At 39.1% G+C, this 60,948-nt stretch overlaps 4 protein-coding genes and 1 long non-coding RNA gene across 5 annotated transcripts in view; 2 read left to right on the top strand and 3 right to left on the bottom strand.

Moving 5' to 3' along the window:
* Positions 1–974: 974 nt before the first annotated feature.
* si:ch73-267c23.10 (serine incorporator 1) lies at positions 975–15,615 on the top strand. Its single transcript, XM_067431305.1, has 10 exons — positions 975–1,177; positions 4,241–4,402; positions 5,059–5,243; positions 6,604–6,683; positions 7,738–7,875; positions 7,952–8,121; positions 8,216–8,306; positions 9,481–9,682; positions 12,758–12,988; positions 14,994–15,615. The coding sequence occupies exons 1-10, from the start codon at positions 1,148–1,150 to the stop codon at positions 15,130–15,132; spliced, it is 1,428 nt and encodes a 475-aa protein (XP_067287406.1). The 5' UTR covers positions 975–1,147; the 3' UTR covers positions 15,133–15,615.
* A 6,380-nt stretch (positions 15,616–21,995) lies between these two features.
* Positions 21,996–24,472, bottom strand: tp53rk (TP53 regulating kinase). Its single transcript, XM_067431197.1, has 2 exons — positions 24,183–24,472; positions 21,996–22,828 (listed from the first exon to the last, which is right to left on the bottom strand). The coding sequence occupies exons 1-2, from the start codon at positions 24,409–24,411 to the stop codon at positions 22,356–22,358; spliced, it is 702 nt and encodes a 233-aa protein (XP_067287298.1). The 5' UTR covers positions 24,412–24,472; the 3' UTR covers positions 21,996–22,355.
* Positions 24,473–26,677: 2,205 nt separating this feature from the next.
* On the bottom strand, positions 26,678–30,405 carry LOC137058147 (uncharacterized). The gene is made up of 3 exons (XR_010900604.1): positions 29,278–30,405; positions 28,547–28,706; positions 26,678–28,377 (listed from the first exon to the last, which is right to left on the bottom strand). It is a non-coding gene; the product is annotated as an uncharacterized lncRNA (long non-coding RNA).
* A 6,828-nt stretch (positions 30,406–37,233) lies between these two features.
* slc2a10 (solute carrier family 2 member 10) lies at positions 37,234–50,451 on the top strand. Its single transcript, XM_067431403.1, has 6 exons — positions 37,234–37,485; positions 37,579–37,726; positions 42,390–43,544; positions 47,527–47,649; positions 47,733–47,868; positions 48,532–50,451. The coding sequence occupies exons 2-6, from the start codon at positions 37,723–37,725 to the stop codon at positions 48,623–48,625; spliced, it is 1,512 nt and encodes a 503-aa protein (XP_067287504.1). The 5' UTR covers positions 37,234–37,485; positions 37,579–37,722; the 3' UTR covers positions 48,626–50,451.
* Positions 50,452–53,006: 2,555 nt separating this feature from the next.
* csnk2a4 (casein kinase 2, alpha 4 polypeptide) overlaps positions 53,007–60,948 on the bottom strand; it is a 30,643-nt gene continuing 22,701 nt past the window's right edge. The window contains exons 11-13 of the mRNA XM_067431909.1: positions 56,577–56,725; positions 56,366–56,452; positions 53,007–55,242 (exon numbers count right to left, since the gene is read on the bottom strand). Coding sequence (XP_067288010.1) covers positions 55,127–55,242; positions 56,366–56,452; positions 56,577–56,725 — 352 coding nt within the window. The 3' untranslated portion in view covers positions 53,007–55,126. The remainder of the gene's footprint in view (positions 55,243–56,365; positions 56,453–56,576; positions 56,726–60,948) is intronic.

The raw sequence follows: 60,948 nt of genomic DNA, 5'->3' as shown, positions 1-60,948 counted from the left end.
AACCATTTAGACAGTCATGTAATAGCCATTCTATTTCAGTGAGTCAGTTGCACAATTTTACCGATAGATGTCATTAAAGCCACACTGAAATCTCCACAGAGACTGGCAATAAAACTATTTTTTCCACCCAGGTCCCAGTCGCTTCAAGCTGAGAAGTTTCTGTTACATATTTATTTTAAGTAATAAATTACAAAATTATTTAATTACATGCAAATAGTGAAATCAGGAATGTCATAAGTGCAATAACAAATTTTCAGCAAGAAGTCAAAAATCAATGTCATTGACAGGCGACGCACGCACACTGTCCTGTCCTGGGTAAAATCATTGCTGGATTTAAACATTCTTGGAAACATTTGGCATAATGTGAGTACACAAGTCAACAAATTATATAACATTGATCTAGTGGCTTTTGGGGATTTTATATCGCGCCTTTAAGCTGTTCGTTAGCCTTTTTGTTTTTTGCTTTTTAGTCAAATTTGGCGATCAACTAAAGTGTGACAACTTTATCCTAACAGCATCCTTTATAGAGGCTACGTTATTTAATATGTGTACATTTACTGAATTTCAGTAAAGCCAGGTTACCCAGTTATAAATTCATTCACAATATGCAGACATTCGCTCTAATCATGTCTTATATGCTAAAACGACCCTTAAATTTAATTTGTTTCATTAAAAAATAGTTTTTGTAACGTAAAAATATTCTCTTGTGAAACACTGTTTCTTCTAGCAATCTAGCAAAAGTAAAATAATAAGTAGAGACTCCGATATGACGAATGCTTTGCCTGCTATTTAGAGTCTTATTACGGTCTATGATTTAGACACACAGAATGATTAATATTCATGAGCTAAATCTTTCGCCCAAGTATAGGTTGGCTTTTCAGAGTCCGTCTCCCTTTCAGCAAATCAGTAAGCTCTGTTGGGGAAACGTCACGAAGCCTAATTAATATTAATAGTGTTTGGTCACGTGACGGATCTCCCACCTGTCATTCCAGAACTCAAACACAGACGCAACTGATGCTGTCTACATGAATTTCTGCCAGCATATGTTTAATTCTGGTTTTAGTGGTTTAGTAATTATTCCGAAATGACTCGCTCATTACTTTAACAGGAGACCAGTGGTGTCGACTCTTGTTTGCGTTGTTAAACTATGGGTGCTGTGCTGAGGACCCTGACTTGGGTAAGTTGTTTTTTATGAATAGACTCAGATATTCACGTTTGTTTCGGTTGGTAATATAATAAATGTTCGTGAATCAAAGGAATATCATTCATGTGTAATGAAAAGCAGGACAGGTCAAGAAAATCCGTTACTTACGCTCGTGCTTAACGGGATTAATCGCATTGTTTCCTCTGACGGTCAATTCGCTTACGTCACGACAATTGCGTGGACAGGTTTATATTATATATTTATATATTTTACCATATGTATTGATGTATGCAAATTATCCCTTGCCACCAAATCTAATAACATGAGTATTCGTGCTCTGTTCCAGAATGGGTTATATTTTTCTATTGCAATGCCATCTTTTATTAATAATGTAAGTGGGATAAACTGGGAGTGTGGAATTTGCCCCCCAAAATTATTTTTGTATTAGATCAAAGAAGTGTGTCATAAAATTATACATACGCTATCCCATAATTTCCCTAATTTATTTTGGTATTGTGAATTTACTCTGTGGGAAAACATTTTTAGTATTTTTTGTGGTTTAAATCCTGAAATGTTATACACATTTTAAAAGAGAACAGTGATGTTTATTTATTTAATCTTATTTTTCACCAAATATTTTATACACAAATGTAAATATTGTAAGTGTAAGCAATAGCCTAGTCAAAAACTATGAATCTTTTTTAATAGTATATTATTTTCTTGCTCCATGGCGTGTAGAGTATTGTTGCCATTCTGTTTCATAACTTATAATAAAAAAAATTATAAAAATATATATACACCTTCTTACAAAACAACATTTAGATTGTTATTTAAAACTTTATTTCTCAGAACGTTCAAAACATTCAGTTCATTAAACCTTTACTTGGTTCTACTGGAACATTCAATTGTATATATTTTTTAAACATTATGGAAATACTTCTCATAACTCTTGACACAAATTCTGTCAAAAACGTTTTTGTGCTAACATCTTGAGAGCATTTTAACTTTAAAGGCACAATATGTAAGATTAAAATTACAAAAACTACTAGATCAGTGTATATTTTGTTGACTTGTGTACTTACAGTATCCCGAATGTTTAAGTGATTTTAACCAGGACACAGACTGTGTGTGTGTGTGTGTGTGTGTGCGCGTGTGTGTGTGTGTGTGTGTGTGTGTGTGTGTGTGTGTGTGTGTGTGTGTGCGTGTGTGTGTGTGTGTGTGTGTGTCGCCTATTGTTAACCGCAATTTAATTTTCCTTCAAATTGTGCAAATTGGAATTGCGGATTGAAAATACGCCTAATGTAATGAAAAAACATATACACTCTAAAAAATGCTGGGTTGTTTGAACCCAATGTTGGGTCAAATATGGACTAACCCAGCAATCGGGTTATTTTAACCCAGCGTTTGGGTTGTTTTAATCCTGCGGTTGGGTTATATATTTGCTTAAGACAACACAATCGCTGGGTTAAAACAACCCAACTGCTGGGTTAGTTCATATTTGACCCAACATTGGGTTGTTTTTTACTCAGAATTTTTTAGAGTGTATATCGCAAAAATTAGGATTTCTTTCATTTTTTACAGATGATATGTTTGGGACAGTTCTCATAAGAGACTTACAGGAATACTGGATTCTACACAGAAATGCCACAAATGATCACGAAGACCTTGAAACAATAACTTTTTACAAACAAATAGTGCTCCATTGTGCACATGGCTTCTCAAGGTGACAGCAGTATTAAGTTGTTTACAACAGACTGAGCTCAGATCAGATCTCACATCAGCTGATTTAAATCTTAGTGTCTAATTCATAAACAGTGTTAAACCTCTGCTCAAGTCTTAATAACTTAACAGTCTTAAAATTAATGTTAATTTATTATATATCGAAGTGTGCAAGTGTTTTTAAGGCAAACTGAGTTCATGTATCTCTCTTCTATATGGCTGTTTTGTCATCAGGTAATGCACAAGTATTGATACACTAATCAGGCATTACATTATGACCACCTTCCTAATATTGTGTTGGTCCCTTTTGCTGACCGATCTCTGATGGACTCCACTTGACCGCTGAAGTTGTGCTGTGGTATCTGGCACCAGGATGTTAGCAGCAGATCCTTTAAGTCCTGTAAGTTGTGAGGTGGGGCCTCCATGGATCGGACTGGTTTGTCCAGCTCATCCCACAGATGCTCGATTGGATTGAGATCTGGGGAATCTGGAGGCCGAGTCGACGCCTCAAACTGGTTGTTGTGCTCCTCAAACCATTCCTGAAGCATTTGTGCTTTGTGTCAGGAGCATTATCCTGCTGGAAGAGCCACAGCCACCAGAATACCGTTTCCATGAAAGGCTGAACATGGTCTCAGCAATGCTTAGGTAGGTGGAGCGTGTCAAAGTAACATCCACATGGATGGAGGACCCAAGGTTTCCCAGCAGAACATTGGCCAAAGCATCACACTGCCTCCGCCGGCTCGCCTTCTTCCCATAGTGCATCCTGGGGCCATGTGTTCCCCAGGTAAGCCACGCCCTTGGAGCACTTTTGATAGATACTGACCACTGCAGACTGGGAACAGCCCACAAGAGCTGCAGTTTTGGAGATGCTCTGACCCAGTCGTCTAGCCGTCTGGCCCTTGTCAAACTCGCTCAAATCCTTACGCTTGCCCATTTCTCCTGCTTCTAACACATCAACTTTGAGGACAAAATGTTCACTTGCTGCCTAATATATCCCACCCACTAACAGGAGCCGTGATGAAGAGATCATCCGTGTTATTCACTTGGTGTATATACATCATTAACAAAAGTGTTGTGTATATTTGTTCTTCTATACATGTCTAATCTTTCCAGTGACCATTTTTTGCAACTAGTTTTCTGTGACATGTCAGAATCTTCTCATGAAGTTTTGATGGCGATATCTGACACTCGGAGTACAGATTGCAAACACCGGCCAGTTGAATTGCACTGAATTTTCATGTTCTAAAACACTTTTATGGCCTCTTTGGACGGTCGACACATGCCATAATTAAACATATACAGTAATTATTAACATTGCCTTTGTATGCACAGTATGGCTGAGTTGAATTACCTATGTGTTTTTTTCCTTTTTTGCAGGTTTCTTGCTTTTGCGACTGCGCCGCATGTCTAAGGTGTCGATGCTGTCCGCAGATCCGGAGCTCCATTGCGACCCGAATTATGTATGCCTTCATCCTTCTGCTTGGCACCATCATTGCCTGTGTGATGTTGTCACCTGGTGTTGAACAACAACTTAAACGAGTAAGAATGACGCATTAGTAGGGTTAGAAATAATCAAATAACTGATAAAGGCTCGTTACGTTGTGTTGTAAGATTTGTGAATTTATTAACCAGAGATCAAGAAGATCTTTTGTCTCTTAAATGGTGAGATATAAGGATAATCAAACAAATATTGTTTGTAGTTGATTTGACAATGAAAGTTGAAGAAATTCTGAGGATTTAAAGGGGGCCTATTATGCTTTTGTCCATGTTCATCTGTCTTGAGTGTGTGATGTTGCTGTTTGACAGTTCTTATATTAGTTTCAGTGTTTCTGAACTCCCTAAACGCCTCCATTGTAGACTTGAGTTTTCTTCAGGAACCTCATTTAAATAATTAATATGCAGAATAAAGGGGCGTGGCCTGGTGTGTTGAAATTAGCACTAATAGTAAGGGGCGGGACATTTCCCAGACACACTGGAAGCGATTGACCAATCACAACACACTGCCTCAGCCGACCAATCAGAGCACATTGTGCATTTCAGCAGGAGGGAAGAGGAGCTGCAGCAATGGAGAATATAGGGAAATAATTAATATACAAGCAGGAAACCTGCTCTAGTAGAGCCTAAAACACAATCTAGAACATTATGTGGTTTAAGATAAAAATACTAACTTTTTCATTTCATGTCTCCATTCTTAGATCCCTGGTTTTTGTAATGGAGGAGCAGGCTCCATTATACCAGGAATTGTTCGATGTGAGATTTTTATTGGTTATAAGGCCGTGTACCGGGTTTGCTGTGGCATGAGTTTGTTCTTTATCACCTTCTCTCTGCTCATGATCAATGTGAAGAACAGCCGAGATCCCAGAGCTGCAATCCACAATGGGTTAGTGCAGTGAAATATGGGCCCAAATTACAACTGTTCGTTTCTGTGATTAGCTATAAAATTCCAGTGCATGTACACTCACCTAAAGGATTATTAGGAACACACACTAATACTGTGTTTGACCCCGTTTCACCTTCAGAACTGCCTTAATTCTACGTGGCATTGATTCAACAAGGTGCTGAAAGCATTCTTTAGAAATGTTGGCCCATATTGATAGGAGAGCATCTTGCAGTTGATGGAGATTTGTGGGATGCACATCCAGGGCACGAAGCTCCCGTTCCACCACATCCCAAAGATGCTCTATTGGGTTGAGATCTGGTGTCTGCGGGGGCCATTTTAGTACAGTCATTGTCATGTTCAAGAAACCAATTTGAAATGATTCAAGCTTTGTGACATGGTGCATTATCCTGCTGGAAGTAGCCATCAGAGGATGGGTACATGGTGGTCATAAAGGGATGGACATGGTCAGAAACAATGCTCAGGTAGGCCGTGACATTTAAACGATGCCCAATTGGCACTAAGGGGCCTAAAGTGTGCCAAGAAAACATCCCCCACACCATTACACCACCACCACCAGCCTGCACAGTGGGAACAAGGCATGATGGATCCATGTTCTCATTCTGTTTACCCCAAATTCTGACTCTACCATCTGAATGTCTCAACACATCAGGCACCATTTTCCAGTCTTCAACTGTCCATTTTTGGTGAGCTCGTGCAAATTGTCGCCTCTTTTTCCTATTTGTAGTGGAGATGAGTGGTACCCGGTGGGGTCTTCTGCTGTTGTAGCCCATCCGCCTCAAGGTTGTGTGTGTTGTGGCTTCACAAATGCTTTGCTGCATACCTCGGTTGTAACGAGTGGTTATTTCAGTCAAAGTTGCTCTTCTATCAGCTTGGATCAGTCGGCCCATTCTCCTCTGACCTCGAGCATCAACAAGGCATTTTCTCCCACAGGACTGCTGCATACTGGATGCTCTTCCCTTTTCACACCATTCTCTAAAAACCCTATAATGGTTGTGTGTGAAAATCCCAGTAACTGAGCAGATTGTGAAATACTCAGACCGGCCCGTCTGGCACCAACAACCATGCCACGCTCAAAATGGCTTAAATCGCCTTTCTCTCCCATTCTGACATTCAGTTTGGAGTTCAGGAGATTGGCTTGACCAGGACCACACCCCTAAATGCATTGAAGCAACTGCCATGTGATTGGTTGATTAGATAATTGCATTAATGAGAAATTGAACAGGTGTTCCTAATAATCCTTTAGGTGAGTGTGTATCACAGTTTGCCATTTTAATACTAGTATTTTGCCATGCTATGAAACTATTGAGACATATTTGAACACTTCTCTATATTTCATCAGGTTCTGGGTTTGTAAGATTGCAGCCATGATTGCCGTCACTGTTGGTGCCTTCTATATTCCAGATGAGCCTTTCACCCGAAGTAAGAATTTAACTTTTTATAAACCAGTTGTAAAATGTCAAACATGGCTAAATTCATTATATTGTTTATCTTGAATGTTAATATCTGGCATTCAATTATATCAGATATCACTGCTAGGGTTGGCAATCGTACACATTTTTCTGGTTCTGATTCCAATCAAATGATTAAACAACTAATGGAGAAGTGCACAATGCAAGGGTTGGGTATCATTCGAATTTGAACAATTCTGATTCTGCTTACCAATTCCTTATTTAGATTCCAATAAGAAAATAAAATAAAGAAAAAAAACGTAGATATCATTCACATATATAGAGGTCTTCTTGCAAAATATTATAAATAGTAGCTGAATATGAACAAAAATCAACAAACTGATTTTTTGCCTACGGTTTAAAAATACCATAGCAAAAACATCTAGCCTAACTAGCATATCAATTCCAAGCATAATTCAAGACAAGTAAACAAATAAACAAAATACCAATCGCCAAAATAAATACAATTGAACATAGCCATGAAATAAAAATGTTCTGGTGTTCAGGTAGAAACTGTAATCAAATGGAGAATATCACTGTACTTTATGAATGAAATATAGGCTACATTACTATATCCTATATTTTATGAATATAGTATTAATTTCATTTTATTAATATAGTATTAATAGTAATATAGTTACAAGAGGTTTTTTTTACTAGAACAGCGAGCGAATTTTCTCATTGTCTTCTTGTAGTGGTTTTGAGCAAACCCATTGAAGCTTTTTTTAAGTAAAATGAATTAAAAAGCGACAGATATCTGTTTTCAAACTCTGAAGTGTTTCATCTACATTTAGAGATCACACTGATGTTGTGTTCCTCGTTAGATTTTTCTCACTTGGTCTTAAATGTACCTTCATGAAATCTGCAGAAACCCTTAGCAGCATCCCTGCGGTAACAGTGTAAATCATCTTCTTACGTATTGATTTGTTTTGTTTAGTTGACTGGCCAAAGACTGAACCAGCTTTTTGAGACTTTCATAACTCATGTGTTCTTTATGCCCAGCTCATTTCTGTCTCTTTCGTTAGTGTGGTTTATTATGGGAACCTGCGGAGCGTTTTGCTTTATTCTGATTCAACTGGTTTTGCTCATTGACTTCGCTCACTCGTGGAACGAGTCCTGGGTTGATAAAATGGAAAAAGAAAACGCAATGAGGTGGTATATAGGTAGGCAAATATGTTACATGGCTGAATATTTAGTCATTATATGTATGTTGAGTCATTTTATAACCCTTCCTTCTAGCCTTGCTGTCGGTAACAGGACTGAACTATATTCTGTCCTTCACGGCTGCCGTTCTGTGCTATAACATCTACACTCAGCCAGAGGGATGCGTGCTTAACAAGTTCTTCATCAGCTTCAACATCTCAATATGTGTCATCGCTTCAGCTCTGTCTGTCCTGCCCAGAATTCAGGTAGTTACTGTTAAAATTGCATTTTGTTGGTCTTGACTCTTGTACCAGCTGTACAGTTTTCATTGTAATTAGATCTGTGTGTGTGTAATTCTAGGATTACCAGCCCAGATCTGGTCTTCTCCAGTCGTCCATTATGACTTTGTACACCATGTACCTTACCTGGTCAGCCATGACCAATGAACCAGGTTAGCAGCTTCAGTTTTTGTACATTTAATCTTTTTGCGTTCACAACCCTCTTCTTTCTTTGTTAAATTAGACAGTGTGACTGAGGCTGTATCTAATTAATGATTAGTCCAGATCATTGACTGTCAAAAAAAATGGAAGTAGTGTCCGTGACGTCACCTGTAGGTTTCTAGAGCATTTTTTGAAGCCTAAAAGCCGGCCGTTGCCATCTTGTCTGCACGTCACTCCTGGATAACTGAACATGGACAAAGAGGCGGGACGTGGGTGGAGCTGAGGAGCTGAAACCACGCCCATCTAGCTCGACCCTAGTGGCAATCCACCTGTCACTCAAATTGGCAACGCCCTTAATTATGCAGAACATTTTTTTGTAAAACAAGTCTCTGAGAGTGTGTATGTGAAGTTTTAGCTCAAAATACCCCACAGATCTTTTTTCATAGTATGTTAAAATTTTCACTTTTTGAGGGTGAGCAAAAACTGTTTTTGTGTCCCTTTAAATGCAAATGAGCTGTTGCTCCCCACCCCCTATCAGGAAGAGGGCGGAGCTTCAAGAGCTTGTGTTAGCAGCTCCCATTACCTCATGCTGACACACACTGAAAATGACAGAAACTATTCAGCCTTATATGTTCAGACTGGAATCACTGGCAATGATGGAGAGACTCAAGAAGAAGTGACAACCTGTAGAATGAGACAGGACGTTTCTGAATGGTTAGTTGATGAATTATGAGTTCACGATCTTAAGCAATTCTGTTTGATCGGACCCCACGGGCCAGCCTTCGCTCCCCACGGTCATCAATGAGCCTTGGCCGCCCATGACCCTCTGGCCGGTTCTCCACTGTTCCTTCCTTGGAGCACTTTTGATAGATACTGACCACTGCAGACCGGGAACAGCCCACAAGAGCTGCAGTTTTGGAGATGCTCTGACCCAGTCGTTTAGCCGTCACAATTGGGCCCTTGTCAAACTCGCTCAAATCCTTACGCTTGCCCATTTTAGTTCATGGTCATAATGTTATGCCTGATCGGTGAATAAGTAGTGCTCATAAAAGACTGTTATGATTGTAGAGGATTGGACCAGAAAACAGTATTCATGATGTCAACTTGATATCAAAATTATTTATTTTCAATGCTAGGTATGTCAAGGTCTGTCAGTTTTTATTTGTGTCCATCCCTCACCTCCAGACCGCACATGCAACCCAAATCTGTTCAGCATCATCCAGCAGATCACGTCCTCCACACCCGCCCCGCTGGAGATTGAGAACCAGACTGCCGTCATCATCGTTGACACTGAGGAAATCGTGCCTTCGGCCCCACACCTGCAGTGGTGGGACGCTCAAAGCATCGTCGGACTGGCCATTTTTGTTCTCTGCATTTTGTATTCAAGGTACAGTATTTATTTTATTTTATTTTAATTTATAGTCATGGACAAAAATGCCTTTTTTCCCCTAATAATTAACAATTCATTTTCATTATTTCAAAATAGGTTGGATTTGCATGTACGGTGAATGAATGAGCTGTCTTGCAAAATACTTAAGTAAAAATAAAGACGTTTGTATTCAAGGTCAAAGAGCAAACACTATACAGCATTTTAAAGGTCCCATTCTTCGCGATCCCATCTTTCAAACTTTAGTTAGTGTGTAATGTTGCTGTTAGAGCATAAATAATACCTGTAAAATTATAAAGCTTAAAGTTCAATGCCAAGCGAGATATTTTATCTAACAGAAGTTCCCTTTCAAAGCCTACAGCGAGCGGCCGGTTTGGACTACAGCCCTGCACTTCCTGCTGTAATGACGTCACTAGAACCGTTTGTTGACTAACGCTCCGCCCACAAGAACACGCAAAATAGGGGGCGTGGTCCTTTTGCTCTCGCAGGTCGAGAATAGGAAGCGCTGTTTTTGTAGTGTGTGTTTGTCGCCACGCCATTGAAACGCTGGTATTTTCATCCCGGAGTCAGATCACCTTTGTTTGGCCTTCCCACGGACGCTGTACGTAGAGATCAATGGCTACAGTTTATGGTTAACTCGATTCTGGAAAATTATAATCACAATTTAAAACTATGTGCAGCACATTTAGCTGAGGACTGCTTCCTCAATCTCAATCAGTTTAATGCCGGATTCGCAGAAAGATTATTCTTAAAAGACGACGCAGTTCCCTCTGTGTCTGGAGAAGGCGTTGTTTATGAGCCACAACCGGTAAGTGTATTTTATTATTTAAGTCGGTCCGTTTAACAGTTTATGTAACTCATGACACAAAGTGCAATGCTGTTTAGCTTTGTTAACTAACGTTAGATGGTAATTGAAACTAATCCGAAAAACTTAGCATATAAAAGTGTAGTAATTCATTCAGACACCATCGATTGTTGGTGTTTGTAATGATCAGTTTAAACTCCTGAATAGACAGCTGACCGTTCTGAAACATCCAGCAAAAGTCTTTCCTGAGCAGGTTGTAATCGATCCTCTTCGATATTCTCCGGGTCTGATTCCGACTCAAATTGATAAGGCAATATAGACATTTTTGCAATAACATTGAGCGCGTTATGGTAAGAGGCGGGACCTTTCCGGGCAAAGTGTGCTAAGCTGCTGTCCAATCACAGCGCGGGAAGCGCTGGCCCAATCAGAACTCGTTATGTATTTTTGAAGGAGGAACTTCATAGAACAAGGAAATCATCAGGCCGCTTTTAGGACAGAGGAAACAGCGCTGTACAGATAAGTCAATTGGGTGAAAAATACTGTGTTTTTTTACACGCGAAACATGAACTCATGTTATATTGCACACTGTAAACATAATCAAAGCTTCGAAAACACGCGAAGAACGGGACCTTTAAAGCTATTTGAAGCTGCACTGAAACTGTCATTTGTACCTTGAACCGTTTGAGGTCCATTGAAGTCCATTACATGGAGAAAAATCCTGGAATGTTTTCATCAAAAACCTTCATTTCTTTTCGAGCGAAGAAATAAAGACATAGACATCTTGATTGACATGGGAGTGAGTAAATTATCAGCAAAAGTTTATTTAAAAGTGAACTAATCCTTTAATTTCAGTTTTCAAATCATAAACACTTTTGTTATAGTCATTTAAAAATGTACAATTGTATGAAGAAATAAATAACTTCCACAAGCAGCTGATTTGTGTATAGTGCACACTGCAATATCTATATTTGCTGACAGCAACATAGTGTCTGGTCCACATCTGGTACGCTTTGAGTCCACATGTGGCCCGGATCTGGGCCGACTCTGTTGCTGTCTGGGTTGGTAGGAAAAACTAATATAAGCACTGATGTTAATTTACTGAAGTGGTGTCCAGGAAAGTGTTCATCTGTAATTATGTTTTTACTGTATACTATAGAGTATACTGTTCATTATCCCAAACAGTGTGTGCTACTGTAAATAAATTGCTGAACAAATTACTGAAAAACTAAAACAAACTCTCATGACCTCAGTTAAAGTTTGATTATTATGCACATAGAAGTAAAAATATACACATTTTAATAACAGATGTTGTATAAATAAAAAAGTTAGGAATCATATTTGTTTCAAGTGCTTTTTTATTAGGAAGGGTGTGGGCCTCAAATGTCTAGACCCGGCCCTGGCAGTAGTTTAAACAGATATAAACATTCTTGAATTAAAGGTGCACTATGTAGTATTTTTGCAGTAAAATATCCAAAAACCACTAGGCCGGTGTTATATATTTTGTTCAGTTGAGTACCTACAATATCCCAGATGTTTCCAACTATTTGTAAATTGTGAGAAAATTGCTATTTTAACAAAGGACCGGGACGTTTCAGCTTAGCTTTTGAGGGAGTCGCCTGTCAATTGCGTCATATCTGCGCTACCCTCGGTTTCGGGTTTTATTTGGCAGGAGCGCTTTACTCTTAGCAGTGTGAACAACTGAACGCACGGAGTAACGTCATAACATCGTTTTAAACACATTTAAATGTATCTAATATGATAAACAGAGCTCCATTACCTCAAAATCATAACCGGAAGAGCGGATCTGTGCAGGCGCCCGGCAAATGAGTCCCGTCCCGTCATAATAAAAGTCCCGGTATTCGCAAGGCGGGTATTTGTTTAACAATCGCTCCAGCAGCTGTGCTCAGGTCCAGAACACTCGCTCCTGCTCTGCTTTACACTACAGTAACGTTAATAACCGCATGCATGAACGTGATTTCTGCCCGAGTCCTATTTTCCACCGGCTGTGATGAGAAGACCACATCTCCCAAGATGCTGCGCTCACACTTTGCATCATCAAACTACGCATTTGTTTTGCATAGGCGCCCTCCAGTGGACAAAAGCTGCATAGTGCACCTTTAATATCGTAGTAATAGCAATAAACATACTTGAATAAATGTCTTAATACTCTCTAATATCACAACATAAGCATCCAGATGAGCCATATTAAAGTTCTACTGCTTTTGCCACCAAGAGCCTAAATAGGTTTTTCTGTTTGTTTTTTTTGACAGTATACGCTCTTCCAATACCAGTCAAGTTAATAAACTAACCTTAGCGGCTAAAGACACAACGGTGGTGGATGATAGCAGCACAGGAAGCCCTGAAATGGCAGAAGAGGCTACGACACCACTACATGTGGAGGACAACGAAAGAGACACTGTTCAGTACAGTTACGCTTTCTTTCACTTCATGCTGTTCCTGGCATCCCTTTACATCATGATGACCCTCACCAACTGGTACAGGTGTGTGTGTGTGTGTGTGTGTGTGTGTGTGTCGTCATCACTAAAATACTCTGAAGAATTCTTTAAAGTCCCCCTGTGGTAAAAATCGAGTTGTTTTTAAGTCTATGGTACATCTGAAAAGTATTTACAGCACTTTTTGTTGTTACAGCCTCATTCCAAAATGGATTACATTTATTATTTTCCTCAAAATTCTGCAAACAATACCACATAATGACAATGTGAAAAACGTTTATTCATTACAAATAAAAAACTAAATAAATCCCATGCACATAAGTATTCAGTCTTTGCTGAACTTTGTTGAAGCACATTTGGCACAACTTACAGCCTCAAGTCTTTTAGAGTTTGATGCTCAAGCTTGGCACGGCTATTTGTGGGCGGTTTCTCCCATTCTTCTTTGCAGGACCTCTCAAGCTCCATCAGGTTGGATGGGGAGCGTCGTCATAGCCGTTGTCAGATCTCTCCGGAGATGTTTAATCGGGTCTGGACTCTGGCTGGGCCACTCAAAGACATTCCCAGAGTTGTCCTGTAGCCAGTCCTCTGTTATCTTGGCTGTGTGCTTTTGGTCGTTGTCCTCTTGGAAGATGAACCTTCACTCCAGTCTGAGCTCTAGAGCATTCTGGATGAGGTTTTCATCAAGGATGTCTTTGTACATTGCTGCATTCATCGTTCCCTCAATCCTGACTAGTCTCCCAGTTCCTGCCACTGAAAAACACCCCCACAGCATGATGCTGCCACTAGAGTCCTGCAACGGGTCGGGTACCCGCATAAAAGTGGCTAAAACGGGTGGATTGTGACATTTATAAAATTCACGAGCAGGGATGCGGGCGGATAATTAACTCTGTGTGGGCGGGTAGTAGCGCGGATGAAAAATATGTGCAATATTTCTGTGGCGAGGTGGACCAGCTAGAGAGCGTGATTGTGAATGAGCGTCACCTGCGAGCCACACCGGTCTCGAGTCCTCTCATGAGGGAGCTAGGAGGCGTATAAGGACGAGCGACACCAAAAAAGCACGAGAGATCACCAGACCTGGATTTGATGTTGAGTTGTGTTTACGTTTTATTGTGTGTGGCAGTTGTCCGTGAGGGGCTGCCCGCGTTACTTTCGTTTTGTTTGGTTAAAGTCGCCTCCTTCTTTCCCCCTCGGACATACTGTATTACAATGTCTATGTCCAAATTACCATTATACATACACGCAACAACGATATGCCATTTGACCCATCACGTCATCCCCCACCACTTTCAACTTTTGATGATGCCTCTCGTAGCCCAGATGGAGCGAGCGTTGCAGGAGTAGCAATGGATGAAGTAACAGTTGGTGAGTGGAGTAGCTATATTAAATTGTTGACAACGAGTCTTTAAAGGCACAGCTGTTTCATTAGCCCATTCATGACACTGAAAATCAAGCATTTAAATTGAAATGATTTTAGCATGTGATTTATCGCGGGCACGGGTCAGGTAACGGGCCAAATGTTAACGGGTCTGGGCGGGTGCAGATTTAATTTGGATATTTTCATGGGTCACGGGTCGGATCTGGCCTTCCGGGTACGGGTGGGGGCGGGTCTCCAAAAATGGACCTGTGGAGGACTCTGGCTGCCACCACCATGCTTTACTGTAGGGATGGTATTGGCCTGGTTTCCTCCAGACATGACGCTTGCCATTCAGGCCAAAGAGTTCAATCTGTTTCATCAGACCAGAGAATTTAGTTTCTCATAATCTGAGTCCTTTAGGTGCCTTTTGGCAAACTCAATTTCCTTCAATGCTGCAGAAATGTTTCTGTATCCTTCCCCAGATCTGTGCCTCGAAACAATCCTGTCTCGGAGGTCTACAGACAATTCCTTGGACTTCATGGCTAAAAAAATATTGAATTTAATCAATCTTGGAATAAGGCTACATAACAAAATGTGGAAAAAGTGAAGCTCTGTGAATACTTTCCGGATGCAGTGTAGTTCTATTTTGTAAAACTATTTCTAATTGAGTGATAACATTGATTTGTATTGTCTCCACAGTCCTGATGCAGACTACAGTGCCATGACGAGCAAGTGGCCAGCAGTGTGGGTGAAAATCTCCTCCAGTTGGGTCTGTCTCACGTTATACACCTGGAGTCTCATTGCTCCTATGATTCTCACCAACAGAGACTTCACATAGAGGCATTTCAGCAGTATGTGCTGCAACCTTGATGCTATTATGAAAATAACATTTCTGTGTTTGGCACGGTAATGGATATGAAAATGTTGATATGTTTGGCCTTGGTGGAATAGATCTGCTGCTGCAGAGCTAGTATGGGGCTTGCTACAGCCAATACACACACACAACATGCTGCTGTACAATATAGCATATGTGAAATTACCCTTAGCAGATCTATACAGGTGGAGCTGGGGAAGGTGGTGGCGCTGAACTGCTACCATTAAAGCTCAGGGGTCTCCATGGGCTGAAGTCCAGGAGCCCTATTGGCTGCACGAAAATTATATTTTTCAAATAATTATTTGTATACATGGGAGTTCGCAGTAGTGACAAAAGCATTTAACAAATAATTCTGCTGTTCCACAAGTGCCACCTACTGGCAAAGAGTGAATTTGAATATTCACCATTTGACCCATATTTTTATGCAGCATACAATTTTAAATGTTATCGTCATCATTGTCTGACTCCAGTTTGAGCATAAAAGGCTGAACATTTTCAGTGTGTGTCAGCGTGAGGTAATGGGAGCTGCTAACACGAGCTCTTGAAGCTCTGCCCTCTTCCTGAAAGGGGGCGGGGAGCCGCAGCTAATTTGCATTTAAAGGGGCACAATAATGACGTTTTTGCAAGTGACAATTTTAACATGCCATAAAAAATTATCTGCGGGGTATTTTTTTAGTTAAGCAGGGCTGTCCAAAATCAATCCTGGAGGGTCGCTGTCCTGCAGTTTAGCTCCAACTTGCCTAAACACACCTCTTGGAAGTTTCTAGTATGCCTAGAAAGACCTTGATTAGCTGGTTCAGCTGGGTTACATTGGGGTTGGAACTAAACTCTGCAGGACAGTGGCCCTCCAGGAGCAGGATTGGACACCCTTGTCTTAAAGGTCCCGTTCTTCGCGTGTTTTCGAAGCTTTGATTATGTTTACAGTGTGCAATATAACATGAGTTCATGTTTCGGAAAAAAAACTGTATTTTTTCACCCAATTGACTTATCTGTACAGCGATGCTTCCTCTGCCCTAAAAGCGGCCTGATGATTTCCTTGTTCTATGAAGTCCCTCCTTCAGAAATACGTAATGAGTTCTGATTGGGCTAGCGCTTCCCGCGATGTGATTGGACAGCAGCTTAGCACACTTTGCCCGGAAAGGTCCCGCCTCTTACCATAACGGGGAGATGCAAGCGCTGAATGTGCGCTCTTCTCCACCTGCGAGAGCAACGAGACCACGCCCCCTAGTTTGCGTGTTCTTGTGGGCGGAGCTTTAGTCAACAAACGGTTCAAGTGACGTCATCACAGCAGGAAGTGCAGCGGTGTAGTCCAAACCGGCCGCTCGCTGTAGGCTTTGAAAGGGAACTTCTGTTAAATAAAATATCTCGCTTGGCATTGAACTTTGAGCTACATAATTTTACAGGTATTATTTATGCTCCAACAGCAACATTACACACTAACTAAAGTTTGAAAGATGGGATCGCGAAGAATGGGACCTTTAAAGGAACGCTTCACTTTTTTGAAAATAGGCTTATTTTCCAAGTCGCTTGGAGTTAAACAGTTGAGTTTTAACGTTTTTGAATCCCTTCAGTCGATCACTATCTGGCGGTAGCACTTTTAGCTACCGCCAGATAGTGGTATACATCAGTATAGTATAGTGGTATACTTAGCATACATCATTGAATCGGATTCCAGGGCTATTCAAATCTTACCCTGGAGGGCCAATGCACTGCAGAGTTTAGCTCCAACCCTGATCAAACACACTCACCTGTGATTTTCTAATGATCCTGAAGACATTGGGTGCGTCTCAATCAGCTCCCTAGTTCACTGGTCAGGGCACTGATCAGGGAGTCAGCCCATTGACTTACAGTATGTCCTGATCAGTGACCTGACTAGTGAACTAGGGAGTTGATTGAGATGCAGGGATTGATTAGCATGTTCAGGTGTGTTTAATCAGGGTTAGAGCTAAACTCTGCACCACATTGGCCCTCCAGGGTAAGATTTGAATAGCCCTGGATTAGACCATTAGCATCGTGCTCAAAAATGACCAAAGACTTTCAATATTTTTCCTATTAATAACTTCACACTTCTGTACATACATTGTGTATTAAGACCAACGGAAAATAAAAAGTTGCGTAGGGACTATTTTCTCTTTCCTGCGTAATAAACACAAAACTTTGCTGCCCAATGGTCCACAAACAGAAATGCACTGCCCGAGCCCAGATCAAAGTTGAAGTCGAGAGGGGATCTTGCGTTCGCAGTCATTGGACCTAGGCTATGAAATCTCCCATTATCATTGAGGTCCCTATCCTCCGTACATGAATTTAAATTTAACTTAAAGCGCTCCTATAATGCCCCTTTTTATGTAATGTAAAATGTAAAATAAGTATCTAATGTCCCCAGAGTGTGTATGTGAAATTTTAGCTCAAAATACCCCGCAGATGATTTTTTATGGCATGTTAAAATTGTCACTTGCAAAAACATGTCATTATTGTGCCCCTTTAAATGCAAATTAGCTGCGGCTCCCCGCCCCCTTTCAGGAAAAGGGCGGAGCTTCAAGAGCTCGTGTTAGCAGCTCCCAATACCTCATGCTGACACACACTGAAAATGTTCAGCCTTTTATGCTCAAACTGGAGTCGGACAATGATGAAGACATTCAAGAAGAAGTGACAACCTGTAAAATGAGACAGGACGTTTCTGAATGGTTAGCTGATGAATTTATAATGATCATTAAGTCATGGATTAGCATATTCTGTCATGATAATCTATAAACCGCTGGTGTGGGAACTTGTGCTGTCACATTAACAAAATTATGACTGATACAATACCAGACTAAAATACCTCGATACCAGTGCCGGCTACTGGTCTGTCAGAGAGGGGAAGCTCATTTTCGGCCAATTGTCTTATTTATTTAAAAGTAAATTCTGCCCTACGTTCCTTTTCAAGAAAATGGTCTTTTACCCTGTGAATGAATGAACGATCTAAAAAAATATTAAACTCTGTAAAACTGAAACAAGGAATGTGGTGTATAATTGTGTGAAATGTATGATGAAAATGAAGCAATTTCGCCAAGCAAATATCAAAGAAATAGGTTGCAGCAGTTTTTATTTCGACTGAACTTGAGAAATTCGCGATGGGACTGAGCGCGAATACCTTCAGTGATGGACGGAGGGATCCCATTGCCTTCTACGGCGTTAAGTGATGTCAACCTAGGGGCACTCACTTCCTGATGGCTGAGCGAACTGCGCCGGCTCAGACTGAGCTTGAGGACGTAGATGTGACGTGAGCCTCCTGTCTGACAGCTGTGAGTCTTCTAGTAGTTGTGGAAAGTGAAATCTGAATCACGTTGTTTAAATATTTTCTCCCGTTGCTTTTGGCTCACTATGGGCTTCTCCCCATTCTTCTCCCTTGACTTTATCAGACTTTATGTCTCCACGTCCCCCCGACTGCCTCATAGACAGTAAAAGATTGCCTGCGAGCGTCTCCTCAGGTCTATACGGTAATTTCTCAACTGTGCGACAGAGTCGCGTTGGTTATGACGCAATAGTAAGCCTATTTTTACAAAAACAGCTTCTACGGGGCGATAGTGTAAGATACAAGGTAACGGAGCTTTTTATGCATTGTCGTGTTTCTTTAGAAATAAACAATAGACAAATGGAGTCTTTAAATGCCTCAGATGGGAAGTTATTCACTGTCAAAGTGACTCAAAAATGAATGGGAGTCAATGGGATGCTAACAGCAGGTGATGGCTTGGTTAGCAATGGCAGCCCCTAGGGGTGGAACGCTTTCCGAGCGCTAGATTACCCCCTTGGTGATTCCTTATAGTACAGAATCGCTGTCAGTCAAAAGGAGATGCAGACCCTCCAATCATCACGCAGAAGCTCGGAGTCCGGGCCAGCCCACTCCCCATTCACTCCCAGAGACGCTGAGCGTCCGTGGGCGGGACATAATCGCAGCGTTTATCCAATGACCGTCTAGTTTCGAAGCGCTGAAAAAAACCGTTCAAAGCAGCCCCATTGAAGTCAATGGACGCTGGGCTTCAATAGGGAAATGCACTGTGACGGTGCGGGAATGTATGAGAAGGAAATCGAGTCAGCTGACCTGCTATATGTAACTGATTCTGAACGAACTCGTCTTTGAGATGAACGTTTTCTAACGCATTTTTAGTCAATACAATGTTAATATAATAGTACATATTTGACCATTAATTTTGTGACATTATAAGGGAAGCCGAGCTTCCCTTGCAGTCTTAAAGAAGTCGCCACTGCTCGATACCGATACTAAATTGATACCACGGCCAAAAAAAACAGTAAAAGTAATTGAATAATATGACAACAGAACTTATTATTCATTGTTTTATCTATTTTTTTTTTTACCAAAAACTCACTTGGCCAACATGTTCCTGGCCTGGTTTTTGACCATTATGAACATCCTCACAGAGATCATTCTCAGTCATGTTAACATTCACTACGCTGAACCGTTTGGGATGACCAAAGTCTTGTTTCATGATACGAGTGATTCAATATTTTTTAAATGTAATTTTATAATTACAATATAGATATTAAATAGTATCTTTGCTTTTAAAAATAAGCAAAAAATGTTAATTACAAACAATATAACAAAAACAGTGCTTTATTTTTATTAGTCTATTTAACAGTAACAAGTCGAGAAAGAAATGTAATAATCAAATATATTTTCAACTCATCTTAATGTTTTTTTATTTCTCTTCATTTTAGACTTCTCTCTTGTACAGCCCAGTGCTCAACTATTGTTGTTTATTTGTGTTGAATGAATGAACGAACGAATGAAAAAATGAATGAACAAATGAATGCAAGCAGATTGAGTTAAGGACCAATCAGCCGCACCATCGAGAGCTCTGTGACAGAACTTTGAGATTGACACTATTCGTTAAATCCGTTGACTTTCGCAATCTGTGTTGCATTATATGCCAACAGTGACCGTTCAGAAACGGGAAAAAAGCACTTCTTGTGTTTTCTGCCCTAAGTTTGCATGCCTGTAACTCAAAAAGTATCAAAGCTATCTTCATATCATTTTAGATTCTGGTTCTCAACAAACACATGGCATCTTAACTTTAAAGGCCCTATATGGTTCAGTCCCAGAGATATGGAGATGTGAGTAAAATGGTCAATTGTACACATTTTCAGTGGTCAAAAACCAAATGTGGGTTACTTTGCACTCTTTTGCACAGCTGATGATTTGAACGGCATATAATGCAACAAAGATTGCTAAAGTCAACAGATTTCACCAATAGATCTGCCTATCTCTGTGTGAAAATAAAATGCTGCTGCCATCTTTCTAGTCGTTTTTACACCTCTGTGATTTGGCTCCAAATCTCAGATGAAAATTGTAATTTCTGAACCTCCTCTACAAAACAGAGATTATTCAGTATATATTCATCTGTGACATTTAATATTTGGGCTTTCATCATGTTGGTCTTTCTACAGAAGGAATATGAACAAAATCCCCAATATGAGCCAGGGAACCTCAGGTTGAGTCGATACCGAATGACCTTCTCTATTTTATCATTCTGCGGGCGGCGGAAACAAGCTCATACTGCCATCAGTAGCGATGACCATGTATTTGATATTTCTTCAATGTCCGCTTACTGCTTAAGATTTATATTTAAAAAAAGAAATAAATAAAGTTATCATGGTCCTTTTTGTACAATTTTTTTTATTTACTCTGAAAGTTTTATTTCTGTTGGTCAGGCTAAATGGACTGCTCTTTTTATTGTATTTTTTTATTTATTGCATGTTTTTTTCTTTTCTTTTGTACAGAAACTACTATATTTTTTATATATGAGTGCAAATATGTTTTGGATATAAATAAGGCGTTTTTTGTACAACCAGAAAAAATCTTGTACTATATATACAATATATTAGTATTAACATTAGTAAGAGTGTATTTACAATGATATGTTGCATGTGTGCATATATATATATATATATATATAGATAGATTTTGAGATTAATTAAATAAAAAAATCAGTTATCTTGAACTGTTTACTTCTCATTATGAACAAACATTTGGAGACTGAATTTTGAAGTTAGATTTCTTTATTTGCACGTTTTTGTCACAGCTAAAGAGTTTCTATTACAAATGGTATATTATCAATTTAAAATCAGTCCCTTTAACCAGTTCTGGGACCATTTTTGGGTTATAAATGTATTTTTTAAAAGTGTATATCTCAGGCCCTGTGTGCTCTAGTACCCTGCAGACAGTTTTGGCCGTTTCCACCAGAAGGGACTTAATAGGACATTGCACATTCTCCCATTCCTAAGTAATCAGAGTGCTTGTCTTATTACATACACACACACACACACACACACACACATATATATCATGGGTGTCGGAACCATTGTGTGTGAATGGGACAAGACCCACCCCCTTTTTACGACCAATGTCAGACACTTTATTTTCACTTTTCTAATATTTTCTCCATTTATATTGAAAATCAATGCCTTTCCGAACGGATATGTGATGGGGAAAGGGAGTAGAGCAAGTGTGGCAAAAGGCGGATTCGAACCTCAGATTGATTTGCATCAAAACTTGATGTAATGTGTCTTACCCCTACACGATAGCCACGTTTAATAACTAATTAATTATTAATCAATAATAATTAATTAATGTTATTTTGTCTGGTCCAATCAATCGTTTAGTTAACGGCGGTATATTTGTATTTAATGTAAATGGCATCTAACATTCCTCCAGTAAAAACTAATTCTGAGAGAGCATTACCCCCCCCCCCCCCCCCCCACCACTTTCTTTTTGCTTCCAACTCCCATTATATATAAAAATCTTTGTTTCAACACACGGCACAAAAATGAAATGTGAATCCAGTTTTTTATTGGTTACACTTGCAGGTTGTGAGGAAAGCTGAACCTGTTGAGGAGCAGATTTACATGTTTACTAGCTTCACATGTTTTTATAGAGCTCAAAATATTCAGCTGTCATTTTTTGGTCACCATTATTGTATTATATTTACCTAAAACACAGTACAGTAAGAAAAGTAAGAACAATATTTGACCAACATTCATTATCAACAGAGGCTTTCCATGTCTTTTATGAATTGAATTGATACCATTAATTGCATTATATTTGTGTACTTCTCTTTATGAGTGTTACATTTTCAAGCATGTAAAAGAAAAATCCCTGTGTGGCACCAAAATATATTGTGTAGTGCGCTTTATCCGACCATAGATCTCTTCCGCCCTCTCAACCGAACCTCGTCCAGCTTCTTGATGACCGCAGAGGACTTTTTAGACGAAGCCGTGTAACTTTTCAGAAGTCTCTCAAACAAAGCCTCTGTTTTGGGGTGAGTGCTGAGAAAAGCCTTCTCCAACACATACAGGTCAACTCCTTTATCTTCCGCTAGAGCAGAAATGTAACTCAAGCCAAAGTCGATCAGAACCAGGTGAATATGTTGGTCGTCGGCCCCGGGGATCAGGAGAATGTTGGAGGTCGTGAGATCCCCGTGGATGACGTCTTCGTCGTGCATCTGAGCCAGAACTTCACCAATTTTGTCCACTAGAGCCTGGAGGTGCTGTGGGTTTTGTTCTGATGCAATGTGGTCTCTCACGGACACGGAGTGGATAATATCCTCCAGGAAAATGCAATGAGTGGTGTAGTCGACGAAATACACAACAGGCGCGTTGATACCTGGGACGAAGGAAACCAACGAGTTGATCAGAGTAGATGCAATTATTGTCTGTCGCATCTTATGGTGCTTAAATATGCACAATGTGAATATAATCAAGATTACTGGACCTGTGCCTTGGCTCTTAAAGTGACGGCAGCCTAATAAACCTGCAGCTGTCAATACGCTTGTTAAGTCCTGATGTAAGGAACTCGTTTAACTTGAGAATGCCATCGACGGCTGTTTATAAGCGCTATTTATTCATATTTAACATCAAATATTTTAAAAAGTTAAAGATTAAAATACAGTCTACACAACAGTGTCTATGCTTATAGCGTCACAGACATTAATATTTTAACGATTTAAAAAAGATAGGCCACTGTGTGGCCATCTGGAATTTTGGTATGGAGATAAAGGTTATGATTATAATTTTTTTTTTTGTAGTATTACACCACATTGTGTATGTATATTATCCACATTTGTTGTTTTCTTGTGGTATGGGATAGAGCTTTTGGACCCGGAAGCGCTGCCACGTGACATCAGACTTAACAACCAGATAGCCTGGTTTCCATCCAAGGATTGTTTTGCAAAAAAAGGTTTAGCGCATGAAACGTTTACTGATATCGCTGATGGAAATGCCAATTATCGATCACTTTTTGCAAATATTGACCATTTTTTTCCATTTAACTTTAGTGTATAAATTCGATACTTTAAATGTCATAATAATTGTGATGTTTTTTGTTCCTCTTTATTATTTACTAGCTTTTATGTTTTGAAGCTATATTAGTTTATATATTTAAAATTCTTACCATGCAACTGTTTTAATAACATTTTTAATATGTAATTATTTTAAAAAGTACTTAAATTACATATGTAATGAAATAAAAAAATATTTGAAGTTTTATGAATAAAATAAATAATTTAAAAAAGATCAAGAATTGTTTTAGAATCGGATCTTGACGTGCCTAAAGATTCCTGCCCCTATCATACATTGGTTTGTTGATTGTCTTTGTTGAGTAATACAGAAGATAAAAAGCTTAAAAAAGAAATAAATTACTATATTGGTAATAAATAAACAATCGCAATTCGATTATTTTCCAAAATCGTTCAGCCTTACTGACAACAACGTCATTGTTGATATCAAGAATTAACATTTTAACTCATGAAAACTGAATTGTTGATATCAATAATTCATATCCTGATTCCTGGGAATGAATGAAGGTTAAAGCGGCTTGCCATATAGACGATGTGAATATGCGCGTGCTCTGCTCCCGCGGCATTGACAGCTGTTGACCGAAACGGGAAGGCGCGTCCCCGTCGCGAGCGTCCTAAACGCTCCCGTAGGCTGTGATTATGGGATGTATTGCACTGACTGACCTGCTCTGCGGCAGCGCAGTATGGAGCGCACCTCCTGCGTCGTTCTGCGGCGCGTCAGTTTCTCATCGACTTCAGGGTGGCGATATAATTTAGTGAATCTCTCTTTAATAATCACGGACCGGCCCAGAAACGTTCCTCGATAAACACGCGCTTCTGCGCCTTGTTTAATCAGCTGTGCCTCTTTTAAATACGCCGGGACACTCGCTTTCAGTGAGTCCGACTGAGCCATAACTAACTCTGACAGACTGACATGCGCTCGCTCTGCTTGGACTTCTTCTACTTCTATTGTTTGTATTGGCTGTTGGCAAACAACTTTCGGTTGCATTACCGCCACCCACTGATCTGGAGTCTGGACTAATGCTCTATAAACACCCAAAATTACCTTTTTTTGGTCCAAAGTGTCAAAGTTAAGTAAATTATAAAAATAAAAAAAAACATTTCAAAAACTGTTGTGATTCAGAAAGTGCTGTTATATATGGACATACAGAGCATTCAGAATTGTCAGCCAAACCAGAAAAAGCTCATATGGCGTGACTGTCCCAATCACATTTCACAAATTTAGATTCTGAATAAAAGCAAGAAAATGCTTTTATATTGAAATGATAAAGAATCATTTCATCATATTATACCCCTTTTAATTTAATACACAATAACAATCATGTCACACCACATGACAATTTTTGTCACTAAGACAGTTAGCTAGGCTAGTGAATAAGTGTAAATTTCCAGACAAAATCTACAAGACCATATATATATATATATATATATATATATATATATATATATATATATATATATATATATATATATATATATATATATATAAGAGTTGGTAGAATATAACCCAATAAGTTCCATGACTTACAGTTGAGATTTTTTTTTAAACTTTTTTTTCAGCCAAATATGTCAACCACCCATATACACTGCTCAAAAAAATGAAAGTAACACTTTAAAAACACATCAGATCTCAATGGGGAAAAATATCATGCTGGATAGCTATCCACCTTTTTCCGGGGGGCGCTACTGTAAAAAAGAACGTGGGTACAACTTCCGGTGAGGCAGCGGAAGTAGTTTGCCAATGTTATTTTGTGTGCTAGTTAGTGACGAGGCTACGTTTTTGTGTAATAATTCGGATAATTGTTTTAATATGTAAAGTCGCAAACCTTTAAGAGAGATGTCGTTGCGAAGCTCAGGGACAACATGTGCTGTTCGCGGGTGTACAAATAACCGGACTAAACTAATTCAGTGGCGTAAACGTGAGTGTTTTGAACATAAGCCAAAAACTAAGTCAGAGTGTTCCTGCCAACGATGGTACAGTTTCCATCGTCTCCCAATAGACGACGAACCAAAAAGAATATGGTTGAACTTAAACTTAAAAAACCACCCAAACATATGTTTGTGTGTTCGTTTCACTTCGTTGACAAGAAGCCAACACAGGATAACCCGTACCCAACGCTTTTTCTGGGTTACGAGAAGCCACCGGAGAAGAGACGCTGACCCAGGGCTCGACATGCTAATTTTATTTAATTAAATGTTCTGGATACCACTGCTAACTGAAAGTGCAAGTTAAAAATGTTTTGATAATTACTGTCTTTGTGTATTTATTTCTTCAGAATATCCGTGGACTAAAACTGATTGTATAGTGTAAACCAGGGCTATTCACATCTTAGGCTTTCATTGTGTTGTTGGCAAGGCTTCAAATTTTAAATGTGTACTTTTTTTTTACCAGATTGTGCCACAAGGGTTAAAAGTGAAAGTTTCTGTGAAGCAATGCAGAACATGAATGAATGACACACACTAAACATTTCAATTTAGTACATTTATTAGTTAATTAATAATATCGCAATACAATAAACAAACACAGTGCACTTAATTGTCCTTACTTTACTGACCTTCCAAAAAAGTGCTGCTGCATGACTACAAGAGCGTCCTGGCCCTGCAATACATGAACAACCCGCTGTCTGTAAAGCCCCTTTCACACTGCACATCAGACCAGATTACCGAATTCGACCCGGGTCGGGGACCTAGTAATATTGCGGTATTCGACCCGGGACGAGCGCTGTGTGAACAAAAGCCGAAACTAATGCCGCAACGTGTACGTAGTTATCGTGCGACTCCTAGAGCTTGTTTTTTCAGTAATACAACCCTGCAGTGCCAGAAGAGCTCGTCAGTGTTTTAAACGCAGAGAGTGTTCGTATACAAAAGAAACTACAATTAAACAAGCAGAAATGTGCGCAAACCGGACACAAGTCGAGACCACGGAGCTCCTTACTATCCGTGCTGAAGCTGAGATCGCTCGCCGTTATACGTCACATCAGGATGTCACGTGTCAACTCGACCCGGGACCGTTATGGGTTGTGTATGAAAGCGCACATATTACGGTATTTCGCTGGCAGTGTGAATGGACCAAATCTAGCGGCCCGGGAACAAATGCCGGGTCGCATTATCCGTGTATCCGGAATCGCACACTGTAAAAAATTTCCCTGTAAAATAACAGTAAAGAGCTGGCAGCAGAGACGCCAGCAGTATACCGTTATTTTTACAGTATTCATATGTAAAATGATTTTACGGTAGTAGTCTGTAAACTAGAAAAACGGTATATTTCTGTATTTTTATAATTTACAGTAAAGAGCTGGCAGCAGAGACGCCAGCAGTATACCGTTATTTTTACAGTATTCATATGTAAAATGATTTTACGGTAGTAGTCTGTAAACTAGAAAAACGGTATATTTCTGTATTTTTATAATTTACAGTAAAGAGCTGGCAGCAGAGACGCCAGCAGTATACCGTTATTTTTACGGTATTCATATGTAAAATGACTTTACAGTAGTAGTCTGTAAACCAGAAATGCTGTATATGTCTGTAGTCACACTGTTAAATGATTTCACAGTCTAATACAGTAAACTGTGAGAATTAAAGTAACAACCTAAACAATATATTTTCAATATATAAATATATATTATAATTTTCAAATAATCACAGAAATATGTTGCATTTTTTAAAGAAGTTTTTTATTTTTTACTGTATTAGAAACACAATAAATTTAGCAGTTTCCTAAAATATCAGTCTTCGTTGCAATCAATATTAATTGCAATTAACTTCAGTATTCTCAGGGCTATAGGCAATTGCTTAAGATATGCATTATTGTGAATATTATGGAAAATAAGCAATAACTTCAAAATCAAATACCTTTATTCCAAAGAGCAATGTCAATTTTAGCATGAACACAAAAAATGAAAAAAAATAACATAAAACAAAATCCTGTTGGGCATTTCTACGAGATTTCTAGTAGCAAAAAGAGCCTAGTAGTATCTGTTTTAGACTATGGCAATAAACTTGAAGAGTTAGTTCACCCAGCCCATGATTTACTAACCTTCAAGTCAGTATATATGACATTCTTCTTTTAGATTCTTCTTTTTATTTCAAAATGCTTACACTACGTCTGACGTGCGTAACTGGTGTGCAATGTCAGACGTAGCGCAAGCGTTTTGAACTGCGAGAGGCGCTACACTTTTTTCATAAGCTGAATAAGAACGGTGATTAGCCTGAAGCTAGATAATTTACTTTATAAAATTTTAAATATGGATATTTTTCTGTCCGCAATAATTCACTTCAGAAGGCCCTTTTTAATCTGCCGGAGCCGTGTGGAGCAGTTATATGATGTATATGTGCACTTTTATGGACTTAAAAAAACAGAACAACAATGCCGTTATAAAGCTTGGAAGAGCTAGGACATTTATTAATATAACTCTGACTGTATTCGTCTGAAAGAATAATGTCATATACACATAGGATGACTTGAGGGTAGGAAATCATGGGCTAATTTTCATTGTTGTGTGAACTAACCCTTTAAATTGCTCAGAGACTGCCCCTAACCCTTACCAAACATGAAGGGAAAAACCTAGTTAATTAAAACCTAGTTTAATTTAACACATAAGTTTGAAGACCTACAAAGTACAGTACAACATTTTGAGAGTAGGCATCAATAATATGCATCAATTAAAACATTTTAGGGTTTATTTCATTTCAGGTTACTTTTTAAATTGTCCTGTGAGGTAGGCTTGTATTTTTACCGCTTAAAGTAGTCATTTGAGGTAGCTTGTGTATTTACATCTTAGTTTATATGGATCCAGGAGAGATGTCCATCACTTTGGTAGCCGCTGTTCCTCTCTGCAGTATTATTCCAGTGTTGTCACTGTCAAACAACAACAAACAATCATAATAATAAATAAACTGTAAAATCACGAACGTACAGTATACACTCCAAGCTAATGCTTACAAAAGTTAATAATACCAGTTCTCTTGTGGTTTAATGTGGTAATGCCAGACTGTCAAAACAAAGAGAGCGAGATTAAAGAGCTCACCGATTTATATCAAAGTTCCATTGAAAGTCAAGGAGATTCTTCAGTAGCATGGCGACGTGTCTCAAAAGACTTCTTCTGGACGATCATACCGTTCTTCTTGGAGACAACCTTGCCCCTTTTGGCCTTTGTCCCTTTCTCTGGATTTATACCAACAAAGCACCTGAAATCAAAATAGTCTAAGATCAGAGTGTTGCAACAACATGCTTTCAGTTAAATGCAATGAATTGTTTTGTTTTTTGTCTTTCTTCATTGCACAAATAGAGTGGACTTGAATGACATATAAAAGTGACATCAAATTAAATTATTTTAAAGTCAAGTCAACTTTATTTCTATAGCGCTTTTTACGATGCAGATTATTTCAAAGCAGTTACACAGTGTTAAACATGAAAATAATGCAACAGAATTTTGTTCGGCTGAAAAAAAGTGATGTCATCAGCTCCTTTCAAATATCATATAGCGACAATGTGGGCAGATCAGTAATTTAGTTTATTATAGTTAATTTAGTTTAGTAATTACATTTATTTGGATATTTAGTTAAAAAAATTATATACATACATATATATTTTTAATTATTACAATTTAGTATATAAAGCCTGTATAGTCAAGCAAAATACCATGTGTGTGGCTTGAAATGTACAGTACTAATACCATTTTATGCGGAAAAAAATACAAACAAATTAATTTAATTGTATATATCCATATAATGATGACAAGTAATGAAGAGTTTTTACCTCTAAATGAATTCCAGAGTGCAGGGTCCCTCATCTTGAAACTGAAGGTTGAATGTAGTTGCAAATACAGCAGCAAGCCCCATTGCAAATGTTGGTGTGATGCCCTAAGAGATTACACGGTCCTCAGAGATGATTATCCAACCTTTAACTGGGACTTGCCCAGTTGCACCTGAAACTTCAAGTCAAAGCATACATATTACCTTGTGTAAATGATATAGAATGTGTCTATCGATGAATCTAAATGAAATATACTAGGCAGTATCAGACTAGGACTTGCAGGAAGACTAAATTGTCTCAATGTCAGCTGAAGTAGCAGACACCTGTAGGGAACAAATACATTATTCTTACCATGGTAAGATTTTTAAGAAGAAAAATTATAAAAGGTCAATAATTAGTAAACACTAGGTGAGAGCAACCTACAGGCAAATGAGGTAGGCTAAGTACCTACAGTCAAACTGCTAAATAGATTTGGCAATCAAAAAATTATGGGTAGCAATTTTATTTTTTACAGGTATTGGGGGAGTTCTACTGCAAATGTTACCAAATTTAAACAAAAAAACACCCAAAAGTAATATTGTTTTGGCTATTCAAATCTGAGCCTCACTGTTAAATGAAATGTTCAAATACCAAGCAAGATAAGCTCCTGAGCATCAGTTTGATATCAAAAATTATTTGCGAAATGAAAAAAATTTCAATTACCGTTTATTTTGTAGATGCAAGACCCGATAGAGGTTGATGAAGAACACTCGATGATATCCAGCACGTCCTCTAAACTGTGTGTCCTCTTCTGGAAAATCTCCTATCCAAATAATGTTTCCTGAAGTCTCCCCAGGAGTTAATGGCAAATTATTTCTAGGTTTCATTAAAGAAAATTGTCCAAAAGCAGTAGCCTCGATTTGTTGTATCAAACTTCTGAACGTACAACAAACTCCACAGTCAACACTCAGTTTCCAAAAAATACTGTCGTGTACTGTAATTTAAAACATTAGCATACTGTTTAGGGCCTCTTTCCTGTTCCTCCAAATTAAGCAGCCCACAATGCATTGCTAACTACAGTATTAAACTGTTTAACAAGAAAACGGCATTTTAGTGTTGAAAATTGGCTGTAAATTTACAGCAATTGCTTACAGTGCAGTGTGAAAGGGGCTCATGTTACTTCACCTGTCACCGATGCTAGCACCCAGGCCTTATGATGGGATACGTGAAGGCTCTGGCTCGGCTCAACGTCCGCTTTTAGATAAACTAGGTTGTTTCCAACATCCTTAAATAACACCCGACCGACTTTATCACTATGCAGATACTGATACGCCTCTGAGCTTTTCAAATTGCTCATTGCCTTACCATCACAGGCTACTGAATCAAGAAAATAGCTAAAAATACTAACGTTACCGTACGTGATACGAGGCAACTTTTTTATGTCATCTTCCCAACCAACTACAGCGGAGGGTAAAGGTACTGTTGTTTCACCATTTTTAAGTTCGTTGAGGTTGTGTTCCCACATAGTTAGCACGTTTGGATAGCTTGAATGACTGTCAGTTGTTAAATGTCAATGTCGTCCCGCTTGTTTATTTCGAACCGGAAGACGCGCCCACTTTTGACGCAAGGGTTCATGGGGCGTAGGAAACTTGTGGATACTTATATGGACTCGGTAATGTGTTATGAAAGAAAGGATGCCACATCGTTTGATGGAAATGAAAATGATCAACCTACAGAGGACTGAATTCAAAGACACCATGAAAATCAAAGTGGAAAAATTATTTAGCAGGCTGGTCAATTTTGCTAAATTGTCACCGGGCACTGTCATGCACAAGGAGAACCCAGGACCCACTGCACCAATGTAGGGGATGGCAATGGGTCCAAGGATTTCATCCCGAAACCTAATGGCAGTCAGGGTGCCATTGTCTAGCCTGTAGAGGTCTGTGCGTCCCTCCATGGATATGCCTCCCCAGACCATCACAAACCCACCACCAAACAGGTCATGCTGAAAGATGTTACAGGCAGCATAATGTTCTCCACGGCTTCTCCAAAACCTTCTCGTCTGTCACGTGCTCAGCCTGAACCTTCTCTCATTTGTAAAAAGCACAGGGCACCAGTGGCGGACCTGCCAATTCTGGTGTTCAATGGCAAATGCCAATTGAGCTCCACGGTGCCAGGCAGTGAGCACAGGGCCCACTAGAGGACGTCAGGCCCTCAAGCCACCCTCATGAAGTCTGTTTCTGATTGTTTGGTAAGAGACATTCACACCAGTGGCCTGCTGGAGGTCATTTTGTAGGGCTCTGGCAGTACTCATCATGTTCCTCCTCACACAAAGGAGCAGATATCAGTCCTGCTGATGGTCTAAGGGCCTTCTACAGCCCTGTCCAGCTCTACTAGAGTAACTGTCTGTCTCCTGCAATCTCCTCCATGCTCTTGAGGCTGTGCTGGGAGACACAGCAAAACTTCTAACCTCTGTAGGGTCCAGGTATCGCCTCATGCTATCAGTAGTGACATTGACCCTAGCCAAATGCAAGACTGGTGAAAAACAGTCAGAAAAGATGAGTTAGGGGAAAAAATGTTGGTGGCCTCCACCTGTAAAACCATTCCTGTTTTGGGGGTCGCCTCATTGCAGAGTCCTGCACGGGTCCAATTGTGTAAATCCTCAACCGCCCGTAACCGGGGTGCGTTAAATCGCATCTGACCCGTTTTCCGACACGGAGCACTAATTAAAATCCGCACCCGACCCGACCCGCTTAATATAGAATCGACACCCGACCCGCACCCGAAATAAAATCAGTGTAGCATATAACATTATATAGGCCTACACATTTATTTCCAGGTCATACAAAAGTAAATACAGCACCGTGCCACGTCTTTAAAATTCGAACATATTATTTTCAATGAGTGTACGCACACCGGCGGCGGCATTGTGCTTTCCCCCCTTATATCCCCCTGAGACAAGAGATTTATGCTTTTTATTTCTGGAAAAATTCCTCCTATGACGCAAATTGATGATATTTCCATCATAGGAGGAATGTTTGGCCAAAGGCTAAAGACTACAGCCAGCAGAGGGAGCCATTTCCTCATGTTTTGAACCCGCGCATGAGGATGGAGATCACACTCACAGCTCAGCTCAGCTCAGGCACTCATTTAAACGGAGCGATGGTGAGCAATGGAAGTCTTTTAACTTCTCAAATTAATTTCTATGAAAGTTAAGCTTCCTAAGGCATGAACTGAAACTCGCCAGACTGAACTGGCATTGTGAATGTATGCCGGGAGTGTAGTGGCGATTACCTCAGCTCTCATCACGAGAGCTCATCAGCTCATTTATCTCACTCCTGCAGTCAGTGCTCAGTGCTGTGAGACTCGCGCGGCGACTCACTCATTATATTGAACAGCAGTGTTGCCACAGTTACTTTGAAAAAGTAATCTGATTACTGATTACTCCTTTAAAAAGTAACTTAGTTACTTTACAGATTACTTGATTTTAAAAGTAACTAAGTTAGATTACAAGTTACTTTATTAGTTGCATTCAGCAGTTGCCGACAACACCCCTGACGCCTCAAAATAGAAATGACAACCGTTTTTGGCAACACACTTTATTGCATTTATGCCCGAGCCTGACGGCCCCGACTTTTTTACGCCCCTTTTTTTAGGCTTCTCCTTCGTTTTATATTTATTTTAATAATTAAAATGAACAATGAGATGTGCTGGTGGAAACAACATGAGACCATGATAGCTTGCGCCACTGTCAAGATATGGCTCGCGCAGGGTTAAAGAGTCCATTTCTTCAGTGCAGCTGCTGGAGTTATGGCCTTTTTACAACTGGTTCCTTCATTCGTTTTCTCTGACCAGGTAGGCCTATCTATCTGATTGCGAAATGACCAGGAGGAGGCCTAAATGCCTTCCGAGAGTCCTTCGAGACGTATTTAATTCCGATCACTCAAACAAACCGATTCAGAAGGTGCATGAAAGCATTTCAAACTAAACCGGACAAATGTAAATGTATCTGGTTGTTTAAACCACTTGTGTAAATTTTACTCCTGGCAAATAATTAAAAAATAAATGTGTGAGAGCGTATTATGTTGTAGTCAGATAGATATGATAGTGCTACTGCAACATCGCTGCAAAAGAGTAAAGCAAGCCAACGCATATGGCCGTAAATGAAACTTTAAAATAAGTCACACAAAACACAATCATCTTCAATATAAATGAATGAGACTAATGATCTTACCAGTGCTTAGGTCTCTCTCTCTCATATTGCGATCTTTGAATTTGAAATGAGCTGCTGAATAAAATGCTGGAATCTTTTGCTTTGATGTGAACTCCGTTAAATGAGCATATACCGCAGGAATTGAAGATCGGATTTATATTAATTTTGCTGAAGTCTAAGGTAGGCTATAAGACAACCTGCATGTACTTTTTTTTCTTCTTTAGATTGTGTAGCCCGTTTCGTTTTTTTGAGCGCCGTTGCGAGCAGTAGGCTAATCTATCAGCCTGCCTCAGCTCGTCAAAAATGCCTTTGTGGTGGTATAATAACTAGCCTACTTTGTTTTTAATGTCAAAGTAGTTATATTTCGTTTCGTTTCTTTATTAAGTTCATTTAGAAAAATGTTTAGAGCAATTTTTTGTTTGTTAAATTAAAGTTTTAATTTTTTTATGTGACGACCCAGTGAGTTAACCGCATGTTTAATAGCCTAGTCTCTCAATCTAACTCTTGAATTGTCTTGCCTATATAAACTTTAATTTACCAAACAAAAAATTGCTCTGAACATTCTTCTAAATTAGGTTAATAAAGAAGCAAAACGAAAAATAACTACTTTGACATTAAAAACAAAACTGAACTATTTTAATGGCTGCAACAATGTAAAAAAAACACACACAAAAAACAAGGGCTCAAGAATTTTGATAAGCTGTCGGTTTTTAGTAAGGAAAATGACTAAAATAGTAACTCACAGTGACTTGGATAAGTAACATTAATCTGATCACTGGTTTGGAAATAGTAACGCGTTAGATTACTCGAAAAAAGTAGTCAGATTAGAGTAACGCGTTACTGGCATCACTGTTGAACACACACGTTCAGTTTTTAATTGTAGTGTCTTCTCCAACTCAGTCACAGTAATCCAGTAGCGGTGGCTTTGGGAATGGCCTCACAGGGCAGCGAAGCATTCTGGGAATTGTAGTCTTTCATCCCTGAGACAAAAAATACATTTTCTGTCTTTTCTCAGTCTAGAAGGCACCAAATTAAAAAATAATTTCACATTTCTACTACATTGATGACCCAGTTTAAATACAGATTCATCTTCCCAGCACTGAAGTACTCCTTTAAATGCATCCAGAAGAGCGAGAGTTTAGCATGAAATAAGGACATATATCACAAACGCAGACTCTTTTAAGACCCAGAGCATTGTAAAGATGTGTTCTCATCTCAGTCAGCAGAAGTAGAAGAGGTTCAGTCTAAACGCTTCATCTGGAGCTGATGAGGGATAATATGAGCCGTAAATCTCCCGCTGACACGCTTTATTAACATCACAACTGACGGAACATTTGGAAAACTCAGAGTCAGATACGGACATTATTATTTTTGACGTCACTACAAGGAAATAACCCGGTTTATTAATAAAGTCATGTAAACGCGGTTTACTTGCGGTGTCAGTTTACTGGTTTGCATGTAAACGGGGAAAACTGATCATTTCAATAAGCTGATATTTTGGAGTTATCAGCTTATGGTGTGCATGTAAACACACTCGCTATAGCTGTTCTTCGTACCTCGCTTAATACATCCGAGATGATTTGACAGATCCCAGATCTTTTAATCCTGATAACTGATCTCTGGCTAATTTAATTCTTCAAACGAATTTGCGGATTGGATTAATATATCTGGATTAAATTATCTGAGATCACTGCTCGTGCCTGTGTTCCCTGAAGAGGGCAGATGATCGATACCCGAAACCACGATCAGCAATGCAGCGATTGGCTGGCGTCAAGACAACGTAATGACATCATATAATTAAAAAAGACAAACGACCAAACCAACGTAAAAGTTAGATACATTAAATGTGCACTGTTTTGATGAACATGATTCCTAATTATTTATATTCACGATTTTGTAATATTTGTACACACTTTACATTTTTATTTTAATGTTGTAATTTCATTTTTAATTCAATTTGAAGCAGATTTGTTATGTGACAATATTAATTAAAGTTTAATTAAAGTTAAAGTAGGATCTGAAGCCGGGTGCACACTGTGCGATTTTGGCCACGATTTGGCCGTCTGAGACAAATTTAGCAAATCCTAAAAGATTCCTCTGACCCTACGCTAAAATCTGACGTCTTTGGTCGTTAGTTTGACATGTCCACCGGCAGCCGATTAATGAGCTCTGCGATCAAATTTAACCTCAGACAAAATTCTGGCAGTGTCAGAAGATTTGGCACACAATCCTGCAGTGTGACTTCTCCTACGACGACAGTCAAATATCTCCGTTTTTCAAGACAAACTATGACCAAAACGAGTGCTAGAGATTTCTTTGTAGCCAGCATTTCAGTCCCGCGTGTAATGCAGCTCACTGTCACTGAACGCGTCATTCATTGATGATATAAAACTCCGGACGAATTTTCTTGTGCGCGTCCGTTTTTAGCGTGCCGTCACTATCGTGCAGTCTGACATTAATGCCAACTGAGATCTTACAGTGTGGCAAAGCTTACATCGGGGATCATGTTCGTACAGTCTGACAAGGGACATTCGCAAAGGATTTTGAAAAATCGCACAGTGTGCAGGACCCATGAGGAATCTTTTAGGATTTGCTAAATTTGTCTCAGACGGCCAAATCGTGGCCAAAATCGCACAGTGTGCACCCGGCTTATAGCACAACAAAGATTAACTACACAATGTGTGTAAACCTCAAATACAACTATAAAGTAATTATTCCATCACAATTCACAAATAAATCTCTTAATCAAGTGACTGTGTCTACAGTATACACAAATTGTACACAGCATTAAACTATTATTTTCAAATAAACTTTTATATTTATTATTATTTTAAATTATTATCGCACCTGGTTCAGTAATGAACTCTTGTAATAAAGTAGCAGTGGCTGGGACAGATTTTAAGTATCACCTCAAGATGCGATCTAATCCTGTTTACATAAAATAAGCCAGAGAAGGTTTAAGCAAACGGACCTGTTGCTATGACAGCAAGTCCAGGATGAGCTTTGAAGAACCAAACAATCCGAGATCAAGCCAAATCGTCAACAATCAAATCCAGCTAACGGAGTTAGCGACGTACGAAGAACAGGCCCCTGGTTTCTAATCTAACTGGTTCTATCTGTCATTTGAATGTTAATTAAAACATTTGAATATTATGTGTTATTTGATTTTGTCCAGAGTTACTTTCAATTGTTTAGAAAGCTAGCTGTCAGGATTTAAACTGGTACAACATGTGTTGTTATGCTAGTTTCAGAGTGGAAAAAGTAAGTGGTTCACTTTACCCCTTGATTTCTCTGGTCTGTCTCAGTTTACTCCTAAGGTAAAGTGAGACACAAGACCACTTTTTTTTTTAAAGAATCATATTTTCACTGACCTTCGTCCTGAATACATTCTAATAATTTCCATATAGGAAACATCCTGAATTAATGGGAAATGTGTCTATTTGACTAATATATCATTTTAGCTCGCATAGAGGGGAACAAATGTACAAAATAAATACAAATATAAAAGTCTCACTTTACCCCACTCGCCCCTACCCTATATTATATTATATTAATTGTATTATTTTAAATGTTTTGAGAAGATTCAGAAATATTTCCAAAACGTAATGACAATTTTTTTTTTTAATTTTTGTTATAACGTTGTTTTTTCTCAGAAAGTGTTTTTGTATTAAATACTATTATATGAATGAGGTGTTAGTGGGGAAGATGATCCCGCATTCCCATGATAAGTGTAGCCTATCGGTCTCGGCGAGGCTCAGTGAGTTTTCAGGAAGAGTTTAGGTCCAGCTCCTGCCACGTAGCCGAGACTTCCTCGGATGCACAGACTTCAGGGAAAGCTCCCAAGGAACTTCCCAAGATTAAGAACTGAGCTGCAAACAACGACACGGAACCGCGTGAAATAATGACCAAATATGACCAAACATCTCGCCTGTGAGGGACGGTAACCGGTCAGAGCTGCTTTTGTCGTCTGAATCTCCTTGTGTTCTGAAAACAGGCTTCAGGAAACTTTACAGCCACACGTGAGTTAGAAGTAGTTTGAGAGCAGGATTGACGGTAGAAACATCAGCTGCGGGCTATTTATAGCAAAATACTTCATCTAATTACATCAATAGCGCCATCATGAGAGTTGTCATGGCGACAGCGTTATGAATGACGCGGGAATAGAACAGATCAGAGTTCTGTTTTGTTTTGATGTTCCCGAACGAGGCAGACCCGTTGCGTTTTTGATGAACCAGCATCTCTAGATCCGGATAGAAATGGGTAAGTGTCCTGTCCTGTTCGTGTTTGTTTTTGTTTTAGTACGTCATTTTAAAGTAAAATAAAAATGTAGCATATCATTGATCGTGGTTATCTCTATAGGAAACAAATATGGCAGATTTGTATTATGAGTTATGTGTTGTGTTGTGGAAGTGGTTAATGTGACTACGTGGGCTACTTAAAACAACATATTCTTGCATGATTTTTCTAATATCCACCTTTTTTGTTGACATTTTGGTCTTAGTTTTACGGAAGCCCTGAACCGCAAAGTAAAAAAAATTAATAAAAATAAATAATAATAATTATATATATATATATATATATATATATATATATATATATATATATATATATATATATATATATATAATTTCGAGATTTAAGTCGAAATTTAATCTCAAAATATTTCGACTTTATTCTCGAAATACATTTTGACTTTTTTCTCGAAATGTTTCGACTTTAATCTCAAAACGTTTCGACTTTAATCTCGGAATGTTTTGACTTTATTCTCGGAATGTTTCGACTTTATTCTTGGAATGTTTCGACTTTATTCTCGGAATGTTTCGAATTTATTATCGAAATGTTTCAAATTTATTATCGAAATGTTTCGACTTTATTCTCGGAATGTTTCGACTTTATTCTCGGAATGTTTCGACTTTATTCTCGGAATGTTTCGACTTTATTCTCGGAATGTTTTGACTTTATTCTCGGAATGTTTCGACTTTATTCTCGGAATGTTTCGACTTTATTCTCGGAACGTTTCGACTTTATTCTCGGAATGTTTCGACTTTATTCTCGGAACGTTTCGACTTTATTCTCGGAATGTTTCGACTTTATTCTCGGAATGTTTCGACTTTATTCTCGGAATGTTTTGACTTTATTCTCGGAATGTTTCGACTTTATTCTCGGAATGTTTCGACTTTATTCTCGGAATGTTTCGACTTTATTCTCGGAATTCTCGGAATGTTTCGACTTTATTCTCGGAATGTTTCGACTTTATTCTCGGAATGTTTCGACTTTATTCTCGAAACGTTTCGACTTTAATCTCGGAATGTTTTGACTTTATTCTCGGAATGTTTCGACTTTATTTTCGAAATGTTTCGACTTTATTCTCGGAATGTTTCGAATTTATTATCGAAATGTTTCGACTTTATTCTCGGAATGTTTCGACTTTATTCTCGAAACGTTTCGACTTTAATCTCGGAATGTTTTGACTTTATTCTCGGAATGTTTCGACTTTATTTTCGAAATGTTTCGACTTTATTCTCGGAATGTTTCGACTTTATTCTCGGAATGTTTCGAATTTATTATCGAAATGTTTCGACTTTATTCTCGGAATGTTTCGACTTTATTCTCGGAATGTTTCGACTTTATTCTCGAAATGTTTCGACTTTATTCTCGGAATGTTTCGACTTTAATCTCGGAATATTTCGAATTTATTCTCGGAATGTTTCGAATTTATTCTCGGAATGTTTCGACTTTATTCTCGGAATGTTTCGACTTTATTGACTTTATTCTCGGAATGTTTCGACTTTATTCTCGGAATGTTTCGACTTTATTGACTTTATTCTCGGAATGTTTCGACTTCATTCTCCGAATTATAGTTTGTTTTTTGTTTTTTTACTTTGCGGTTCAGGGCTTCCATATAGTTTAAAGGGATAGTTCACTTTAAAATGAAAATTCTGTCATCCTTTACTCACTCTCAAGTTGTTTCAAACCTCTATGAATGTCTTTCTTCAGCTGTACACAAGGGAGATATTTTGAAGAATGTCAGTAACCAAACAGTTAACTGGAGCCATTGACTGCCATAGTAGGAAAAAAAATACCATGGAAGTCAATGGCTCCAGTTAACTGTTCGGTTCGACTCGTGAATTATCTTTTTTTCTTCTTCCTTTTTTTGCCCTCATAGTTCACTGACAAGGTTTATATTGGAAATATGCTTGACTAGGTGGGATATTTCTTTTTTTAAATAAATTAGCACCGTGAAAGTACAGTTATTTGAATGCATTATTGAGAGTGAGATTGCACGTGTAAATTAGTCATACCGTGTCTCTATTACTTTTGAGTGTCTCTATTAATTGTGAAGCTGTGTGTTGCATGTAGTTACTTCAAAAGTAGAAAAATATATGCTATAACTTTTGAGTTTCGAATCTACTTTAGTGATAAATCACAGGGCAGTGTTGACGTTTCTGCACTCCTCTCTGTGTGCGCGATCTTCACATGATGTGTGAGCGTTTGTGTGTCACAATAGATCAGCGCATTAGCTCAATATAATAATACACATCACAGCAAGTGAAAGTGATCTGGCTTCACAATAATGACTTTATATCTCACAATTATGACTTTATATCTCACAATTATGACTATATATCTCACAATTATGACTATCTCACAATTATGACTATCTCACAATTATGACTTTATATCTCACAATTATGACTATCTCACAATTATGACTTTATATCTCACAATTATGACTATCTCACAATTATGACTTTATATCTCACAATTATGACTTTATATCACAAAATTATGACTTTATCTCACAATTATGACTTTATATCTCACAATTATGACTTTATATCTCACAATTATGACTATCTCACAATTATGACTTTATATCTCACAATTATGACTTTATATCTCACAATTATGACTTTATATCTCACAATTATGACTATCTCACAATTATGACTTTATATCTCACAATTATGACTTTATCTCACAATTATGACTATCTCACAATTATGACTTTATATCACAAAATTATGACTTTATCTCACAATTATGACTTTATATCTCACAATTATGACTTTATATCTCACAATTATGACTTTATATCTCACAATTATGACTTTATATCTCACAATTATGACTTTATATCTCACAATTATGACTTTATATCTCACAATTATGACTTTATATCTTACAATTATGACTTTATATCTCACAATTATGACTTTATATCTCACAATTATGACTTTATATCACAAAATTATGACTTTATCTCACAATTATGACTTTATATCTCACAATTATGACTTTATATCTCACAATTATGACTTTATATCTCACAATTATGACTTTATATCTCACAATTATGACTTTATATCTTACAATTATGACTTTATATCTCACAATTATGACTTTATATCTCACAATTATGACTATCTCACAATTATGACTTTATATCTCACAATTATGACTTTATATCACAAAATTATGACTTTATCTCACAATTATGACTTTATATCTCACAATTATGACTTTATATCTCACAATTATGACTTTATATCTCACAATTATGACTTTATATCTCACAATTATGACTTTATATCTTACAATTATGACTTTATATCTCACAATTATGACTTTATATCACAAAATTATGACTTTATCTCACAATTATGACTTTATATCTCACAATTATGACTTTATATCTCACAATCATGACTTTATATCTCACAATTATGACTTTATATCTCACAATCATGACTTTATATCTCACAATTATGACTTTATATCTCACAATTATGACTTTATATCTCACAATTATGACTATATCTCTCAATTCTGACTTTATATCTCACAATTATGACTTTATATCACACAATTATGTCTTTATATCTCACAATTATGACTATATCTCACAATTATGACTTTATATCTCACAATCATGACTTTATATCTCACAATTATGACTTTATATCTCACAATTATGACTTTATATCTCACAATTATGACTTTATATCTCACAATTATGACTTTATATCTCACAATTATGACTATATCTCTCAATTCTGACTTTATATCTCACAATTATGACTTTATATCTCACAATTATGACTTTATATCTCACAATTATGACTATATCTCTCAATTCTGACTTTATATCTCACAATCATGACTTTATATCACACAATTCTGACTTTATATCTCACAATTATGACTATATCTCTCAATTCTGACTTTATCTCACAATTATTTTTTATATCTCACAATTATGACTATATCTCACAATTATGACTATATCTCACAATCATGACTTTATATCTCACAATTATGACTATCTCACAATTATGACTTTATATCATAATTATGACTTTATCTCACAATTATGACTTTATATCTCACAATTATGACTTTATATCCCACAATTATGACTATATCTCACAATTATGACTATATCTCACAATCATGACTTTATATCTCACAATTATGACTTTATATCTCACAATCATGACTTTATATCTCACAATTATGACTTTATATCTCACAATCATGACTTTATATCTCACAATTATGACTTTATATCTCACAATCATGACTTAATATCTCACAATTATGACTATATCTCACAATTATGACTTTATATCTCACAATCATGACTTTATATCTCACAATTATGACTTTATATCTCACAATTATGACTTTATATCACACCATTATGACTTTATATCACAATTCTATCTTTATATCTCACAATTGACTCAATGACTTTATATCACAATTCTATCTTTATATCTCACAATTGACTCAATGACTTTATATCACTCAATTCTGACTTTTCAACTCACAGTTCTAACCTTATATCTCACATTTCTGACCGGTTCATCCCAGCTGTGAATTGCTTCTGTCTTATTTCTGTTGATTTTCTCTTTTCCAGGTTGTTCTGTCCTGGCGCTCACTATCATCACATCCACTCTTGGCGGCCTAGTGTTCGGCTATGAGCTGGGAATAATATCCGGCGCTCTGCCACAGCTCCAAGCGCACTTCTATCTGGGATGTGTCCGGCAGGAAGCCGTGGTTAGCGCTCTTCTGATCGGATCCCTGTTAGCGTCTGTGATCGGCGGATGGCTGATTGACCGTCATAGCAGGAGAACGTCCATTTTACTGAGTAACCTCCTCATTCTGGGAGGCTCCATTATCCTAACTGCAAGCATGTCTTTTTCGGCATTAGTGGTTGGCAGGGCCATCATTGGTTTTGCAATGAGCATTTCCTCCATGAGCTGCTGTATTTTTGTTTCTGAGATGGTTGCTCCCCATCGCAGAGGCTTGATGGTGAGCCTGTATGAAGTTGGAATTACTATTGGGATCTTGTTGGCTTATGCAGTCAACTACATCTTATCCGGTGTCCAAGCAGGATGGAGGTACATGTTTGGATTTGCCATTGTACCGTCCCTTGTGCAGTTGGTGTCCATTGGGTTTCTACCTCAGCAAACCTCTGTAAGCCTCATTACGGAAGATGATAGGGAAGCGGAGCATGTGAAATATAGCATCTTTGACCTGTTCAGAACCAAAGATAACATGCGCAGAAGGACTGCCATTGGTCTCGGGCTGGTGCTCGGTCAACAATTCACAGGTCAGCCAAATGTCCTTTTCTACGCTTCCACCATCCTTTTCTCAGTGGGATTTAAAAGCAATGCATCTGCAGTTCTTGCATCAGTGGGTCTGGGTTTGGTTAAAGTCATTGCTACTCTACTGGCAATGATATGTTCAGACAAGGTCGGCCGAAGATCACTTCTGATTGGTGGATGCACAGCGCTGGCTGTAGGATTAATACTCTCTGGTTTCTTGTGTGGACAGTCAGTTATTGATACAACAAAACAATGCTCTTCATTGGAGCCACATGGAAATCTGACCTCACCAGCTAAAAATCAAGAAAACGTGGCTCTCCAAAGCACTCCATCTACTGGAAATGAAACGCACAATGCTCATGGACATTCAATAATGTTATCACACTCAACGGATATGTATAAGTGGATCATTTTCATCTGCATAATGGCGGTTGTGAGCGCTTTCTCAGTGAGCTTTGGACCAAGTAAGTTGCCTTTTGAGTTTACATTTCTACATCCATGTCAAATCAACCAAATTTTGGAGACTTCCCCAGCTCAAATTTTTTATTTTGTTAATATTTTTGCTGAAGAAAGACACATAAATAGTGATTAAAGCCATGGCTCAGTTACTGAGTAATCCACAATTTTGACAATTTTTAATTTGGAGCCAAATGACAGAGGTGTAAAAATGACTTTAGAAAGATGGCAGCATCATTATTTTATTTGCACACAGAGATTGGTAGGTCTATTAGTTAAATCCGTTGACTTTAGCAATCTGTGTTGCATCATATGCCAACGGTGACCGTTCAAAAATGGAAAAAAAGCACTTCTTGTGTTTTTTTACCCCAAGTTTGCATGCCTTTAACTCAAGAAGTCTTAACGATATCTTCATATCATTTCAGATTCTGGTTCTTAACAAACATTTATTTTGGTATATTAATTAAAAGGCCCTATATGGTTCAGTTCCAGAGATATGGAGATCTTAATGCGACTCCATGAGTAAAATGGTCAATTGTGCTTGCACCATGGAGGATTCACTATTTACATGTGAGCAGGAAGACTGAACGTTTCTCCAAAGAGGAATCCCTTAATTTTTTTATATTTAAACTTGTGTGTGTGTGTGTGTGTGTGTGTGTGTTGCTGCACGTCCCTGTGCGTGTAATAATCAGAGTGTGTGTGTGTGTGTTGTGCACTGCCTATAGGCTCATATTGCTATATGATGCACACTTTAAATAACACAGAAATACTGCACTATTGATTTTAGAGCAGGTGTGTGTTGGTCAACGGTCAGTGGTTTTCACTGAGTCAATCCTAATATTAGGAATGAGTGGACCTTTGTTTGCTTCATTTCCCTGCGGAATCGTTTGTAAATAAAACTCAGATACTGGATTTGATTTGCAGACATTGATATTAAAACAATTCTGTGCTTCTATGTTGGATCTGACAGGAATGGTGCAGCACACTTATGTGAGTTTTTATTTATGATAGTATTGTATTGTTAAAGATAATATTGATTATGTGTACGTGTTTTAAAGAACATACCTTAGCACGCTGTCACAGGCTGGAGAATCCTTTATTTGTTGGTTCATTGCGATTTGGGATCAGATCGGACATGTATGGGCCAGGGCTCGCAAAGACCAATGTCCCGGGGCTGTGTGTTTTCTAGGGGTGTGCACGAATATTCAAATTTTCGAATATCCGATCTATAATTGATATTCGAAAACTAAAAATACTATTTGAATTTTAATGCATTGATTTGCTGGCCGTAAATGCACTGAATCCATGACAAATCCCTCTAAATCTCACAGTTATAACTAAATCCACTGGGTGGCGCTGTGGAGCGTGTTAGTAAGTTTAGTGTGTTTCATCACACATTATTACACGGCTCTGTGAAATACTTTTTTCTTACACAAACGCATCGATTGGAATCAGAAGGCTCTATTAACCCATCGGAGTCGTGTGGAGCACGTTATTTGACGGACAGCTGCATTTAATGGACTTCAGAAACAGCTCCAACTACTGCTGGGATTAACGTTAGCCTGGACTTTTTAAATATAACTCTGATTGTATTTGTCTGACAGAAGAATGTCATAAACACCTATAATGACCTGAGGGTGAGTAAATCATAGGCTTGGTTTCATTTTTGGGTGAACTAACCCTTTCAGCATCATTCTCAACATTTAGCAGCAATAGATAAAGGCTTAAAGCAGGTCGGAGCTGTTTTTCTTCGCGGAAGCTTTGCGGAAGAGCTAATAAAATATTTAATCTCAAGATAATGTTTTGTGTCTAATAGTTATTTATTTGAGACTAGTAGCCGTGTAATAAGCGGGATAATGTCCACCCAGCCGGTTGTTATCGCAGAATAAACCCCTTCAGAGTGACGCTCCGCTTCGCCTCGGGGTCCTGATCACTCTGGAGGGGTTTATTCTGCGATAACAACCGGCTGGGTGGACATTATCCCTTACATGTCGTCTGTTTGCGATGTTTGGAACAACTTAGATGATCGTACAAAATGGAGTTGCTTTTGATGAAATTAATTAATGAAACTGCGTTATCATAATATCACCACCACAACGAGAATCACATGAAAGCCAAAAACCAGCCGAATGAGGAAAGAGTAACTGCGTTCACGAGTGCAGGTAAGCCATTCTGTACCCCGAGTGAGAGAGATTACTTATGATAGCAAAATAATCTCGAGTCAAATGATTGCTTTCAGTTTCGTCGAAGGTTTAAGAACAGAAAACACAAAGTGCTTCACTGTTATCTTTAAAGTCTCCGCAACGTCTGGCAGCGAGGCGCGTGCTCACCCGAGAATATCATCATCTAATAATATTATCGTTCCTCTCAACATGAAAATGTGAAACAATATAAACACGACAATCATATACCTGTGTGTGTGTGTGTGTGTGTGTGTGTGTGTGTGTGTGTGTGTGAGCCTGTTTATGTGGTTTATGAGGACACAAATTTGTATAACTACATGGGTATTACACTGGTATTACACTATAAATGTGGTTTATGAGGACATATCAAATGTCCTCATAATTCAAATGGCCTTAAAAACATACTAAATGATGTTTTTTTGAGAAAGTAAAAATGCAGAATGTTTCCTGTGATGGGTAGGTTTAGGGGCAGGGGCAGTGTAAGGGGATAGAAAATACGGTTTGTACAGTATAAAAACCATTACGCCTATGAAGAGTCCCTGTAAACCACATAGACCAACGTGTGTGTGTGTGTGTGTGTGTGTGTGTGTGTGTGTGTGTGTGTGTGTGTGTGTGTGTGTGTGTGTGTGTGTGTGTGTGTGTGTGTGTGTGTGTGTGTGTGTGTGTGTGTGTGTGTGTGTGTGTGTGTGTGTGTGTGTGTGTGTGTGTGTGTGTGTGTACAGTATGATAACTGGCGCGCTCTGTTTTATTAGTGAGCTTATAATGCTTTTGTTCTAAGACCTATGATTTTAGTTTATACATACTGTTTATGTTTTGAAACATACTGTTATACAAACTGTTTAATGTAAGAGTGTTGTGTGCCTAATCGTAAGTTTGTTTAATAATGATGACACATTAATAGCCCAATAATAAAACAAATTCTCTCTGATTTCGTCAAAATATGTAATTTACTTAAACCAATATTCAAATATTCGATTTTTATTAGCCCAAATATTCAAACACAAGATTTGGGGAAAATGCCCATCCCTAGTGTTTTCCAGACGGGCTACCAAAACGTAAGCACGTCGGCAGGCCGTTGAATTTTAAATAGTGAAATAACATTAATTTCTTGATCTGCGTTGTTCACTTGATATTTGAACGGCGTGTTTGTGTGTGTGTGGTTCGCGCTTATATCCACCGATCGGGCGGGCCAAGTAATAAAAAAATAATATTCCAATCAATCGTGGGTGGATGAGAGATAAATCATTGTGTTTGTTTGATAAAGACGTTTACGAGCCCTGTGGTCAAGAGAATCATTCTGGTTGCCGCTTCTCCCTCAATCTCTCCTCACTGACAGCGGAGCTGAAGTTCATTGAATATGCTAATCTTATCCAATACTAGCCGTGGGCGTCTACTTCCAAAGTCTCCAGTGACACGCCCATCAAAACCCAGCGTTCAGGAGAGAGCCTCAAAACCAGTGTAGAAAATAGCCTATTACTTATTAGTTAAGATGTTTCTGAATGTAAAAACCACACGAACGTCATTAGTTGACCTCAGACAACAGTATAAAAAAGCCAGTTCATGACACCTTTAAACAACGTGGAGCTGGACGGAACATGTGGACTGCGTCGAGCTAAAACTAGCAGAACACACTCGCGTTGCATTGCACCGGGTGTATGATAGGGCCCTTGTGCTTTGGAAGGTGATCCAAACAGTGACAGATTTTTTTTTTTTTTTTTCAGAGCTGTTTGGTGCATTTTATATTGTTGATGAAATGACTTGATATTTGATGCTTTATGCTTTAATTGCGTGTATCTGTGTTTCACAGTGACATGGCTTGTGCTCAGTGAGATATTTCCAAAGGAAGTCAGAGGAAGAGCCTATTCGTTCATCAACTGCTTCAATGTGGGGGCCAACCTCATAGTGACCTTCTCTTTCTTGAGTATTATAGGTACGCACAACAACGAAGGCCAATCATACTGTATGTAAAATGTAATGTATGTGTGTATTAAATTCCCAACTTTGTTTTCTCAGATGTGATAGGTCTGTCTGGAATATTCTTTGTGTATGGAGTTATTGGCATGGCAGCTGTTGTATTCATCTACCTTGTACTACCAGAGACCAAAGGAAAATCTCTTCATAAAATTGACAGAGAGCTCTCTCAGACACGGTAAGAGAACATATTCAGGTTAAATATATTTATATAATACAAATGCTTGTGTGTCTATAAATAAGTGGTCAACCAATATATCACAAATGCCAATAATTTTTATTTATTTTTATCGTCATGTGGTCCGTTCAGACCCCATTTGATGTTTCCCTCATTAAAAACTCTTCATCTCAGTGGTTGAGATTTTGTGACATTTTTTCTTACATTAGATTTGTGCAACATATATATAAGTTGTGATGGGAGCAGTTGGCCAGATCCCGAACAATGACTGGATTTCTATGGCCCTCTGCTGGATATATATGGTCAAAACACTTTATTTCTAAAACTGAAATTCCTACAGGTTTTCTTCTAACCAGCAGATGGCAGAATTCTGCCTCTAAGATCAATATCCAGACAAAAACTCATATTTAATATATTTTTTTTCCAAAATACAGCATAAATGTACAGTTGAGAAGTAAAAAAAAAAAAAGAAAAAAGATATATATCGTGTATTTTATTTTAATATATTAGTATATAATCACTTTGTAAATGTTTGTGGTAAATATGAGGTTAAATGTCGGACGATACGTTTTTTCTCATAGGTTTCTCTGTTCAGTCGAGGTGGCGCCAAGAACGCCATTTACTAAACACACAGCAATACTCAAAATATGTTCTTTCTTTTAGATTTTTCCCCAGAGAAGAAGTCTGCAGTATTTTCCACAGAAGGCATTTCTCTCCAGGTTATCAGAGAGTTCACTTGACCAGCACAACAACATGATTAAACTCCTCCGATGACGTCAATATGAACAATACTGTTCACTGGATGATATAGCTTTACCTTTAGGAACTGTTGTACTTTGGTTCACATGTTAGCAATAAGCAATAAATCCTTATGAAATCACAGTATGCTTTTGTAATTATAATTTCAAATATGGTAAATAAGGTAAATGACCCCCGCATGACTCTTATTTTAATGCTTTCATAGTTTGTGACAATATTTTTGTCTTGGAGGATGGGCCTTAAAGCAAATGTAATTTTAAAAAAAAATGTCAAGTATTTAAACATTGCTTATGTGTAATGATCTGTGGAATTGCACACAGGATAACATTTACAGAGGTATATAGAGTGACATCTACTTTAGATTTCATGTATATTTGTGTTGCCAATAAATGTAGTTTTTGAAACTGATATACACTCACCTAAAGGATTATTAGGAACACCTGTTCAATTTCTCATGAATGCAATTATCTAATCAACCAATCACATGGCAGTTGCTTGAATGCATTTAGGGGTGTGGTCCTGGTCAAGACAATCTCCTGAACTCCAAACTGAATGACACAATGGGAAAGAAAGGTGATTTAAGCCATTTTGAACATGGCATGGTTGTTGGTGCCAGACGGGCCGGTCTGAGTATTTCACAATCTGCTCAGTTACTGGGATTTTAAAGCACAACCATTATAGGGTTTTTAGAGAATGGTGTGAAAAGGGAAGAACATCCAGTATGCGGCAGTGCTGTGGGTGAAAATGCCTTGTTGATGCTCGAGGTCAGAGGAGAATGGGCCGACTGATTCAAGCTGATAGAAGAGCAACTTTGACTGAAATAACCACTCGTTACAACCGAGGTATGCAGCAAAGCATTTGTGAAGCCACAACACACACAACCTTGAGGCGGATGGGCTACAACAGCAGAAGACCCCACCGGGTACCACTCATCTCCACTACAAATAGGAAAAAGAGGCGACAATTTGCACAAGCTCACCAAAATTGGACAGTTGAAGACTGGAAAAATGTTGCCTGGTCTGATGAGTCTCGATTTCTGTTGAGACATTCAGATGGTAGAGTCAGAATTTGGGGTAAACAGAATGAGAACATGGATCCATCATGCCTTGTTCCCACTGTGCAGGCTGGTGGTGGTGGTGTAATTGTGTGCGGGATGTTTTCTTGGCACACTTTAGGCCCCTTAGTGCCAATTGGGCATCGTTTAAATGCCACGGCCTACCTGAGCATTGTTTCTGACCATGTCCATCCCTTTATGACCACCATGTCCCCATCCTCTGATGGCTACTTCCAGCAGGATAATGCACCATGTCACAAAGCTCCAATCATTTCAAATTGGTTTCTTAAACCATGACAATGAGCTGACTGTACTAAAATGGCCGCCACAGTCCCCAGATCTCAACCCAATAGAGCATCTTTGGGATGTGGTGGAACGGGAGCTTCGTGCCCTGGATGTGCATCCCACAAATCTCCATCAACTGCAAGATGCGATCCTATCAATATGGGCCAACATTTCTAAAGAATGCTTTCAGCACCTTGTTGAATCAATGCCATGTAAAACACAGTATTAGTATGGTGCTCCTAATAATCCTTTAGGTGAGGGTATATTCACTTAATATATGCATTCAATGAGAAAATCAAATATGGTACAGTAGGCTATAATATATTAATAAATAGGCATTATGCTTAATGTTCAACAGAATTGTACAAAGAATGTTTAGTTTAAGTTGTGAGAGAATGTTTTAAAGATTTGTATTAATGAATTTATACCCCCAAACTGGTGATGTATCCTGGGAGATACAAACATTTGCACAGATGTAAGTCCCCTCCAAATATGGTTAATATGTGAAATATATCTACTTTTATCTGAAGGTGAGAAGATTTGCCACTTTTTTATTTGGATGCTTTTTTATTTTATTGCTTTTAAAGGAAGTGAATGTTAGATTGTGGCCGAAACTGGTACTGCAATCAATTTCCTCCTCCCCCCTGACTCGAGGTTGCCAGATTGGCTGCAGGATCAGCAGAATGTTTGTAGATCTGCAGCTGTGGTAACTAGAGCAGATCTGGCAACCCAGATGCAGAAACATTACTGACTCCGCGATTGGTCGATAGGTGGAGGGCGGAGCTTCAGTCAAAAACACAACATGACATCATCAACATCAGTTGAGGGCTGCAACAACAACTTTTAAATGACAATATCCTGGCCGGACTACTGTTGGCAGTTATATAGTGATATAGTGTTATCAGCAGCCATATCACCCTGTAGCCCAAGACTGGTTTCCCACTGAAGCTAAGCAGGGCTGAGCCTGGTCAGTACCTGGATGGGAGACCAACTGGGAAAACCAGGAGCTGCTGGTAGAGGTGTTAGTGAGGCCAGCAGGGGGCGCTCACCCTGTGGTCTGTGTGGGTCCTAACGCCCCAGTATAGTGATGGGGAAACTATGCTGACAAAGAGCACCGTCCTTCGGATGAGACGTTTAACCGAGGTCCTGACTCTCTGTGGTCATTAAAAATCCCATGGCACTTCTCGTAAAAGAGTAGGGGTGTAATCCTGGTGTCCTGGCCAAATTCCCTTGATTGGCCCTTACCAATCACGGCCTCCTAATAATCCCCATCCACTAAATTGGCTCGATCCCCCTCTCTCCTCTCCACCTATCGCTGGTGTGTGGTGAGCGCACTGGCGCACTGGCGCCGTTGTACTGTGGCTGCCGTCGCATCATCCAAGTGGATGCTGCACACTGGTGGTGGCTGAGGAGAGACCCCTGACATGAGTGTACAGTAGTACATTTGAAAGCGCTATATAAATGCCTCATTCATTCATTCATATAAGTATTTGAAATGAACATGATTTCTTAATGTCTAGTGACATATCAGGGCCATTTTATGATTAATTGAAATACATTTCTTACATACAGTTCCTTTAAATGTTACCCGTGAGCTAAACAAAGTGCTTATGAACAAAGTCACAGATGGAAATATTCACAGTAAACCCCTTCAAAATGAAACTAACATGGCCTCTCTCTCCCCACAGCCTCTCAAATGTTGGTATCTCCCAGGAAACGGCGGCCATTTTAGGTTTAAGTGTGTTACCTGTATTCTGAATTAGCCATCGCATTGTTTTAGGATTAAAGGAAATGGCCATACACGTAATGAAAAATGTCCTACCCGAAAAATGACCAGATTAAAAAGGTTGTCAAAAAAAAAAAAATCTTACTCTTGAACTAAATATGACATCTTTATGTCAACACAGCCATTATAAGCCTGAATATTAGAGCTGAATGATTCTGGATAAATTGAGAATCACTATTTTTTATTTTTTATTAAGATGTTGCGTACGATGATCATGCTTTAAAAGGGTAACTAAAGCCTGTTTCATGTCACGAGTGTCAGCGGAGCACGTTTTCACTGCCCATATCAATGAATGGGTAAACCCAGCCTGATCTGCCGGCAATTTTATTTCGCCCTGCAGCTCAGTCTGGAAACCTGTACATTAAATCATAATTTTCTGTTACACTTTTTCTGGAACCAATCACAGACTGGCAAATCCACCTGTTGGCGGATTTAACACGATGACGGATAGAGAAACGATGGATCGATGCCTGTTAATCACGCCTCTTGTGGTCTGATTGGTTGAAGGACTATCCAATCGCTCCAAACACGTGTGAAGTGAAAGCCATGGCATAGACAGCGGAGTCCCTGTCATTTAGAAATAAGATTGCGTGGGTGTTTGAATCGATACCGCAATCTTTTAACGATTAATCGTGCAGCTCTATTGAATATTATAACTTAGAGCTGCAGTGTGGAGTATTTATGTGGATCTATTGACAGAAATGCAGTAAAATATCCATAACTATGTTTTCAGTGGAGTATAAAGAACTGTGAAACTTACATAATGAAACTTACAGAACTTACATAATGAACCGTTATGTTTTTATTACCTTAGAATAAGGCGTTTCGATCTACACACACCACGGGTCCCTTACAGTGAAGTCGCTGTCATGTTTCTATGGTAGCCCTAAAGGGACAAACTTCTCTCCAGAGCACTAGTCACTCTCTGCTGTCTCAGACGAACACATCTTTGTCCTGTGTCAGCCACCGTAGCTTCTCTATGTGCTCTGAAAGGGAGGGGTGAGCGGCTGCTATTCACAACCTCACCACTAGATGGTGCTAAAATTAACACACTGCACCTTTAAAGAGATTGTTCACCCAAAAACTAAAGTTCTCATCATTTACTCTCTCAAGTTGTTCCAAACTTGTATGAGTTTCATTGTTCTGCTGAACACTAAAGATGTTTTGAAGAATGTTTGTAACCAGGCACCACTGACTTCCAATGTATGGGAAATAATGTCTCATGTTTCAGTCAAATGAAGCAAGTACAAAGACTGATGATCAGTGATTCTTTATTACTGGATTGTGGGATAGGGAAGTTATGGATTGCTGTATTTATACAAAAATAAAATATGCCACGGCATTGCCATTTTCCACAGTGAGAGGAGCTGAAGACACTACTTTGTGTTAAGTAAACGTGACTGACGTGACCTGATGTGAGCTACAGTAAACAGCACCAGACTACAGCTGTATAACGGCAGTATCGTTTCACACTCCAGAGGATCTGCTGAGAGAAATACTGCGCTTCATTCGCTCCATTTTTAAGTAAAAGCTAAGCTTTTTAATGGCACGACAATGTATGCAATATCACACAGGATGTTTCTCTTTTTGAGGATAAGCTCAAACGTCCCATGAGGAAGTGCATTCAGTTTTAGGTAAACTCATGCTGCTTTGAGTGGGGTGGTGATGAAGAGCTCTAGCTCAGTGTTTCCTAACCCGATCCTGGAGGCACACCAACACTGCACATTTTGCATGGCTCCTTTATCTGCAACGCCCATTTCAGGTCTTTGAGTCTCCACCATAGACCGTAAAAAAATATGGACGACACGATGTCATCCGTTTTCCCGCTCACAAGAGTTGAAGCTTCCAGACGCCCCGCACGGCACTGACATCTTGGGACCGAGTCTGAGCAGTAGAGCAGGAAGTAGATCCACGATATCAAAAGCTCGCCCATGTTCTGCAAAAAATGCTATTCTTACTTAGTATTTTGGTCTTGTTTCTAGTAAAATTTTCAAAAAAAGTCTTACATTAAGAAACATTTACTAGACAAGAAAAAAATATTGTCTTGTTTTGGGGGAAAATAAGATAAATAATCTGCCTGTGGGAGAAGATAAATAATCTTGTTTTAATATTATTTTGCTTACCCAAATGCTTTATGCACATTTCATCTCATCAGATATGCCATCCTTTGGAAATCTAAATACTGATAAGTTAGCCTATGGTAGGTTTGCTTTCCGGGTGCTGGATTACCCCCTTGGTTATATCTGTACTTCGAATTCTGACCGGAAATAGTAAACTAACCGGGTATCTTTGCCACACTCTTTTCAACATACTACGATTTGGGACATACTAATTCTTATTTCGAATACTATTTAGTATGGGAAGTATGCGAATTGGGACTCAGGGTTGATGTGCTTCCTAGCCTGGATGGCAGCCGAACTCAGCCCCGCCCACAACATCTGAGCTCCGGCAGTTTGGTCTGGACTTGATCCATAGAGGAGTGATTATGCCGGAACAGAAACTGACCAATGAGATCATCAGGGCGGGCTTTAGCCGATGATGAACAGATGATCAACAGAAACTGACCAATGAGATCATCAGGGCAGGCTTTAGCCGATGATGAACAGATGATCAACAGAAACTGACCAATGAGATCATCAGGGCGGGCTTTAGCCGATGATGAACAGATGATCAACAGAAACTGACCAATGAGATCATCAGGGCGGGCTTTAGCCGATGATGAACAGATGATCAACTGAACCGTTATCATACCGCGTCATCAAAGCCGCTTGGGTTGAAATTGTTTGAATCCTAAACGGAGAGCTTGTTTGTATCTGCATCACCTAATTATTTTAATTTTTTTACAACACCGGCAAAGATTGTTTATTCCAGCGCGCGTGCAGACAGGGTTGCCAAGTTTTTACAACAAAACCCGCCAACTACTAGCCCTAAACAATAGCTTCCCGGAGAGTTCTCCAGGAAAAAATGGCGTTTGGGATAATAATGTTATTTTGGCAAGGTTGCTGCTAAAATTCAAATTCCTGGGTCTATATATCCCATAATTGAGGTCGCTTCAACCCACGGACATGGAAAACAGCCCGCGGGGGGAAAAAACGCAGACTTGGCAACACAGTGCAGTTGAGCTCTGTTGACATTTGACAACTAACGTTATGCGTCGTTCCGTGGCTCTGATTGGTTGAAGGTCTACCCAATTGACGTCTTTCCTGGTTGGGTTGAAACACGCCCCATAATCACAGCCCAATAGAGCATCAGACTCATATTCTGACTAGAGCTGAGTATGACCACGTCAGGTTATATGCCTCCAGTATCGTGGTTGGGAAACACTGAGCTAGCTAACAGTCCCAGAGAGCCTCAGGGTTCGTGTGGATGGGACGTCACTGGGCGGCTCCTGTGGCTGCAGGCACTGGAGTGTTGAGGCTGCTGGGAGCCATGAGAATGGGCGAGCCGATCAGGGGCCCTAGAGCCGTGGAGGCCGGAAGTGCAGCGATTCCTGGTCAAACACAGGAAAAGAAGAATCTCAAACCCTGGAGTGACTCCAGCACATGTGAGTTGTCATGCATTCAAAAGTTATATTGTTGTACAGATGTCAGACAAGATGCATGTATATATTTAAGAAAAATGTAAGTAATATTGTTATAAACATTAATAATGGATCGAATTATTCATAATGTGTGTGCATTTATATATACATAATAATTATACACAGTACACACACATTATGCAAACACAAATGCGATTAATCAAGATTCATTTTCCCATCACTAATATATATATATATATATATATATATATATATATATATATATATATATATATATATATATATATATATATATATACACCAATGAGGGATAACATTATGACCACCGACACTTCTTGTCACATCTAACACTTCTTGATGTGTTAGAAGCAGAAAAAATGGGCAAGCGTAAGGATTTGGCACGATCATAGATGTTTATATATTAGGGGTGACCCCTAATAGTCAAAGATTCGATGCATCGATATGCAGGACCGGATTCGACCACTGATCTCATGGTCGAATCTTCGCGGGTGTTATGAAACGAGGATCATACCATTTTGGCAATATGGGGTGCTCAATATTAGTGTTATAAAGACGTGTCGCGGCGCTGAGCGATCGCCCCTTTAAGGGCACTGAGCTTCACACCGGATGCGCCACGCCTTTAAAATTCGAACACATATACACCGCCGTTTATTTTTTTCCGGTCTATGGTTTACACACACATAGATGATTCGACTATCGGTCGACCATAGAGAGATTCAAAAATTCTGATTTGGGTACCCCTAATATATATATATATATATATATATTTAGATTCCTTATTAGTGCATGTGGATCGGTCGAATGAGGCATCTACGTAAATTATTCTACATAAGGTTTTTGACCTTCTACGGCGGAATTAATGGCACTGGGAATACTAGATGAGATTCGTCTGATATGAGGTAAAAATAACAAACACTGTTGGGTTTCTCACAGAAACCGATCGTTTCTTGTTTTATAAAATCTTATATAGTCTTCCACTATAAAACTTCCACTTCTGAGAAACAAGGACATGTGAAAAGGGTCTATTATCATTATAATGATTTTAAATCACCTGTTATCATAGCGGCAGTGCTCACTGCGGTGTTCGCTGTCGGCACATTAGATCCTGCCATGCGAGACTGGTCTTTCACAACAGGGACTAAAGCAAGGGGCAAGACGTTAGAATTAATAAAACACACGAGCATTCACTAGTATATTAGATTTAAATGTTCTCTTGGTAGTAATTCAATAGTGCACTACTGTAATAACTCAGACGCTCTCACAGAAGTAAGCGTGCTCCATGGCCTCTCTCGCAGTCAGTCTGGTCTGATGGTCGTAACGCAACAACTTGTCCAGAAAGTCGAGAGCTTCAGGGCTGACCAAGTGTTGGTTTTCACTGTGAACGAACCGTTCCCATCGCTTACGGGAATGTCTGACATGAAGCAGATGTAAATGAGATTAAAATAACTTAAAGGGGTCATGAACTGAGAAATTACATTTCCCTTGAGGTTTTGACATATACGAGGTCATCATACAATAAGAATATCCTGTAAGTTTTAAAACTTAAAAACTTCCTTGTTAGTCCAAAAACAGCTTTTATTGTTCCCAAGCTCAGAGATCGACTCATTGGCTATAATCGATGGTGAAAGACCGCCTCTGCAGAAGAAGATCAACTTCATCATCGCATCTTTGGCCCCGCCCACTTCATCATCGCATATTTGGCCCTGCCCACTTCATCGCATATTTGGTCCCGCCCACTTCGTCATCTCATCTTTGGCCTTGCCCACTTTATCATCACATATTTGGTCCCGCCCACTTCGTCATCTCATCTTTGGCCCCGCCCACTTCATCATCTCATCTTTGGCCCCGCCCACATCATCATCGTATGTGGCCCCACCCACTTCGTCATCTCATCTTTGGCCCCACCCACTTCATCATCTCATCTTTGGCCCCGCCCACTGGAGTGTTAGTGAGATGACGAGGAGAGACGAACAGACTAAAAATAACATTCCCTTCCAAAGGATGCTGGGACTGTGATTATTTATTTGACTAATGTGAATGTCTCAGTTGAGCATTATTTATGTGTGTTCGCTACATTTCACTGTGGATTCTTCGGGAAATCAGTCGCAGTTTCAGCGCAGGCTTTGCAAACAGACTCGACAGTAACGCCACAACATGTGAGTAACCGAGTTCATTCTAATGCCTGATCTGAGACCAGTGATTTCTGATATGATTCATGTACAGTCAGATGATCTGTGTCTGTGTGTCAGGAAATCAAACCAGTGGCTAAACGCTCTCAACTTCACATTGTTTCTCTAAGTAGATGAAAATAATCTGTTATTTAAACTGTGATTAAATTATATATAGAAAGAGATCAAAGAACACTTCCTTTACAATCACTGGAGCTGTCAATCAAACAGAGTGAGTTTATCAGCGACTGAGTTCTGGATTCACACCAAAACTCCCGTTATAATCAATGAATCTCTTATTTACATTGTGTTTGCACTGTTAGTTATGAGGAAAGCATTCATTAGTGTGCAGAAATCGAGCACTAATGATGAGATCACAGCTTTCATGTGCTCAAAACGTGTGTGAACCTTTCATGCCATAGATCTAAATATAATGCCCATAGACCTGAATATACAGGTCCTTCTCAAAAAATTAGCATATTGTGATAAAGTTCATTATTTTCCATAATGTAATGATAAAAATTAAACTTTTATATATTTTAGATTCATTGCACACCAACTGAAATATTTCAGGTCTTTTATTGTTTTAATACTGATGATTTTGTCATACAGCTCATGAAAACCCAAAATTCCTATCTCAAAAAATGTGCATATCATGAAAAGGTTCTCTAAACGAGCGATTAACCTAATCATCTGAATCAACTAATTAACTCTAAACACCTGCAAAAGATTCCTGAGGCTTTTAAAAACTCCCAGCCTGGTTCATTACTCAAAACCGCAATCATGGGTAAGACTGCCGACCTGACTGCTGTCCAGAAGGCCATCATTGACACCCTCAAGCGAGAGGGGAAGACACCGAAAGAAATTTCTGAACGAATAGGCTGTTCCCAGAGTGCTGTATCAAGGCACCTCAGTGGGAAGACTGTGGGAAGGAAAAAGTGTGTCAAAAAACGCTGCACAACGAGAAGAGGTGAGCGGACCCTGAGGAAGATTGGAGAAGGACCGATTCCAGACCTTGGGGGACCTGCGGAAGCAGTGGACTGAGTCTGGAGGAGAAACATCCAGAGCCGCCGTGCACAGGCGTGAGCAGGAAATGGGCTACAGGTGCCGCATTCCCCAGGGCAAGACACGTTTGGGCTACAGAGAAGCAGCATTGGACTGTTGCTCAGTGGTCCAAAGTACTTTTTTCGGATGAAAGCAAATTTTGCATGTCATTGGGAAATCAAGCTGCCAGAGTCTGGAGGAAGACTGGGGAGAAGGAAATGCCCAAATGCCTGAAGTCCAGAGTCAAGTCCCCACAGTCAGTGATGGTCTGGGGTGCCATGTCAGCTGCTGGTGTTGGTCCACTGTGTTTTGTCAAGGGCAGGGTCAGTGCAGCTCGCTATCAGGAGATTCTGGAGCACTTCATGCTCCCATCTGCTGAAAAGCTTTATGGAGATGAAGATTTGGTTTTTCAGCACGACCTGGCACCGGCTCACAGTGCCAAAACCACTGGTAAATGGTTTACTGACCATGGTATTACTGTGCTCAATTGGCCTGCCAACTCTCCTGACCTGAACCCCATAGAGAATCTGTGGGATATTGTGAAGAGAAAGTTGAGAGACGCGAGACCCAACACTCTGGATGAGCTTAAAGGGATACTTCACCGTTTTTTCATATTAAACTATGTTATTCCCTTAACTAAGATGAGTTGATACATACCTCTGTCGTCTGAGTGCGTGCACTTAATCTCTCTGACGCGGGGTGACATTCTGATAGCATTTAGCTTAGCACACTAATCACAGTTCATTCCTATGGAACCAAACAGAGATCAAGTTAGAAGCAACCAATCAACTCCACGTTTCCCCTATTTAAATACAGTTACACGAATAGTTGGACGATCAAGTATGGTGACACAAAATAATACGTGGCGCTTTTTTAACCGAGTTAAAAAGGAGAACTATAATGTATGGCGGAATAGCACTTCTGAGAGTACTTCAACTCGGCGCAGTAAAAAGTCCCGGCCGAAACATCCTCCCTCACATCTCCCCCTCCCTCTCTCATTTTCGTAAATAGAACCAACGTGATCTGCACGCTTGCATCAGTAGTAGTTTGAGCAGAGTTGACGAAGTACCAGTTTGTAGGAAGATAGTTTGAACAATCATGGGTATAATGTGCGTCGTAAAGGGTTGTGAGAACAAGGCGAAGGTATTTAGTGCCGTCATGTTTCACCGATTTCGGCGGAAAGCTTGGTTAGCTGCTTTGAACATGATGCAACAACATCGCTGGAGATTCTGAAGAAATGGCGTGTTTGCTCCGAGCATTTCACATATTACCAGATTGACATTAAAGCTTATAGTGTAAGGGGAGTTTTTATGTTTATTTTCTCACTGCGGTTGCAGGTTTCTATATTGAGAGGTTCATCTAATAAAATCTGTTTGTTTGTTTTTATGATGTTCTCGTGAATGTTCCATCTGTAATATTAAACGTTGCTATCTTAAAGTATACTAATATTGGCTTTTGTCTTTTACTTAAGATCACTTGGAAAGCTGACACAGTGCCTGTTGATTTGGTGACACGTTATAACGTTACACTACGGGCTTAGGCTTATACTTCATTTTTATTTCTGAGCTCACTTCTCAAGTACATCAAACAGTCAAAAACTCTGTATTGCCTGTCTCACAAGCGCACTGATTTCGCAGCAAAGTTACTTGTGTTTACTAGGTTAAACACCACAAAAGTTTGATAAGCTAAGGTTAATGCCACCTGCACTTCAGGACAACCAAATACCATGCAAACGGACACTTACAGTGTTAGGTGATGATCCACTTTGTTGTGTTCTTGCTTTGATTATTGTCGGTGTGGCAGAATCCTTTAGGCGTAATCCTGTGGAGGTATAGTCCGCCTGTGTGACATGCTCGGAGCAAACACGCCATTTCTTCAGAATCTCCAGCGATGTTGTTGCATCATGTTCAAAGCAGCTAACCAAGCTTTCCGCCGAAATCGGTGAAACATGACGGCACTAAATACCTTCGCCTTGTTCTCACAACCCTTTACGACGCACATTATACCCATGATTGTTCAAACTATCTTCCTACAAACTGGTACTTCGTCAACTCTGCTCAAACTACTACTGATGCAGGCGTGCAGATCACGTTGGTTCTATTTACGGAAATGAGAGAGGGAGGGGGAGATGTGAGGGAGGATGTTTCGGCCGGGACTTTTTACTGCGCCGAGTTGAAGTACTCTCAGAAGTGCTATTCCGCCATACATTATAGTTCTCCTTTTTAACTCGGTTAAAAAAGCGCCACGTATTATTTTGTGTCACCATACTTGATCGTCCAACTATTCGTGTAACTGTATTTAAATAGGGGAAACGTGGAGTTGATTGGTTGCTTCTAACTTGATCTCTGTTTGGTTCCATAGGAATGAACTGTGATTAGTGTGCTAAGCTAAATGCTATCAGAATGTCACCCCGCGTCAGAGA

This window comes from Pseudorasbora parva, chromosome 22, assembly GCF_024679245.1.
Source record: "Pseudorasbora parva isolate DD20220531a chromosome 22, ASM2467924v1, whole genome shotgun sequence".
NCBI classification, from domain to species: domain Eukaryota; kingdom Metazoa; phylum Chordata; class Actinopteri; order Cypriniformes; family Gobionidae; genus Pseudorasbora; species Pseudorasbora parva.
Note: the sequence above shows the minus strand (reverse complement) of the source record. Positions and strands in the feature narration are given on the sequence as shown.

What these genes read in the sequence shown, in the direction of transcription:
- tp53rk (XM_067431197.1), bottom strand. Translation starts at nt 24,411, where the DNA reads ATGGCTCAGTCGGACTCACTGAAAGCGAGTGTCCCGGCGTATTTAAAA. An exon ending in ACTGCGCTGCCGCAGAGCAG is followed by an intron (nt 22,829 to 24,182) that starts GTCAGTCAGTGC and finishes CCTTCGTCCCAG; the next exon opens with GTATCAACGCGCCTGTTGTG.
- slc2a10 (XM_067431403.1), top strand. An exon ending in CTCAGTGAGCTTTGGACCAA is followed by an intron (nt 43,545 to 47,526) that starts GTAAGTTGCCTT and finishes TGTGTTTCACAG; the next exon opens with TGACATGGCTTGTGCTCAGT. An exon ending in AGAGAGCTCTCTCAGACACG is followed by an intron (nt 47,869 to 48,531) that starts GTAAGAGAACAT and finishes TCTTTCTTTTAG; the next exon opens with ATTTTTCCCCAGAGAAGAAG.
- si:ch73-267c23.10 (XM_067431305.1), top strand. Translation starts at nt 1,148, where the DNA reads ATGGGTGCTGTGCTGAGGACCCTGACTTGG. An exon ending in TTGAACAACAACTTAAACGA is followed by an intron (nt 4,403 to 5,058) that starts GTAAGAATGACG and finishes CTCCATTCTTAG; the next exon opens with ATCCCTGGTTTTTGTAATGG. An exon ending in CTGTCCTGCCCAGAATTCAG is followed by an intron (nt 8,122 to 8,215) that starts GTAGTTACTGTT and finishes GTGTAATTCTAG; the next exon opens with GATTACCAGCCCAGATCTGG.